The sequence below is a fragment of the Centroberyx gerrardi genome, chromosome 12 (assembly GCF_048128805.1).
Source record: "Centroberyx gerrardi isolate f3 chromosome 12, fCenGer3.hap1.cur.20231027, whole genome shotgun sequence".
NCBI lineage: Eukaryota > Metazoa > Chordata > Actinopteri > Beryciformes > Berycidae > Centroberyx > Centroberyx gerrardi.
In genome coordinates this window covers 5,030,359-5,102,447 of record NC_136008.1, presented here as the reverse complement: position 1 = coordinate 5,102,447, position 72,089 = coordinate 5,030,359, and the positions used below count along the sequence as shown (strand labels likewise).

The 72,089-nt window shown below is 42.5% G+C and overlaps 3 protein-coding genes across 3 annotated transcripts in view; 1 reads left to right on the top strand and 2 right to left on the bottom strand.

The window, feature by feature from the left end:
• LOC139908731 (uncharacterized) overlaps positions 1-4,439 on the bottom strand; it is a 5,536-nt gene extending 1,097 nt beyond the window's left edge. Inside the window, exons 1-4 of the mRNA XM_071895531.2 lie at positions 4,373-4,439; positions 1,736-2,030; positions 460-614; positions 1-58 (exon numbers count right to left, since the gene is read on the bottom strand). The exon at positions 1-58 is cut by the window's left edge and continues 222 nt beyond it. Of these exons, the coding sequence (XP_071751632.2) occupies positions 1-58; positions 460-614; positions 1,736-2,030; positions 4,373-4,439 (575 nt within the window). The remainder of the gene's footprint in view (positions 59-459; positions 615-1,735; positions 2,031-4,372) is intronic.
• Positions 4,440-6,909: 2,470 nt separating this feature from the next.
• On the bottom strand, positions 6,910-14,354 carry LOC139908732 (fucolectin-4-like). Its single transcript, XM_071895532.2, has 4 exons — positions 14,345-14,354; positions 12,186-12,433; positions 8,546-8,592; positions 6,910-7,886 (listed from the first exon to the last, which is right to left on the bottom strand). The coding sequence occupies exons 1-4, from the start codon at positions 14,352-14,354 to the stop codon at positions 7,784-7,786; spliced, it is 408 nt and encodes a 135-aa protein (XP_071751633.2). The 3' UTR covers positions 6,910-7,783.
• Positions 14,355-17,877: 3,523 nt separating this feature from the next.
• smarcc1a (SWI/SNF related BAF chromatin remodeling complex subunit C1a) lies at positions 17,878-48,791 on the top strand. Its single transcript, XM_071895529.2, has 28 exons — positions 17,878-18,099; positions 20,152-20,271; positions 20,482-20,567; positions 21,145-21,226; positions 21,800-21,892; positions 22,066-22,135; positions 22,831-22,900; positions 23,628-23,703; positions 24,364-24,489; positions 26,316-26,434; positions 27,387-27,517; positions 28,733-28,792; positions 28,961-28,998; positions 30,342-30,463; positions 31,405-31,476; positions 32,155-32,268; positions 33,496-33,649; positions 33,940-34,050; positions 34,481-34,540; positions 35,186-35,444; positions 36,188-36,349; positions 37,804-37,859; positions 39,140-39,293; positions 40,426-40,604; positions 42,224-42,358; positions 44,373-44,688; positions 45,527-45,652; positions 46,184-48,791. Exons 1-28 carry the CDS (start codon positions 17,914-17,916, stop codon positions 46,273-46,275), a joined length of 3,369 nt encoding a protein of 1,122 aa, XP_071751630.2. The 5' UTR covers positions 17,878-17,913; the 3' UTR covers positions 46,276-48,791.
• Positions 48,792-72,089: the final 23,298 nt, after the last annotated feature.

Here is a 72,089-nt window from a genome sequence, read left to right as displayed (position 1 = left end):
ATGCCATATGAATACAATGATGACTGTGTGGCTTTTCCTTGGAGTGCCAGGTTCTCTCCTGCAAAAAGGAAATAGTTACAAAAATCAGCACAAATACATCGTTTTCTTTGTAGTCGTGACAGTTTGTGCATTTCTTTTTAAATGCACTGTATATATTAGAAACTTGCAAATCCTTTTCTGTCGCTCTCCAGAATCCCAGTAACTTTTGATTTCCCATAGAAGGGAGATACAATTTTTTGGTTACAATATGGCAATTCATTTCTCCTATGAATCATTTAAGGAGAAATTTAGCTTCTTTTGCATTCTTTTTTCTAATACAAATTACATTTTTAAAGTTGACTGTGATTCAGTTGTATAACTTCATCTTATGACTTATACATCTATATCTACTTATTGGGAGAAAATCAATACTAATTGCATTAACTAATAGTCCATACATGTTACAGCTCAAATTCTCACCAGCTGGGGCACGGTACCCATAGACCTCCACTTCGCAAAGTGTAAGCGTCCTGTTTAAACCAGGCAGAACCACAGTCACATAACGTCCCTCCACACCTCTGTTCCAAGTCAGAGTCAAAGACCTGCCTGCTGGGATTTGAGAAATAACACCAACCCTAAAAGAGAGAGACAATATTGTAATATTGTAATTACAATATTTCTGACAGCATTTGAAGACAACATCTGTATGCTACTGTAGTGCTGGTTGGCATGGTGCAGAACAAGTGTGGAAAATCTAGGAGATAGGCTAATGAGGTAAATATTGGACATTTGGACCTACAGTGCAATCATTTGGCTTCAGAACACTTGGATTATGCTGTTTAATTTTATGGTCATTTTTGCCCTTTTTGGAACTGTACAGAAACTGTCTCCATTCACACTTTGGAGAATGCTGCACTAGCACGGAGCAGCACTAGCAAACTCCCTGTGCATTATATTGACATACAAACTTCACTAGTGTTCCAACTGACAACTGGTGAGTAGAGAATGACAAAATTTGCATTTTTGGGTGAACTATTCCTTTAAAGAAACAGGGTTTTGACTGGAAGGTTGTAGGTTTGATTCCTCAGGCGAACGGTGAAAACCTGGACAGGAAATGTGAGTAACAGTCTCTCCTTCCTCTACAGTTGCCATTGTACCCATGAGCAAGGCACAAAGACCTCAATAGTTCCAGTGGAAAACTGAGGTTATACTGGGCAGCTCCCAGGTGTGAATGTATGGATCTGTATGAATATGGAGCAGGGCGGAGCTGAAAATGAACATGTATGGATGCACAACGGAGAATAGCTCCTTAGCCACTTATTGTATAACAGCACTAGCTGTGCTTCCTCAGATCCCCGAAGACATTACATTGAGGACCTTGATCTTAGCAGACAACATAAATAATGTTCTAGATTCACAACCACAAGGCTCAAAAAGTAGCACATATTCTCAAATTATTGCTGCCATGAAAGTAAAACACATTAAGGGTTGTCATTTTGGTCATTTAGACTATTTTGCTTACAAAATACTACGACTGTCTCAAATTTTACTGCCAAATTATACTATGGAGCTGCTCAGCAGAAGACTAAGGTTGTACTGGGCAGCTCCCAGGTGTGAATGTGAGTCAGGGCGTTGCTAGAAAAGATAATGATACTCAGTCAACTTTCCCTGGATAAATAAAGGTAAAAAAAACTTGAAGAATAGCTGTCACTTTTTTCAAATGCTGGATATCTCATAAGTCTTCATATCCACTTACACTGGGTTTGCGGCACCATTTTGGAATAAAGAGTTCCCTACGTGGACCTCTGCCCCGTTGATCCTTTCCTCACAGCAGTCTCTTCTGTTGGTGATGGTGATGGAGGTGACAACGTAGGTGTCCAGCAGGTCCACTCTCCACCAGGGGTCGGTCTGTTGGTCAGTACAGCTGCATGATCCAGCCAAGTAATTAGGTTCACGGTTTCCATCAATGGCATTGGAGGCAGCACCATAGGCTGCCAATGGTTCATTGATGAGGTCTGACTGGGTTGCTCTTCCACGCAAGGCCACATTTCCTGTGAATGAGACATAAGTTGAAATACACTTAAAAAAGTAATGGAAGGTTGTTTTCTGAGTTAAGATGCTTGTTAGTCAAAGGAAGACAGCTTCAGCACACTTTATAATTGCAAAACTTGGTCTAAGACCAAAAGATTGATTATTATTAAGGTTTTGCTGTAATAAAGTGTGCGGAAGCTGTCTTCCTTTGACTAACAGGATATTACAGTTTTAGCTTTCAGCACTCTCACTCTAAGATCCTTAAAAGGGATTAGTACCATTTTTTCCATAGATTGCCATAGTTGGCGATGCCTGATAAACAATATAAGCTGCTGCTTAGGGCACTGTGATCACTAGGAGCCTCCTGCTTCATCCTGCTTAAATCTGATCAATTTTATGTATAATGTCAGCTTGTTAGCTATCTAGCTAATCAAAGTAGTATCTGTCACCTAACGCAAACTCAGTTTTATTGTTAACACATCTCATTTGCGCAATATCAACATTACATGGCTAGTAGCTAGTAGTGCCAGTTGCATTAACATTAACATGCTTTGCTAAATTAGCTTGCTTGGTAGTTAGCTAGCTAACAAAGCCAAAAAACAGTTTTTCAGGTTAACTGAGCCAACTCTTCTCAAGCTACAAGTCAAATTTTGTGGTGCGTGATTCCCAAATTTTGATTCTGACTCTGATTCTAATTGTGGGACTTACTGGAATAGACTCCTCGACCCAAAAGGCTAAACCGTGATATATAACTACAGTGTTGTGCATGAACGCGCTAAAAGAGCGTGTTCATTGAACATGCTCATGTTTTTGGTGAACGGTGAACTGAACGTATCCGTTTGCAACTAATGAACGTGAAGGGAGTTAACGACGCTCACGCACTGTGTTTTACAGCACCCGAGGATTTACAGCACCCGGCATGGCTAGTGCAACTGGCAATTCAGACGCAGCTACCGGTACTGCTGAAGCCAGTTCATATGAATATTTGAAGGAGTTTTATGAACAAATCAGTACAGATTCCAACGAAAAAATTTCACATTTTTATGCAAATTGTGCCTGCCGGGTCTGAAAAGACAAGTCCGAACGTCAGCCACATCGGCAACGAATTTGAAACGACACATCGAGTTGAAGCATCCAACCAGTCTTGGGAAAGTCATTCAGAATATTCTCCTGGAGTTTTTTAGATGCAGAGCCTGGTCTTTTTTCCCATTATTGCTTTCTCTAAATTGTGTGAACTGAAATCATAGCACATCTTTCAGCTAGCGACTGTAATGAAGCCAGTGGTGCAGCCTGTACCAGCTCGCTTGGAAGCATATGAATCTATTTTATGTTTCTGAACTGCTGCATAATTTGGTTCATGCAGGCTAAATAACATTTCCATTGCATCTACAGTATACCTTTACTGCACCTCTTTTCTTCACTTTCTGCATAATATGACACATTGTTTAAGTGGTAAAACTGGTACTCACATTGGTTTTTCTTGGCTTTTAAAAGTAATCTCTGTCTGTGATTCTATAGTAGTATACAGTAATTCATTTAGTTTGGGAAGTGGGCAGTGGCAATGATTGGGGGCTGGGGATGGATGGGTAGGAGGAGGTTCTATTGAAAAAGAATAGCTCAGAGCAGCTCATTTAAAAAAAAACGGAAGAAATGAACGTGAACTAGTTAATTTTTTGGGACTGTGAACTTAGTTCAAAATTCAAAATTGTGAACCAGTTCATTTTAATCTGTGTGAACTGAACTTTGAGCTAGCTCTTGTGAAGTGTGAACTTGCACAACACTGTGTAACTAGTCCCATCTTCATGTTAAAGCAGCTGAATAATTGGTCAAGTGGTACGTCTCTTGACAAATTATTTGTCAAAAAAGTCGAGTCTGCTTATTTTCGACAGACTTATTGGTTGAGAGCTGACCCCAACTCTTCAGCTTGTTGGAGACTAAGAGTGAGTCTTCTGGAATCGACCCTCCTCCAATACTCAGAGTTTGGAGTACAGGCTAGAGCTAAAGACGACAGTTTACTGGGCCACAGTAATCTAAATTTGGAAACAGCTCTACTTAACAGACTTTCACTTTTACTTATAACATGACAGAATGGACCTACATCTACACCACAACAATCTTTATCATATCCCTCTCTTTTTCTAACCTGTATATTATATATTTAGCCATTATTTGCACACCGGCAATCCTGTAACTGACCTCCATAATAGCACCAGTTGGGGTTCTAGGAGATTTACGCAACTGCATACCATGTCATAGTAGTATAATAGTATTTTTTAATGCCATAATTAGAGCTCTCTGGTACTGAAAGCTACACCAGGTGATATTTTATAGCAAAGACACCATATTGTAAGATCAAACTTACTTGAAGTGATGGAAGCCATGCATGTTCCCAGGAGAAGCAGCAAAAGGAAAACTGTGGTGTGTTTCATTATTCTGGGTGAGACAGACAAGAGAGAGGGTCATAAGTAGACATACGCTGAAGAAATTTACATTGTCAGCATTATACTGTGTTAAATTTATCCCAGACTAACAACAGATCTGGGGACCGATGGTACCTCTCATCAATAAGGTGTTGTTCCAAAAATGAGATGTCCAAAGGGCATGAAAATGAAAAAAAAGCACTACTTAGGCGCACTACTGCTGCAAAATGACAGTTTAGATTAGATAAATTTAGTAGAAAGTATTAGAAAATTAAATTGTACTTTTTTTACAGCACAAACCTATAAGTCATTAGTTGTCAAAACAAACACTTTTACAGACTGGATCCTCTATCATAAAAAAATCATTATATATATATGTATGTATATATATATATATATATATATATATATATATATATATATATATATATGTATGTATATATGTATATATATATATATATATATAGATTGTGGTTTTGAAAGCAACTATTCCCAAGGCTACAACCACTTACCTTGACACGCTGAATGAACTTTAAGAAGAGTAAGGACCACTGTTTAGCCTGATGAATGCAATTTGACAAACCATGTCAACCACAAAGAGTATTTATGCACAAGTCTCATCATGACGTCTGCTGTTTATTAAAGCAGAGAGCTTTATCTGCATTTAGATAAGGCATACTTTGGTTATTAACCAGATGAGGGATGGGCAACTTTGATGAGAGTGAGACAGATCATAAATTGAGTCCACAACACCACCAGAAGGCTCAACAGTAAATCCCAGAACTCTGAGTTTGAGTGGTATTGTTCTCACGTGGCCAAACAAACCAAACTAAAGGAGTAACCGCTCCAGAGTTTGAATAAACCACTCCACTTACACTTAAATTACACTGCATTACACTACATTACACCACACTACTGTACACTATACTGTACTGCAACTACTTACACTTATTCCTCACCCAGTAATTTCCAACCTCACCATCACTCTCAACAACAAAGGCTAAAGGAATGGCTGTGGAGACTGGGAGGTGGAGTGCCTTGCTCAAGGGCATCTCGCCACGTTAATTGCTGAGGGAGGGGAAACCATTTCTTATTCATTTTACCCTCCGAGATTTTGACAACCGTTCTGGGATTCAAACCAGTTCAACCTCTACATCATTAACCTTTCAGCTACCACTGCCAATACAGTGACTCAATTCACAATACTCTGGAATATCATTTTATAGAATAAAACGTAGGCCTTCTATTTACAGAGTGGGCTACTTTTACATTTACAAAATTATTTCTACTATTCACTGTAAGAAGAAAGTGTCTTGCAACATGACGCGACAACATGTTTTTTTGAAGCAAAGACCATCAGTTAGTTTTGTAATAGGCAGAACAATCCTTTGTCCCATATCATCTCAAGCAAACGAGAGGAAAGCTGTTCTGCCCACAGTACAATATGGCATTGGTACAATATACAGTGCAACAATATAAGGTACAAACACTTTCAATATGTCTGTATGTGAAATTTATTTTTGCCTTATACTTCTTGTTTGGAGTAACATGTCTCACGTGCTGTTGTTGACAACAGATAAGACTCAGTATTGAAAAGTAAGTAAGTAAAGTAGTAAAAGTAATTTCAGAATGCACTTCCTGATCAGATCACCCAATAATCATAAAGATAAGTTATGATTGAGAGTAGTAATATTACCTGAACATGATCAGGTGCCAGGTAAATCATATAAGGCGCTACATCCCTGTGTGATGGTACAATGCTAAAAACAATGCTATAAAAGAGGGAAGAGGAGCATTACAATGAATACACAGCACAGCACTGCACACAAAATTAGTTTATTTTCTTTGTTTTTAAAGGAGTTTTGTTGTCTTTTGCTTTGTTGTCACTCTTCCAACATGGTGGCATGTAGCAACCAAAAATGTAATAATCAATCAAAATGTAATACAATCTCCCTCTAAATGAGTTCAAATTTAAATAAACCTGTTAATATAATATGTTGCTGGATAATGTAATAACATCTTCAGACATAGTAATAATAATGCAATACATTATTGCATTGACTGGCAAATATAAGGAGTGTAACACTAGATTCTATACATAGAATATATATTGCCTCTTCTCACCCTCATGCTGATCAATATTCTTCAATCACAGTAGTGAGTGTCAGTCATCTTTCAGTGTGCAAAGCCTTTATTTTTACCAAGATTTTCATTCTGTACAGTGAGTGGTACACACCTTATTCAGTCTTTTGCAGTGTTAACCTTTCAATCAGTAATTGTGAAAGATTCAAACTACTGTGGATTTAAAGCAAATCTGCAGCTCTCTTAGATACAGCACAATCATTTTAATCAATTTATGATCCAGACCAATATGATATGAAAAGGACAACATGGCGGGCTCTTTTAATGATTGTATTTTATTTCAGCAAAGATGAAATATTATTGCGCAGCAGACATTGTGTAGGAACAATGATAAGCTCAATATTAAAAACAGAAATCGTCAACTTAATCAAAAGACAACTTGACAGCAGCATCAGAACAAAAACATAACTCAGACAAACACACAAGAAGGCTACTGTATACATGCACAGCATCATTATCACTATACCATTGTTGGCTCCCTGTTAAATGAAATAGTATTCATAGCTCAGCAAATTGTAAATATTATGTAGTGGTTTACCTAAAAAAAAAAATCTCCCTGGCTCATATTTCTTTTACCTATCTCTTCCATATCATAGCCTACATGATCACTCTGGGCAGTTTTTCTGGCTAAGTGACCTTACACTGAAGCCAATGAAAAAGGCAAGAGGTAAGAGAGAAGGGAGCTATTATGAAGCCTAGCACTCTGCTACTAACCAAAAAAATGCAATCTAGGCTTACTAACTTATAGTTTGAACCTTCCAAGTTCAAACTAGCCATACTAGCCTTTAGCTATCTAAGTAAGATAGTCTAAGTTAGCTAGCCTGCTCACCTGCCAAGATCAGGAATGCCATGGTCACAGATGAAAGTCATTGCCATTTAGCCTATATTTTTATTGACCAGACTTCCTCCTTCACTTACCAGTTAGCTAAGTTCTCTGAAAAACTCCAGCATAGTGAGCTAGACCTCCCATTCAGTTGTAGTTAGAAAAGTCTAGACACCTCTGACCGTCACGCTCCTTATTATTGATTGTTTCTAATGTTGACAATCTAGAAATTGAAGCTTAATTTAGGATTGCAGTTAGTGTGAGTCTGTATAAGAGCATCAGTTAAATACCTACAATGTAAAATGTGATTGTAATACATTTCTGAACCTCCTCAGACCTAATCCAGGCTTGAGCCGTACACCTCCACCTCCCACAGGGTCAGGCAGGCCTATTCTTCTCCTGGACTGACTATGTTGACGTAGCGACCCTCCATCCCATTACACTGGAAGGTGTCGGTAAAACCTGCAGCGATGTGTGACATCACAACACACCTGCCGGAGGAAGCAGAAATGACTTCAGTTAACTCAGCAATAATAATAATAAATGGATAAATAATAAATAATATAATACAATAACTAAATGGACACTCTAAAAAAGGATGTCTCATTGTCAACACACCTGTGTGTCTAATTTGGCATATTTGTGTTACTTTTCAACACAACATTCCTTAATAACACCATGTATTCTATGAATATTCTATTTTATGATTTCTTTGTGATGTTGAGCATTGTACCCTTGAGGTTAACGATAAAAAGGATGTCACTATTTAAAAAAATGTATGCAATTTGTTAAAATTTTGTGCAATTGGAAGGAGCCTATAAGTTAGGGAAGTGGGGCTTGTGACCAGGGTGTCGCCATTTTGAATCCCCAGACTGGGAATTTGGAAGGCAAATTGAGTAAGGCACTTAACCCCGGTATCTGTGAGCATTTCAGATGTCTATATATGTTGTTATTAAGATATGTTGTGTTGAAAAGAAGCACAAATGAAAGCCAAGATTGTCATTTTGTAAACTATGTCTTAAAAACAAATGTCAAGGGTAACTTCCATTATCAGCCTTGGCATGTTATATCCTATAAGTTAGGCTAATAAACTTTTTTTCATACACAAAATACAAGTGACTAAGTAATTATTGATTCACCCATAAACTACCTGGGATTGGTGTTGCCGTTGTTTTCAAGGGAATTTCCAATGCGGATCTCAGATCCATTGGTGCAATAGCAATGTTGGTTATGCTAATGGAAAACACGTTATGGGTTTTGCGCAGGTCCGTCCCCACCAGGGGTTGTCGTCACTTTGTGTGTGAGTGCAGGAGGCCCGTGCCCATTTGCTGACACGATTCCCTTCAGTGACATTATGTGGAATGCCAACTGAATACAATGACAACTGTGTGGTTTTTCTTTGGAGTGCCAAGTTCTCTCCTGCCAAAAGGAAATAATTACAATAATTAGCACTGATACATTTCTTTGCTGTTTTCAGCAGTGTTGCCAAAGTCAAAACAATTTGTGGCTTTTTTAAATGCGCTGTATGTATTAGAAATTTGCAAATAATTTCTGTCACTATCCAGAATCACTGTAACTTCTGATTTCCAATAGAAGGGAGATACAGGTTTTTGTTAGAATACGAGAATTAATTTGTCTCATTTAAGAGGAAAACTGGCTTCATTTGTACCTGCAATAATAATGTAGGATGCAGGATAGAAGTAGGATTAACTACCACTTCTAGGCTAAATGTAAACAATAAATGTGCCCAGGCAGCTGGTGTTGCATCATTGCATATTCTTTGTTATTCAGTCATAATTTCACAAGGGTGAGCAGAAGGGTAGTTAGGTATTTAGGGAGAAGGAGAGAGAGAGAGAGAGAGAAAGTTATCAGGTCAGGAGTTTGGTCAGAGTGCTTCACTAAGTGCTGTTGGTGCGCTATTTTTTTTTTTTCCTTTGTTCATTTTTTACTTAACTTTTGTCTTTTTTTTTCAACTTTTTAGTTTTTACATTTTTTGCCTAATTTTCTTTTGATTTTTTCTTTTTTATATATACATTGTCACCTTATTGACTTCTGTCAGGAGTCTGTGCCATAATTTTTTGTTAATTAAATGTTTTGGAAAAGACGATTCCTATCCTGCCTTACATGTTTTTATTGTCTCGGTAAGTGTCCATCCTTTTTAGTTTGTCATTAGCTGGGTGTATGGGGTGCTTTGTTTGAGTTTAGGTGAATTTTATTTGTAAGTTGAAATGTATTTGTAAATTTGTTACATTACTGTTTGGCCAGGTGTGACAGGTACATTTTTACCACCCATATTGATGTACCTTTCAACAAGACTAAGAGTCTATCAGCCCCGCGACACTGCATTTGGTGGAAGCGTCCCTGCCGGGAATTGAACTCAGGTGTCCTGATTAAGAGTCTACACAGAGCAACTAGTAGTGGGTACTCACTTTCTCCGGTTTGGTTATTTTATCTAATTTGCATATTAGATAATTTACAGACGCACGACATCTTCTTTGATACCAAAAAAAAAAGTTGACTGCAATTCAGTTATATAACTTCATCCTATGACTTATATATCTATATCTATTCATTAGCAGAAAATCAATAATAATTGCATTTACTCATAGTCTATACATGCTGACTGGTACTCACCCACATCAAAGACACTGTCCCAGCTGATCTAGATCAACACCAGTTTGCCTACCGGGCAAACAGATCAACTGAGGACGCCGTCTACGTGGCTCTTAATACAGCCCTCTCTCACCTGGAAAGACCCGACACCTACGTCAGGATGATCTTCGTTGACTACAGCTCGGCGTTTAATACCATCATACCGAACAAGCTGGTCCACAAACTCCACGCATTAGCACTAACTCCCTCCATATGCAACTGGATACTGGATTTCCTCATCAACCGCCCCCAGTCTGTCAGACTGGGCAAGCACACATCCTCCACCCTCACCCTGAGCACCGGCGTCCCCCAGGGCTGTGTGCTGAGCCCCTTCCTTTATGCACTCTTCACGCATGACTGCCAACCCGTCCACAACTCAAACACTACTGTCAAGTTTGCGGATGATACGACAGTCATTGGGCTCATATCAGACAACGACGAAGCCGCATACAGGGAGGAGGTTCAGAACCTGACAATGCGGTGCGCCAACAACAACCTGGTCTTAAACACCAAAAAGACCAAAGAGATTATTGTGGATTTTAGGACTACCAAGAAGATCACACACACTCCTGTCCACATCAACACAGAGGCTGTGGAGAGAGTCCCCAGCCTCAGGTTCCTGGGAGTCAGCATCACAGAGGACCTCTCCTGAGCTGACAACACCTCAGCAGCGGTGGGTAAGGCACAACAACGCCTTTATTTTCTGAGGAGGCTAAGGAGAGTCAAGCTCCCCCAAAAGCTGCTTGTCAACTTTTACAATTGCACCACAGAGAGCATCCTAACAAACTGCATGACAGCCTGGTACAGCAGCTGCACAAAAGCTGACAAAAAAAGCCCTCCGGCGTGTTGTGAAAACAGCACAGGACATTGTTGGCACTGAGCTGCCATCACTAGAACATCTTCACAGCACTCGCTGTGTGAGGAGGGCTAAGAAAATCATAAAAGACATTACACACCCGAGACACCATCTGTTTAAGCTCCTCCCATCAGGCAAGCGCTTCAGATTAATCCACACACGCACAAACAGACTGAAAAACAGCTTCTTCCCAAAAGCTGTGGCACTACTGAACTCAGACTGACAAGACTGATGTGCTGCCATCATTGGAGCACGTGCAATATTTACTCACGTGTCACTTTAAGCCACTGATTATTGCTGCTGATGTTTTTGCACCCGTTAGTTGTAGTTATATTTTATCACCAATTGCATTTTATTGCTTATAGCTTGTATATTGCTTAGATTCTGTACTTTTTATGCTGATATTTTATATTTCTTATTTATTCTTTGTAGATGGGAAGTCTTTGTATATATGGGAAGGTTTAATTCAATGCACCGTTTGAGGTTGACGCAATTGCAATTTCGTTGTGCTTGCACAATGACAGTAAAGTTGTGTGGAGGGACCACACTGTTGCTAAAAGTGAAAGAGTGAAAGACTTGCCTGCTCCGATTTTAGAAATAACACCAACCCTAAAAGAGAGAGAGAGGAAGCAGTCCATTAATTAGTTTTATACTTTATACTAGGGGCTTGTGACTAGTTTGATTCCTCAGACTGTGAAAACCTGGACAGGGAATGTGAATGAGTAACAGTCTGTCCTTCCTCCACAGCTGTCACTGCACCCTTGAGCAAGGCACAAAGACTGGATCTGTATGATTATGGAACAGGGTGGAGCTGAAAATGAGCATATAGGGATGCACAACAGAGAATAGCTCCTTAGTCATTTCTAGTATAACAGCACTAGCTGTGCTACCTCAGATCCCCAAAGACATTACATTGAGGACCTTGGTCTAAGCAGACAACATAATCAATTATGTCCTAGATTCACAACAAAAATTGGCATATATTCTCAAATTATTGCTTGCATCTCTGGTCCAATTTGTACCACTACTGGCCTCGTGGTGAAACCTGCCTGCCGTTTTCCTACGTCTGTCTGTGGCCACCAGTAGAAGACGGTGGCTGTACTGGGCAGCTCCCAGGTGTAAGTGTGGAACTGTCTGTCAACTTTCCCTGGATAAATAAAGGTTAAAAAAATGTGAAGAGTAGCTGTCACTTTTTTCAAATGCTGGATATCTCATAAGTCTTCATATCCACTTACATTGGGTTTGCGGCACCATGTTGGAATAAAGAGTTCCCTACGTGGACCTCTGCCCTGTTGATCCTTTCCTCACAGCAGTCTCCTCTGTTGGTGATGGTGATGGAGGTGACAACGTAGGTGTCCAGCAGGTCCACTCTCCACCAGGGGTCGGTCTGTTGGTCAGTACAGCTGCATGATCCAGCCTCGAAATTAGTGTCACGGTTTCCATCAATTGCATTGGAGGCATCGCCATAGGGTGCCCATTGATTGTTGATGAGGTCTGACTGGGTTGCTCTTCCATGCCAGGCCACATTTCCTGTAAATTTTAAATAACATTTGTTTTAATACGGACTGCGGAAAAATCTCAGTTCTAGTTTTATTGGACCTTAGTGCTGCGTTTGATACAGTAGACCATGACATACTGGTAGGCAGACTGGAAAAATGGGTAGGGTTGTCTGCCACAGTCCTAAACTGGCCTAAATCTTATTTACAAGACAGAGACTACTTTGTATCCATTGGTAACTGCATATCTGAGCGAACAAAAATGGCATGTGGAGTTCCCCAGGGGTCGATTCTTGGGCCTCTTCTGTTCAATCCTTACATGCTCCCACTAGCTCAAATAATGCAAAATAACAGTATTTCCTATCATAATTACGCAGACGACACTCAGATCTACACAGCTTTATCAACAGATGACTAGGGTCCAATAGACTCACTAAATAAGTGCATTGAACAAATCAATGACTGGATGTGCCACAATTTTCTGCAACTAAATAAAGATAAAACTGAAATAATTGTTTTTGGTGCCAAAGAGGAGAAACTATAAGTCACTGCTCACCTTGAATCCCTCTCACTGAAGACTAAAAACCAAGTCAGAAATCTTGGTGTAGTTATGGACTCTGACCTAAACTTCAACAGCCACATCAAGACAATTACAAAATCGGCCTACTATCACCTTAAAAATATCACAAGAATTAAAGAATTTGTGCATTTATTTTTAGTAGGCTTGACTACTGTAACAGTGTCTTTACAGGTCTCTCTAAAAATGAACTGCAGCTCATCCAGAATGCTGCTGCCAGGGTTGGAACCAGGACTAAGAACATGGACCACATCACTCCAGTGCTGAGATCAGTGCATTGGCTTCCTGTGGGCCAAAGAATTGAGTTTAAAATTCTCTTGCATATAAAGCACTAAATGGTTTAGGACCAAAATACATTTCTGATCTCCTTCAGTGGTACGAACCCGCCAGACCCCTCAGGTCTTCAGGTGCTGGTCTGCTTACTGTTCCCAGGGTCAGAACAAAGCATGGAGAAGCAGCTTTTAGTTTTTATGCTCCTCAGGCCTGGAACAAACTTCCAGAAAATCTGAGGTCTGCCTCCACTTTAGAATCTTTTAAATCGGGGCTTAAAACTTTGCTGTTCGCCAGGGCCTTTTAAGAAATGTAGGGCAACACTCATCTGCACTGGAATATTTATTTATTTTTTATCTTTTATATCTTCTTATAAATGTGTTTTTAATGCACTTTCACTTTAAAAAAAAATCTTTTTAGTTTTCTTTTATTCATGTAAAGCACTTTGAATTGCTGTTGTGTATGAAATGTGCTATATAAATAAACTTGCCTTGCCTTGCCTTGCCTTGAATGAGACATAAGTTGAAATACAAGTAAAAAAAAATAATGGAAGGTTGTTTTCTAAGTTAAGATGCTTGTTAGTCAAAGGAAGACAGCCTCAGCACACTTTATAATTGCAAAACTTAGTGTAAGACCAAAAGCTTGATGACTATTATTAACATTTTTCATAAAGTGTGTGGAAGCTGTCTTCCTTGGACTAACAGGATGTTTCAGTTTTGGTTTCCAGTACCTTGTCTAAGCTTTTTGTGTGTGCAGCAGACCCCTCTCTGTCAGAATCTCTCAGTCGACTGAGCCCAGTTTCAACCAGTGTTGGGGATCACGTTACTTTTCCCGGTCTAATTTTCAGTAATCACATTAGAGTTACTGGCCTGGTAAAAATTGTGTTACTTCCGTTAAACACAGTTTAACACAGAATTGTTTGCCTTTGGCTTGGCCCTTTCCACTGATACACGCAGGTGTGCACAGATTGCAACAGCTGCTGCACTGTAGCAGGATGCAAACGAAATAGAGGCGCGATGGCTGTAAAATAAGGGGGGCTGTAAATAAATAAGACTTGACTTATTCCCTATAAGTATAAGCACTCCTCTAGCCCCTCACTGCGCGGCATCCCATATGTGTGAGCCAGACGCACTATTCCTTTTATCTAGTGGAGCCCCATGTGACATCAAGTGCTAACAGGATAGAAGCCTCGACGTAGAACGTTCCACAGAGGAGGGCAGAGAGAACTTAAATGTGATGTGAGTTAAAATTCTCTTACCTGTCAGGGCACCAGTTAGCTCTACTGTTCCTGTGGATTGTCTCAGTCGGCTGGCTTCCCCTCCTGGCTGGCTCGCCAAAGAATGTTGGAAGATTTCTTAAACAGAGTCACACAAGGCAACGATCGTCATGAAGCTTTAGCACCTTTATTACAACGATCGAGGGGGAACAGACATGGAGATTCAGATTTTACAAAGCCTACTCTGTCTGGCAGAACTTTATGCAGGTCCTGTCACATAAACAGGATCTGATGTCACTGCCCTGTCCTCTTTCTAGGGCCAAAGATTAAAGTTCCATCAGTTATCTTGGCAAAAACAACTAACATAATTTTGGTGGGAACAGTAATGCTAGATTTAATAAATGCGAGTGAAACAGAGAAACAGGATGTTCCCACGATTACCTCAGGATAGGATCGAAAACAATTGGGATGACAAAAATATGACAACATACTATTGGAGTCCAAGCCTACGGCGTAAATTAATTGACAGTGAGAATACAAGCTTGATTTATTATTATTATGGAAAAGTTGTACATCTCAAAGAGACCTGCAACTGCAGGTGAAATGTTGCCTGACATTTGAAAAATTTCATATTTGTCCTGGTCCCCCTTGCAAACATGTAGGCCTATGGGACGTTTGGATGGTCTAGCATTAAGCATTTATTTATGCGTCTTTGCGGTCAACTTCTTTTGTGCGTCACGGCCAAACGGTTAAAATTATCCAATTTTGGTGGTACAAAGGTGTTGCTGAAAATGAAGTTGAAATATGCTACACTACACTACATTATACTACATTACACTACACTACAATGCACTACGCTACAATACAGTACACTGCACTACAATGCACTCACTACACTACAATGTATTACACTACACTACAATACAGTACACTACACTACAATGCACTACACTACAATGCACTACATTGCACTACACTATGCTACAATGCACTACACTACACTACAATGTATTACACTACAATGCACTACATTGCACTACACTATGCTACAATGCACTACACTACAATACAGTACACTGCACTACAATGCATTCACTACACTACACTACACTACACTACAGTGCACTACTGGAGACTGGTATTTTTCCAGTAATGTCAAAAGCATGCATATGGAAAGTTTATTCTGGTCCTGAAATTGCAGTCAGTACTGGTTTCAGTGCTGGAGCCTATTATAAAAGAAAATAAATTAATGTAGGCCTTGGATTTGTGAGGTTGTCAGTTTAGCAGCATTGACACAGACTGTAGTTCCAAAACCAAAACATGACTCCAGGAAACAAGAAATATTATTTGGTTGTGTATGTTATTGTGTAAGTGAGCCTTACTAAATAATAACATTTCATTGTGTGCAAACCTTTATTTATACAGGTAAGGTTAGTTGAGCATGCAAACGCCTGCTATTTTTGTGTTATACTTCTTGTTTGGAGAAACGTGTCTCACGTGCTGACTGTTGTCAACAGATAAGACTCAGTGTTCAAAATCCTCAAGTTATTTCACAATGCACTTCCTGATCGGATCACCCAATAATCATAAAGATAAGATTGATTATAGAGAATAGTATATTACCTGAGCATGATAAGGTGCCAGGTAAATCATATCCCTGACCAAAGAAAATATCTAATTTCTGTGTGATGGTACAATGCTAAAAACAATGCTAACAACAATTCTTTGTTTTTCAAGGAGTTTTGTTGTCTTTTGTTTTGTTGTCACTCTTCCAACATGGCGGCATGTAGCAACCAAAAATGCAACGATTGCCGGATCAGTCAATGCAATACATTATTCCATTGACTGGCAATTATCAGGAGTGTAACTGATTCTATACATAGAGGTTGTTGCTTCTTCTCACCTTTACACTGAAAGCTTTAGGCTGAAACATCTGTAACCTCATGCTGATCAATTAAATATTCTGCAGTCACAAGAGTGAGTGTCAGACATCTTTCAGTTTTTCTATTGATTTTCTATGTACAGTGGTACACACTTTATTCAGTCTTTAGCACACTGTTTTTGATATTACCCATGCAATACTGTGCACAATACCTTTACCCCTAGCTTTTTTGATATTATTTCCATTGTTCTAAATAATTTCCATTGTTCGAACCATGTTGTTTCGTCAGTCTTGCTGGAAATTTTCAGTTACCCATGATCATCTAACATTACATGTTATTGCAACTGATGCTTAGACGAAAGAATTGTGGATAAAAAAATCAATATCCTTGTGTCACCGCCAGCTGATAATATTCACACAATAATTATGAAGACGAACAACACATACAAGCTGCATGAGTTGCTCAGGTCATTCCAAGAAAGTAGTTAACTACCTGTGCAGTTTATATTAGATAGACCCAATGACATGCCCTTTCTGAACATATTAGATCCTAATCCTCTTAAAGATAACCTATGAAATTTCAATGATAAATATTGCCGCAATAAATTATATGGTGTGTGGGGAACCTACAATAATGTTATTTATATTTCCCGAAAAGGACGTGCCAACCAGGAACTAGAAATGTTTTAGATGTTTTTTTTGTTTTTTTATCAGACATGCATGTATCAAAGGCCTTGACATATTGTACAGACACTGCATAAAGCATAAATAGCCTTCAGGGACACTGATAAGGACATAGGCTGTACCAATGAAGCTGAAAAGGAAAACACATCAGCACAACATTAATGAAGTGTGGAGCCAGATAAGGACAATCACTGGATGCAAGCAGCCCAGTGGAACTGAGCCAGGAGGAGTGAAGAGTGCCAACAAACAGATACAACAGATTTGACACCTGACCCACCGGATGAATCTGCTGCAGCTGCCACACCTTGCCCTTTTGGTCACCTTGCCCAGAGGTTTAATATAGATTTAGTTCACTTGCACATCCAGATACAGTATAAAACGCTTAAAAGGACATAAGAAACCTAGAAACTACAAACTGTGGAATGACACAAAGAAACTGCAAGAGGCTTATGAAAATGTCTAAGAACAAGAAAAAAATCAAGATGACAAAGAGAGATGTGAATTGGGGAAAAAATCCCTCAGCAACTCAATAAGAGCACAGAGCAATAAAAACCTAAATAACAAAAACAGTAAGTGGAAGTGCATGTGTGTGTGTGTGTGTGTGTGCGTGTGTGTGTGTGTGTGTGTTCAGAGAAAAAAGAGGGCGAGAATGTGGAAGGTAGAAATATTAAAAACATGACAAAACTTACTTTGGTTACTTTGGTTTGCTTGATGAGTTTAGAGCAAGGAGGTTTTAGAGACTACAGAGACTACCTTTCCCATAGTCACATTTTTATCGCGAGAGTTGAAAAATATCAACCCATTTGCGGCTGCGCAATATCATTCGAAAACTTGCACGGTGAGGGACGCCGTTGAGGAGAAAGAAAACGCAGCGGACAAAACACAATGGCGACAGCGGCGACTACAGCAGGCGGAACGGGCTCAGGCGGACCGGCAACCGGCCCGGTCGGTGCCGGTACCGCAGTGGGACGCAAGAAAGATGGAGGCCCGTCCTCGAAATTCTGGGAGAGTTCAGAAACGGTATCTCAACTGGAGACGGTGCGGTTGTGGATCGGGAAGCACTACAAAAAGGTTAGCAAGCAGCACTGGTCCTCCATTGATTTCTATGAAGGCCCGCGTCCCCTGGCACAATGGAGCGCTGTTATCTTAGCTAGCCTCAGCTAGCCAAATCAAATTATATGTCTTGGTTGTTCATTCAGACGGGTGGTTTTGTTTGTGGGGGATCGCTGATATGAAACAAGTGCATATCCATGTAAAGAAATGCCACAAAATTGAGGGGCTCAAACATCACCGGGGTGAACCTGGTTAGCTAGCAGTCAGCTAACTGTTAGCTAGCTGCCCATTCAGTAACGTTACGGGCCGAGGACACCAATACATGTTAGGGTAATGTTTACAAACGAGCGGGCAAGCTCAGAGTGGCTGTAGTTATCCAACATAAAAGATTTTAACATTCTTTAATGCGCACAATTTCAGCGAAATTTCCCTGTCAGTTATTAGCATTGCCTGAGGCCAGGGAAAATCCATGGATGTAACTTAACGTTAGTCACGGGACACCAAGCAGTTAAACGACTATTATAATTTATATAGCTTCTGTTTACAGTCCCGTTCGTATTAAAAAAAACGAAACTCTGTGTATTTTGCAAGGGGAGTGTGAATTTTTGCTGAGGAGTAGGCAATGTTGAGTATTGTCAACACAGCAGCATACCAGACAGTGTGCAGCCTGCTCTCGCCCACTAGCCAAACAAAGAATGATCCTTGGCTAACAGTGTTTTCATTCTCACTACAAAGTCACTGAAACACTTTGGCCCTCTGTCCTTTAATGTTCGTTTAAGTGATGTTGAAGAAAAGAGATTATAATAATATAATAAAATGAGCATAAACGATGTGTCTTGGATGTAATTAGGAAGTATACATTGTTTACCTATCCAGCATGGCTAGCTGTTTCAGTTACTGAGGCTGGATATAAATAGAATCAAGCCATGTGGCTGGAAGGGCGCTAACTGTGTGTGTGAACCTCTTATTTCAGTAAGAGGTGTGTGTGTGGGTGTGTTCAAGGCTAGAAGTGGGTCTCCTTGACATTGTCCTCGTTATAAATAGACTATCTGGTGTGTGAGCCCTTTTTCCTCAGTGTGACCTGTTCTATTTTCACATAGCCAGATTTACATTATTCTAGCTCTGTGCCAGAGGAGGAGGAAAAATTATCTGCAGCCATTGTCAAATTATCATTGGGAAGCAGGGTGGTGTAGTGATCAGGGAGATGGTCCTTCAACTGGAAGGCCTTGTGACAGCAAGCATCCGTCCTGCTGAAGTGTCCTTGAGCAAGACCCTGAATCCCTACCAGCTCCAGGGGTGCTGTTCTGTAGCTGGCCCTGACCTCTGACCTCCCTGTGGAAGGGGCTCGGGGGGGTTAATTTCAGCTACAGCAGACAGCCTAAATGAAATGCTTCAGTATTGCCAATAATGCCAACATTCAAGGAAAAATCCGCCCTAAAAAACTGGGTCCATTCTGTTATTTGGTGGTGTATTTTTCTTATTCCTGTGATTTTGTACTGATGTTCAATAATCATACAGGGAGAAATCCATCGTAGAAGAGGCAGAGATACCAAATTCCTCCACCAACAGTAGCTTCAATAGACCATAATGCAGTGCAGCTGTAACACAGTGTTGTGGTTTGAGTGAGGAGCGTGACCGACCTTTTCTCCACTGGAAAACCTCTCGCTCTCTTGGTCTTCCTGTGCTATTGCCATCACTATTTTGCCGTCTCTACCTACACGTAAAACACAACGCTGAATGCAGCAAGATCAGGCACATTGTCTGGGGGTTGGCGAAAGTCATTCTGAGAAACGCAGGAAGTTACTTAACTGAAGTAGAAGCAGAGGTTGCATTGAAAGTGGGTTCACCAAAAAAGTAAATAACACTTCACCACAAAATAACTCCCGGAATGCTTTGAATATCATAAATTGATGGTATCTAACAGTGTAGATCGAACTTTCCTTCAGTTATGCAAACTAAAATTGTGATAAATCATCATACAGGACTAATTAAAAGGCGGCCCCAGACTAGATGTGTGTGTAACTGTGTTCATTGCTCTGTGTTAATGCTGTTCTCTCTGTCTGGTCCCAGTATGTCCAGAACGACTCCCCCTCCAGTAAGTCCCTGGGTGGGCTGGTGGTACAGCTGCTTCAGTTCCAGGAGGACGCCTTCGGACGCAGGGTCAACAACCCTGCTCTCACCAAGCTACCTGTAAGGACATTAGATACACACACATACACACACACACACACATCATACTTGTGACATAACAGTATTTAGAAATGTCTTGGTTTGTGGTGTTTGTCCTCTACAACATTTATACTTTCTAATTTTCAGTGAAACTTAGCGCTAGTGCACCTTTTCATAATTAGATAAATTACTTTTACACTGAATGCTTGATGTTCCCTTTCCTCTCCTCAGGCCAAGAGTTTCCTGGATTTCAAGGCAGGAGGTGCTCTCTGTCACATCCTGGGGTCGGTCTACAAGTTCAAGAGCGAGCAGGGCTGGTGAGTCGGGTTGTGTTTAACTTGCGTAGACAGGGCTGGTGTTGGCATTCACTTACTCCCTCACACACTCCTGACATGTCAACAAACAGGCTCTGTCACGGCTCAGTAGCTGCTCCTCTTGCCACAGAGTTGTCACGCTCTTATAAAACCAGGAAAAGTCATAGAATTCGAAGACTTTGGTATTCACGCCAGGAATGGTCCTGGAAAATAATGAAAAAATATCCAAAACATTTTGGAAATGTCATAGAAGTTTGTTCAGAATTTGTATAGTAGTGGTAGCAGTAGTGGTAGTAATATTAATAGTAATAATACTTTTTATTTATGTTGTCAGGTTTGGCTTGGAAAGAATAATAACCTAAATAATAATTTCCCAAGGTCCCAAATGATAGTTGTAACAAGCCAAAACAAGACGTGGCATCTTAAATTCCATTATTTAGCCAAAAATGGAACATTTAAACACAGATGCTTGCACGTACTGGTGATGGAAATTTAGCTTAAAGTTGTGGGAACGTCATGGGATTTGATCAGCAGAAACACAACCACATCTGAGCGTCTGCTTTCTCTCCTCCATCCCCAGGCGTCGGTTCGACCTCCAGAACCCGTCCAGGATGGACCGGAACGTTGAGATGTTCCTAAATGTAGAGAAGACCCTGGTCCAGGTATGAATCTGCAAAATACACTTAAGTTCTATTTTCAGCATTATATAACCTTTAGTTAGGGGTGGGACGATATGCTTATCTCACAATACGATTCGATACGTGATATGGGGTTCATGATTCGAGACAACCATGATACGATGTAATAAAAAAGACAACATAATCTTACTGTGCAGAATTATGTTTATTTCTGAGCCATAAATCTTTCCAGCAATGGCATTGACTTACCAGAATGTAAACAACAATTTAGAAATGTCATTACAAAGTGCAGATAATCTACTTTGGATGGAGAGTTTGTGAAATTGTGATGGCCAAATCATCTCATTTGTGATTACGACAGCAGAATAAAATGTAGCTAATATTGCAATTTATTTTTCTGCCCCATGATACATATTGTCACATTTTTGTATTGCGATATATAGAATTTCGATATATCGTATCGATATAATACACCTGTGTGGTAAATGGTTAAATGTATATATTTTAAATGTAAAGTCCTATGCAACTTTTTTTATTAATCCTTGGGGTGAAATGCTACCTGTGGCCCAGGCTAACCTAATGTTTCTGTGCTTCCAGAATAACTGTCTGACTCGGCCCACTGTCTTCCTGTCAGCGGACATCGAGCAGAAACAGGCCAATAAGCTCAAAGACATCATCAAGAGGCACCAGGTGAGTCCCGCCCTGCTAGGACAGGCCGGCCAATGACAGGATTTGTCTCTGCTGTCATTCAAGTAGAGCAGGCTTGTCTGTCACTGTAAACTCTGTCTCTTTGTTTCTCTCTGTCGCTCCCTTTTTGGTTGTTTGATTTTTTTGTCTTTCCTTTCTTCCTTCCCCCTTTTCAGGGCTCCATCACTGAGGATAAGTCAAAGGCCACCCACCACATCTACCCTTCTCCATCCCAACAGGACGACGGTAAGTTAGTCTGCTGTTTGACTCCCAGAGCATATGAGACTGTCTATTTCAAAACACTCTATATCCAATTAGGGGGGGGAAAAAATCATTACCTGAAGTCCCACATTCACTATCTCTAATACATAGAGGGTCCAGTGTGTGGAAGTCTACTGCTATGCTCTAAAAGTACCAGAATTTGTTGTATTTATTGTCACAATGATAAAAGCTAAAGTGATTAAAAACGCAAAGGTGAAATGAATAAATTGCACAGGTGAGATTTAAAAACAAAACAAGGGGCTTATAAAACTACCTAGTGCTGAAACGATTAGTTGATTAATCGTTTAGTCGAAATGATAATCGACTAATCGCTTTCGTCATTTATCAGGTAGAAATACAAAACATTTTGTGGTTACAGCTTCACAAATGCCATGATTTGCTTGCTGTAAGTCATCACTTTGGGCTCCGGTAACTTGTGATGGGCATTTGTCATTATTTTTGTCATTTTATTGACGATTAATCACCTAAAAACATACACAAAAAGAAACCCAAAAAATCAAGATGACAAGCAAAGACTTGCCTGGATCGGATCGGTGCTGTCAATCATTTTATAAGAGTGGGGGTCACTTTGTTAAAATGATACTCAGTAGTACTTGATAATGACTGGTCGATGTGTGTGTATATATATCAGTAATTGTTGGTGTGTGTGTGTGTTGCAGAGGAGTGGCTGCGTCCTGTCATGAGGAAGGACAAGCAGGTGCTGGTGCACTGGGGTCTGTACCCAGACAGGTGAGCAGAGAGGAGGACGGCAACTTTAATACGACCAATAGATGGACAAGGAGAGGTAGATAGACATGAAGAGGCCGGGCAAAGCAGGAAAAGCATAAATCGTCCTAAGAGGGTACACACTTGCCCCCCCTCCACTCGTAGATTCCCAATCAAACCACGTGAGTTTAGATTGTGAACAACCTCTAAACGTCTACTTCTGTTTGTTTCTAAGTCTGTCATGATGTCACCGATGTACACATTTACATATTTGGCTGTCTCTGCGTCAAAATGGTTGAAATGTGTAACTTTGGGAAACTGGTTGGAAGAGGGAGGGCCGTTGGGACACTGATGATGCTGTTCCTGTTAGTCCAGTGCTTCCCAAAGTGTGGTCTAGGGTCCTTGAAAGGGTCGTCGTGGGATTAATGTATTCACTGACAGTTAGCATAATGAGAGAATGTATAAAAATGACTGCTTGGATGATAGATTTTACTCTCCACTGTTATATATTATAAACAGTTGTGTAATTCTTTTGTAAGTCATGTCTAATTACAAAAGCCTTCTCAGATAAGGGGTATGTGAGACAAAATCTTATCAAACGTTGGTTCGTGGCCTGATTCCTATCTGTTTTGTGGGTCCTTGACATGAAGACATTTGGGGAACTCCTGCTCTAGTCTCCTACGCAGCGCGTTAACGTTCATTCATGTTGTACTGAGCACTAACCCATGGCTGTTGTTCTCTGCACGGCTAGCTATGACACCTGGGTGTCGGCCGGCGAGGTGGACGGAGACGTGGAGGAGCCACCGAGCGCCGAGAGGCCTTGGAAGGTGAGCGACGACCCGAGTTCAGCTTTACCAATGTAGAAGTAGCGGTTAACTGGTGGAACGCTCAACTTCTTTATCCTTCAAATGGACATGGAAAAAGAAAGTTATTCCCCTACTACAATATTCCCTTGCTTAAAAAAAAAAAAGCAAGGGAACATTGTGAAACAGGAATTACATGAAGAGAAGAGGAGGAGAGGACAGAGGTGGAGAAGAGCAACATTCAGACCAATACTAGGACAACTGTAAAATAAAAACCAAAATAAATACTAAGGATAAAAAGATGATAAAAAGTTGACATCACATAAAAGCAAGTCTGTAAAAGTGGGTTTTAAGAAGTGATTTGCAGTGTTTGTTTGCTAAAAGTTGAAATATTTTTAAAATTCTAGCTATTGGGGCTGTCCATGTTAAAAAAACACTACTTCTCAGCATTGAACATGCAACAGCGAGTCCTTTCCATTGGGAAAATGATGAGGAAAAATCAGGTCAGCACTGTAAAGAGAGCTTCCAGGGCGACTGGTAGGCTAAGCTAAGAAAATGGTAAACATGTACCCAGTCTGACAACAAGCCTAGATCTCCGTCTCTTTCCCCCTTGCCTTATTTCTCTCTCTCTCTTTCTCTCTCTCTCTCTCTCTCTCTCTCTCTCTCTCTCTCTCTCTCTCTCAGGTTCATGCTAAGTGGGTTTTGGACACAGATGCCTTCAACGAGTGGATGAACGAGGAGGATTACGAGGTGGATGAGAACAAGAAGCCAGTCAACTTCCGCCAGAGGATCTTCCCCAGGGAGGAGGAAGTAGGTGATGTGTGGCTGTGTACGTGTGTGTGTGTGTGTGTGTGTGTGTGGTGGTGGGGGGTCTTTGAAAACCTGGTTTAAAAGTGACAGAAAATCTTACGTTGGGTTTTCCAGTCCTAAAAACTTCCATGTTTAAGACATTTCATGGACGTTTGTTCAGGAACACTTTACTGTTTGAAGCCATGTTTAGCTTCAGGCTTGGCTGTTGGTGGGTCCAGATAACAATTTTCCGAATTAAATGAGTCCCAAATGATAGCTGTAGCTAACCAACAAAAGACTTGAATGTTCAAATGAACTATTCAGCAAAAAATGTAAGGTATGAACATCAGACGCGGTGAAATATTAGTCATGAATATTTTGCTGTATGGAAAATTTGGTCATGAAAGATCTGGACAGCCAGAATGTGTGGGAATCCTGGCATGTGTGTACATTTATCTTTGCTGCAAGTTCCTATTTGTTGTGTGTGGTTTTGCCCTGTGGAATGTGCTTTGTCCTCCTCCGTCGGCGTCTGGCCTGTATCTGTCCGTTACCCATCCTTTCCAAACTCTTTCCACTCTCCGTCTCTCCTTCTACTATATTCCAGGGTTCCTGTTCAGGTCTGGAAAGTCTGTAAAATGAATTTGATCGTTACCGGGTCATTGAAAAGTTTTGAAATCAGACAAAATATACATGAAATGGTCGCAAATGTTGTTCGGTTGTACACCCATTTTCGTATATTGTGGTATTTGGTGTGGAGAGGAACATCTCTTGAGGTTTATACAGTGATACGGCTTAGTTGACCTAGTAGACACAATCAGCATGCACCACATCAGTGTCTAAAAATCATTTTTTGGCTCACCTGGCAAGGGCTGGTAAACTAAAGATACGATTACCTGCCCCAAATAATTTTTACCGGCCAAATGCTTTTCCATGCTGTGTGAAACATTCAATAAAGAGGCAAGAGTAGATTAAGTTTTCATTTTAAATCGATATTTTTTTTGTCTTGGACTACATTTTTGGTAACACTTTCTTTACAGTGGCCTTATTCCAGTGTATTAACTTGTGTATTAACCTATGGAAAAGTATTACACAATATTACTGTGTAGGTACTAGATGAAAATCTCCCTAATACATAATGTACTTAGAACGGTGTAACAGCAACAATGCTTTTTCATAGGTTAATAACTGGAATAAGGCCATTGTAAAGAAGCGTTACCTCAAATTTACACACAGCTGGCATCACATCTGCTATGAGTCCCCACATGGGAATATCTTTTAAGCTTCATTTAACATTAGGCTAGGAAGTCTAGACGCTACAGCTCTATGCAGAGCAGCCAATCAGGAGCCTTTTTGGTACAGAGCCATTGTTTTGCTTTGATTTGATTGGCTCATGGTCAGACAGAGCGTAAGGTGTCCAGCAGGAACAAAGTTTGAGAACGGGCAAAGACCAAAGACTGTATATAACCAAGACATTCAAATGATATAAAACTTACAGCCGGTGTGGCGGGTGACGCTTATTGATTTATCGAACAAAGACAAATTTAATCAGCGTTTGTGGCTTGGCAGATGTTAATTTCATACTCTGCAACACATTGCACAACAACTAAAATCAAGAAATGAATGTTTGGGTGAAAGAAAATGAAAATGGCAGTTTTGACAGTGGACAATGTGTAGGAACCCTGGTCTTCTCCTCCTCCACCACGGCATCCTTCTTCCTCCCCTCCCTCCCTCCGTCTCCCACCGCTTCCCCTCCTTGTGTGTGCAACCGTTCCATCCTCTCATTCTCCGGCTCTTTCTCTCATCCTCCATCCCTCACTCCCTGCGCCGCACGGGGTTTGTCTGATCAGTCTTCCCGTACGCCCGATCGCAAGGAGCGCAAGGCCAACTCCGCCGGCAAGAAGAGGAGGCGCTCGCCCTCGCCGCCCAGCACCCCCGTCGAGTCCCGCAAGAAGGGAGGCAAGAAGGGGTAAGGGAGCCATGTTCTTATGTAAAACACAGAAATATGGTTGTTAAAAAGGCAGGGGGAGGAGGAAAATGTTACATATTTGTGCAGGTGGGATGGAAAATCCCAAGAGCCTTTTTCATTTTCCATCATATGCATAACATATAAGTTTATGTAAGTACACAATACATGACAATAAACACAAATACAATACAAAATACATGACAATAAAGACAGACAACAACAACAAAAGAAAACAACTCTTTATGTGCCAAGTTTTTCCATGTCTCTCTTGTTTCTTTATCATAATTCTCTAACCTTCTAGTTAACATCATTTCATATGAAGTTGTTTTAACTAATAAATCCATCCATTATGTAAAAAGTGGGGCTTTAGTCCTTACTTAGTACTCCAGTATTTAAGGACCAACCTTACTGTAAGGCTTTCTCACTTTAAAATCTCACATTTTAAAAGAAACAAGCAAAACCCCCAAACAAACCAAGAAAGACGAGCAAAGCTGTAACTGAATTGGATAACAGACAGTAAAGGACAACAACACAAGGAGGAAAACAGCAAAATTCATCAAGTCCTAACACACTGACTCTGTCATGTCTGCTGACAAACAATTTCATCACTTCTCTGAAAATGCAGCTTAAATTGATGACCAGCAATTCTCCACAGCACCAGAGCAACTTGTCTGAAACACCTGTCCATCCAAGATAAAGCCACGTGTGATTTGGATTTATGGGATTTGCAGTATTTGATATTAATATTTTGGATATTTTTTGATGGATTGTGCAGCTCTGTTACAACATGAACACTGACAAATTTTATTCTTGAAAGACGTCTTTAAAGCCATGGAGAAATCTTGGAATCTATTGAGACAAAATGTTAACAAACATTTTTTTTGGATTGACGGTTGCATCTCATACTTGTGTATCTGACCCCTGACCCCTGACCCTCTCCTCTCCGTGGCAGGAACCCGGGGCCTTACTGGAAGCGGCGGGGCCACAGAGGCGAGGAGGAGGACACAGAGGAGGACCTGAGCAAAGACATGGACGACTCCTCGGCTGGAGCCGGCATGGAGGAGGGCAGCATGGCCAAGAACGGTATGACCTGAGGGGCGGGGCTTAGCTGGGCTTTCCTACAGGGTTCTTGTAGTCATAAAAAATGTTTTACATTACCAGATAAACAACGACATGATTGCCATTACTGTCCAAAAATGTCATGATATTAATTTTGGGCCGCATCGCCCACTGTCTGATTAAGACAATCAAACTAAGGCATTTAAATTCTTATTTTATATGAATTCAGCGAAAGAGTCGGTTGCCGTCACAAGTAGCAGATCAGATGAAGTTGTTTTCCAAAACAATGGATTAATGTTCAGGGGAAAAAATCATGACCTGAAGTTCATCATTCAATATCTTTGAAATATAAAATAATAAAATATTTTTTTCTTTTGTCAATTACTCAAATTACCTACTACTTATTAAAAAGTGTAATAATTTGTTTTCATTTTTGTGCTACTAACTATTTTGTTGGAGTAGGTATCTATTTTGATACAAACTCTTCAGTTTCAGCCTTACAAACATGAATATCAATAGATCAGCCTATTCCCATTACACATTATTTTTTTATTTTTATCTTTTATATTGATTTCTCTTCCTTTTTGTCCTCTTCACTCTCACTTTCCTGCCAAATTTGCGCCGCTTTTTTCCCCTGGCGTGCCGTACACCCAATGAGTCACAGAAATGCAGTTTGTGAGCTCATTTTAATTTTAATAAAAATGTTTTAGCTTTCTTTGTCTCTCTGTGTATTTATTGTACACCGGGGCATTAGGCTGACAAGAAAATCCACTCCGCTCCACAAACATAATGCAGTGTATATATACATACACACACACACACACACACACACACACACTTTCCATGTTCCAGTATGAAAAGCAGGAAAACAGCCTGAGGTTGTGTTCTTTAGCAACCAGAGTTAAATGGAGCTCCGGCTTGATTCTCCTGAAAGATTTCTCTAAAACCAAAAACACAATCCTGAGTAAAAATTCTCTTTTTAGACCAAGTCCCATCTGCAATGTCCCACTTTTATCAACCCCTCTTTTCCCCCCAACACACACACACACACACACACATCCCACTTTCCTTCTCACTTGATCTATTTTAGTGTCCTCTTTTGCAAACCAGAGTGCCGGATGATGCCTCCCTGCCCACGGCTGAATAAAACTGCCTTTGTATTTTCTTTGATTTTTTTTTCTCTTCTCTCAGAACTGCACTCTTCATCACCATTTTCTTTTCTTTTTTTTCCATACACAGCAAATTCAAAGAAAGACAGCGAGAATACCCCGGTAAAAGGAGGGAATGTGGCTGACTTGGGTACGTGCCTGTGACTGAATTTAGACTTTATCTGTTTAGTTGTGTGTTTATTACGTTAATCCGCCAATCAGAAATGTTCCAATTTTGATCAGGATCCAAATAGCTTTTGAATATAAGCCGTGTCACAATATAGTATATCTCAACTGACATTTGTTTTATTCCTACCAGATGACATGGAGGATGACTCTGTGCTGTCTGGTGGCAAGGTAAGATGATCAATGGCCTACTCTCACTCCTCTTGAAACTATACACTGTGTGTGTGTGTGTGTGTGTGTGTGTGTGTGTGTGTGTAAGAGAGAGAGACCCACACACACACACGGACGGATAGATACAAACACATAAACCTAAACACACTTGTTGTGGCTTATGAGTCTTGTACTACAAGCAAACTACAATGCCATTATACCTCTATTGCTAATGCAAAAATTTAACATCAGCTCCCCTTGACTACAGAAATGAGTCTCAAAGCAGTGGTTCACATTTGCAGAACAGTTGTTTTTCTTCAGCGCGCTTTACTTTATATGAGTTCCTTGGTGTACAACAAGCAAAATTAGCCTGGGCACCTGTAGTCAACACTGCTTCTTTAATCGGTTTGAAACCCTATTGTAAAAAGTGTGTTTCTAACACATCAACAAATTAGGAAAAGACGGGTCTAGGTAATGTCATTCTTTATCCTAGATCAGTGGTTCCCAAAACGCAGCCCGCGGGCCCCCACAGGTCCTTAAGGGCTTCCAGGGGGTCCCCGCAGGATGAGGAATTAATTTCTCTGAGGCAGAATCGTATTAAATTTGGTCTGTGTGTGCGGCCTTGACATGAAAACGTTTGGGAACCTCTGTCCTTGATTGCCGTTTTCAAGAGGAAATTTTGCCTTTTTTCCCGCGGCGCAGCTGAGGCACAAAATCAAAAGTTGGTCGCTGTATATAAATGGATCTAAATTGATCTCTAATGCGCCTGATGTGCGCATCACATCATGTCTGTAATGTGGAGATGTACAGACAGCAGACCAGCAGCAGTGAACTCAGTCCACAGAGTCTCCCGCTGTGAAAACTAAAGTGAAACTTAACATCCCACAGTCAGTAACGGGATTTGCAGACAGTAACTCGTCTTCGCGGCTCACAAACTTTAACAGTAGGTGTCTTAATGTTTCATTGTGGTATTTAAGTAACGTAAGTGGAATTAGGTAATTTAATCAAATTAATTTTAAATTAATTTAATTGGATACGCGCCGTGGGTCTGTACAGGATCTGTGCTTGTTGACTTTAGCGGCTTTAGCCATTTAGCAAGAAGTGACAGCAGGGCAGCTAGTGTTGGAGGTGAATGCTCCTGAGCTCCTAGTCAAGCATGCGTGCTAAAAAGTGAAAATATTTTTCCAAAGTGAAATATCTCCAAGATGATCTTAGTGTCATACCAGGCAAAGACATTCGGTGCTGCGAAGCTATTGGGAAATTGGGCCCTTTCATTTCTTAATTCATGCATACCAGAACACAGAACTGTGCGTACAGAGCCTGCGTTCGTCAAGTCATCCTCTCTGACTCGTCTCTCTCTGCAGGACGAGGAGGAACAGGGCAAGGCTGAAATCAACCGGCTGATAGACTCTGGTGAGGACAATGTGACAGAGCAGACCCACCACATCATCATCCCCAGCTACGCCGCCTGGTTCGACTACAACTGGTAAGAGCTATATGAATGTGAAGCGGGCTGTTGCTTAAAAAAACCCATATCTGCTCAGTCAAGTTTATTTTCAAGTCAAGTTTATTTATGTAGCCGGTCAGCACAGAGTCTGTCTCGAAGGACTTTACAGAGAGCGAGCCTACCTAGATCTAACTGATCAACAATCAATCACAAAACAAACTGGTACACTACAGTATGCAACAAAACAAAATGCAAAGAAACAAAGCACAAGACACAAAATAGCATGTTGGAAAGACATAACAGGCCTACCTAACCTACCAGAGCCGAGCCTTTCCTCAGTGAAGACGAGGAGAAACTCCCAAGAAAACCTTATTAGGAAAAAATGGAAGAACCCTCGACGGCAAAGAGGGACAGGTCGGCTGAGCATATAATAGGTGCCGGGACAAAACAGTAACATAGACAATGAGATAAGAAAACAAACAGGATACAAAGAAACATGATGAGGCAAAAAGATGGGACTTCGGCCAACTAGGCCAACGCCGGCGTCCGCTGCCAGGTAAAATCACTGCCACGGGAAATCACTGTGTGCAACGTCTCTGGAAGAGAGGAAAGACCAACAGACAGCAACACACACACACACACACACAGCCGTACTAAGCATAACCCACACAGATTCAGCCACATACACACTCACTCTGTCATCTAGTTATTTTAGATGAGATGAGATACACTTGTGATGTGAAAGGTGGTGTACAAATCCAGGTAATATAATTATCAGAGCAGGAAAATAGGTTTTCTGTCCACCGGCCACAGTGGCAGATTTGGAAGATTAACTTTGTACCTTTGAACAATGGCTGATGACTTGCCAAAGTGGCTGGTAGATAAACTTATGAGCCACAGTCACCATTTTCCAGTATTTGAAGTGGTTGCTGGTAATTTCCTGCTTTGATTATGATGATTTGTATTTGCTAATTTCCTAGTATCCATGAGATTGAGAGACGAGCCCTGCCCGAGTTCTTCAATGGAAAGAACAAGTCCAAATCTCCAGAGATGTGAGTCTACACACACACACAAACTGTCCATGCATGCCTACATATTACACTGGACCAGTATCTAGAACCTATTGCTTTCTTGTCATCCAACTCCCATCTATCCCATGATTCACTGATCCAGTGGCCAGCCGGACACTCACCATCTCTTTCTACAGCTGAAACTCTATATATAATGTTGATTTGATATGTATTGTATGTCTTAACACTGTCCCTTTTCACTGAATGTGAGCTCCTGATTAATCTGTACAGTGTGCCAGTATGTACAGTAACTGTTAGTTAATTGTCGACATGTCTGCAACAATAAGATAAGATATCACTTTATTAATCCCTTGGGGAAATTCGGGTGCCACAGCAGCAACTGGCAGAACAGTACCAGGGAAAAATAAGTACAGAAGATAATAAAGAGAAGAGGTAATAAGATAAAAAATAAAGGTAATGTACATAATATAAACTATAGAGATGTTGCCAAGAAAAAAACCCAAGTGCAATTCATTGTACTTGGTGAGTTAAATAATTCAGATTCTGATAATGATGACGTTTCTTCATTCTGTCAGCCACCAGGCAGGTTACTAGGCAGGTTACTAGGCAGGTTACTGTATGCGGTACAGTACCCATCAGGCTAAAAGTTAGTTTCCTGCCCTGCTAACCTTCTGGTGCTTCTTCCCGACTCTCCGTCAGATACCTGGCCTACCGTAACTTCATGATCGACACGTATCGGCTAAACCCCCAGGAGTACCTCACCTCCACCTCCTGCCGCAGGAACCTGACCGGGGATGTCTGCGCCGTCATGAGGTGAGCTGGGGGGCGGGGTCAGAGTTCAACCGGTCACATTGCATAACATGCCATTTAGTGGGCGCTGTTATCCAAAGGACCTCACTATGCATACGTGCCATCAGCAACTTGATGAACTAGTCGCTGGAAGACAGTGTCAACCAATCACCCAGCCAATCACATTTTAGCGTTGCTGTATGTCCCGCCTACTACTGAAGCTCCATCGGCTAGATCAGATTGGCTGGAATATTGCATGAATGACAGGTTTTTGGTTTTTATTGGTGGTTGGTGGTTTATACACAAGTGATAAAAACAAATCATAAAAATGCTCGTTAAAAAAAAAAAGAAGAAAATAACTTATCGAAGATCTTCTTTAAACATCTCACCCCAGAATATAAAAACAAGGTAACAAACATGGATACAAATTGTGATCACAATTTTTAGCAAATTTGTTGAGATTATAATTTTTGCCATAATTGTTCAGCCCTACAGAAATGTGATTTATTTTTAGTTTTTTTTTAGTTTTTGTTATATTTTGTGCATTTCCAATAGATTACTGTTTTCTTGCATTTTTCCTGCTCTGTGTTTCTGATCACATTGCTTCATATCATCCATTCCTCTCTGAATGTGATGCAACTAGACTCTTTCTTGATGAAATGCTGGTTCAAGCACTATTTGTTTTGTATCTTAATCACATCCTGACAGATCAACAGCCGACACAAACCTGTGCATTTACATGTATACTGATGTCATTATGTAGATTTGTGCAACTACCACCTTTTAAGTAGCACTTTTCACCAAACTGCTGCTTATTTGATTTTGGTTTTATTTTTGCTCATTGACATTTTTGTATGTTGTTGAATGCAACTTGAAGGTTTGTTTTGCTTTCTTGGCCAGGTTTGTCTGGTAAAAAAAAATATTTCTCAATCTCAGTGGAACTACCTGGTTAAATGAAATTAAGGTAGAAATATGTCAGGATTATGGATTGTTTCGTCCGTCTGTTAATCTGTCACACACAATATCTCAGACACCGCTGATCGGATTTTGACAAAACTTCAGGAAATTATGCATCACACCGCTGCGTTGTGGCAATTTTAAGGAGGACGGCATCCTGCTTGGGGGATAACGCGTTTATTGTTGCCTTGTTCCTAATTGTCTTGTCTCTGTCTCCCTCTTTTTCTTTTTCTTACTCTTTTACCCCTCTCTCTCACTCTGTCTCTCTCTCTGTTTCTCTCTCTCTGTCTCTAGGGTTCATGCATTCCTGGAGCAGTGGGGTTTGGTGAACTACCAGGTTGACTCAGAGAGTCGCCCGTTACCCATGGGCCCCCCACCCACCCCCCACTTCAACGTGCTGGCCGACACGCCCTCCGGCCTCATGCCACTACACCACCGACCTGCACAGGTAAAGACAGATAAGATCACCAGGGAGAGGCAGAAAGAGAGAGATGGAAGGAGGGAGACACAAAAGACAAAGGGAAATGAGAGGGATGAGAGAGAGAAAATCCCGATTGTACAATAATGTAACGTGCTACTTCTCTCTAGATTCCCCCCAGCCCAGCAAATGCCCATGTAGTATTTTCATAATAAACTTCATTTGTAAAACCGATACAAAGTGCTTTACAGATATTAAAGCAATACTAAATAAAAGCCATTAGGAGTTGTTGAGTAATGTCATGCGTTTCATCCCTCCAGATCCCCCCTCCTCAGCAGATGCTCAACTTCCCAGAGAAAGGCAAAGAAAAGCCCACCGACCTGCAGAACTTCGGCCTGCGCACCGACCTTTACAACAAGAAAAACCCCAAGGTCAACACCCAGCTCACCCAGTCTTCCTTCATACATTTTCCCCATTTCAGTTTTTGTTTTTCTGACCAGTGGTTCTCAACCCAGGGTTCACGAATCCCCTTGGTACCATGAGATGATTTTTGAGCGTTGCCAGAATAGTAAAAGTAAAAAGAAAAATACCTCCAGTAAAAATGTATTATGGCTTATTCTTGTGAAATAGTGAATACTTGCAGCCTCTGTGCTGCTTACACGTCAGCACGTCTGAAAAGGGAAAACAAAAATCATAATTTGGTGTCAAAGTTCAACATTTTGTGCATTTATGCCTGCAACAGGGAGGTTGTGAGAAGATAGCACTTTGTTTTGGGGGTGGGGAATACTGTGATAGACTACTGAACAAACACTGTCCCCACTACAGATAGACATGAACTAGACTGTTTTTGGTTCCCTACAGGCTAAAGGGGCGACCTCCACTAGGGAATGGACCGAGCAGGAGACTCTGCTGCTGCTGGAGGTGAGTCCCACCGGCCACGGGACAGCAGGAGCCTTTTAATATGACTGCTGTGGATTGTGGTTTTGCTTGGTTTATGGAGCGAAGAAACTCAGTCTGTTCCTTCATCCAGCTGTCAGAAATACTGATGGCAATACAAGATGGTTGCCAACATCGTTTCATCCCCTCCATCTCTCCCGCCGTCCCTCTGTCTGTCACCCGGTCTTTCCTTTCCTCCCTCTATCATCTATCTCTTCCTTCTTTCCTCCACCCATCCTCCCATCTCCCCTCGTCCCTCCATTCCCCCATCTATCCCTCCCTCCACCCTTTCTTCCATCTCTCTCTTCCTCACTACCATCTCTTCCCATCCTTCCTCTTTAGCCTGCCTCCTTCCATCGCTCCTTCTTCCCTCTGTCCCAGCTCAAATCTCTTCATCTCTCCCTCTCTCCCTCTCTCCCCTCATTCCTCCATCTTTCCCATCCCATACCTCTTTCATCTCTACCTCTGTCCCTCCACCCCTCCATCTCTGCTGTGTTCCTGTATTCCGCCATGAATGGCGCTCGCACTGACAGGGTTAGGGGTTCGATTCCCAAATGTTTCCGGTCCTGGTAATGTTAAGCACATTAGATGAGACTTATGTCATCCCCCCCCCCCCCCCCCCCCCACCAGGCCCTGGAGATGTACAAAGACGACTGGAACAAGGTGTCGGAGCACGTGGGCTCGCGGACCCAAGACGAGTGCATCCTGCACTTCCTGCGGCTGCCCATCGAGGATCCCTACCTGGAGAGCACCGAGGCCACCCTGGGCCCGCTGGCCTACCAGCCCGTACCCTTCAGTCAGTCCGGCAACCCCGTCATGAGCACCGTGGCCTTCCTGGCCTCCGTGGTCGACCCCAGAGTGGCGTCTGCCGCTGCCAAGGCGGCCCTGGGTGAGGACAGAGGGGGAGACTGAGACTGTGTTTTCTCTTGAATTTATAGAGCGGCTTGGGGGTCATTTTTACTTTTGGTTACATGTTCATCCTTGTTTTGTTTGGTTCTAGTACAGGTTGCAGTACTGTTTTTTTTTTGGGGGGGGGGGGATATTTTATGACATAAAATGTTATGATGTATTCATGATAAACATTAGGACCACACTTGGAAAGGAGTCCTTCTCGCTAAAATGTGTAACAACATACACCAATGTGTGTGTTACTGTATGATGCCATTGTGACTTAGTAGTTACAAATCCTCCTGTAAATGTAAGAAAGAAAGTGTAAAGTCGCAGGTTCAGTCCCTGCAACAGCTAGGTAGGGCCGCACGATTAGAGCGACAATGATAATCACAATTATTTTGATAGATATTGTGATCACATACGTAATCTTGACAATTTGAGGAACAAAATAATTTTATTGCACTTTTGACATATCAACATCTTGACTATTTTCAACTACACTGGGTTAGGGATAGCTCTAAATTAAATGTTTCAGTATTGCCGACATGCCAATTAATTTTAAAAACTAAAATGTCAATGTACAAATTTACACGATTAATTGTGTTGCCGTACAGCCATGCATCCTGTCCTTTTAATAAGATGCTGAAGTCCTACTTGCTCACTCATTGTAAGTCACTCTGGTTAAGCACGCCAGCTCAATGTCAAAATTGTAAAAGTAGAACGCACTGTCCCCACCTGCAGAGGAGTTCTCCCGTGTGCGCGAGGAGGTGCCGGCGGAGCTGGTGGAGGCGCACGTCAAGAAGGTGCAGGAGGCGGCCAGGAGCACCGGCAAGGTGGACCCCGCCTTCGGCCTGGAGAGCAGCGGCATCGCCGGTACCGCCCCCGAGGAGCCCGAAAAGACCGGTGAGTAATGTGTGACAACAGGTAGTGGAGTATAGATGTTGGAGAAGTGGGCTTGAGACTGGAAGGTCGCCGGTTCAAATCCTCAGATTAGTACTCTGGAGAGTACCACAGGTTTGAAAGGCTGTAACTGTGTGAATGTGAAACAGGGCTTTGCTGGGGGGAAAAAAGTGTGCTCAATTAACTTTTCCTGGATAAATAAAGGTTTAAAAAAAATTATATAATGTGATATAAATGCTATATAACGAATTCTGAATCAGAATCACTTTTATTTGACAGGTAATTGGATTCAAAAGTGGGGTATGCACTCCACAACCTGTAAAAATTTGGTCTGACCCACTCACGATTTGGCAGAGTGTGTGTGTGCAGCCACTGGGGGGCAGCAGATGGCAGCAGTATAGTCCTCTAGCCAACAGGCAGGGCGAGGCTTATTTCTCATCTTTATGTTGATTTGTTCTGAACATGAATAAAGATGACTGCCTGTTCTCACCTGAATATCAAGCCAAGAGATGATTGCGCCCCATCTTGGCATTTAAAGGCTATACACCTCTCGGTTTGGCCGGCGGGCGGGCGATACAACATTATTAGTGTGTGTGTGTGTGTGTGTGTGTGTGTGTGTGTGTGTGTGTGTGTGTGTGTGTGTGTGTGTGTGTGTGTGTGTGTGCGTGCGCTACCGTGGTAACCAGTGGATTAAAACAGCGGTGGCAGATGGGGCAAGGGAGGGGGGGGGGGGAGGGGAGGGGCTCAAAACTGGGTCATCGCGCACTACCATGCCGCTCTCTCTCTCTATTTTGCTCTGTTCTCTCTTTTGCTGTTTGTCTCACCTTCTCTTTCACTGTTGCTCACTCTCTCACTCCCACACACACACACACACACACACACTCCTACAAACATCTATTACACCTGAATTAATGTGTTCTAGAGCCACAGTCACAATCGATAAGCTTAAATGCATTCAGCGCCCGCCCTAAAGCACTCGGCCGACACACATCCTGCGATCAATATTCAAACACTCAGCACACGCACAACTGCACCCATGACATGCTTTAACACTCAGCGTACACATGCATTCACCCGGTCACGTGCACATTTGTGACACACACACACACACACTTAACACCCCTCCCTGTGGGGCTATTCACTTAAAAAGCTTTTTACCTGAATTCCCTCCCTCAAACACTCATTTTGATGGTGTTCACTTCTGAGAATCCATAAATGTAATTCATTTCAAATGGGAGAATCTGTCACTTGCTGCCTCATGCTGCATTGCAAGTGTTGAATGTATTGGATTTATTCCGCCGGTGTGTTGATTATGCATGCATGCGCTAAACCAAACGTTGTCTTGCCTCGATTTGGTGGCGGTATTTTTTCTGTAAACGGAAACATTTCATCAGTGAATTAAAAGTTATCAGTGTTTCAGTTTCTGGTGTCTCTGCCACCCTGTCTGTCACTCGCAGAAACCACAGAGCCAGAGAAGATGGACACAGACTCCGACTCCCAGCAGGGCGATAAGGTAAGACCTCGCCCGAAAAGGAAAGGTCAAAGGTCATCTGTGTGCTGCTCTTCAGGGATCTCACACACCCTGGAAAACCTGTGATGTTTAGATACTTGATTTACACTTGTGAAAAAAAGACATGGAAAGAAAGGAAATTAAATAAAATATCTGTCTGGGGTGGGGGGGGGACTGAGATCTCCAGATGGATCAACAGTTAGAAAATGCATTTAAATATATTAAGCATCAGTCCTATATTATGGATGGCTGTGTCACTAATGGCTTTGTCTCGGAGTTGAAACGACTGCATGTGTGTGTGGAAACAATAAAAGTGTTGAGCTTGAATATATCAACCAGTTTGTCCAATTATGTCCGGGAAAATAATTTTCTAACAGAGTGAAAATGTACGGGAGAAATTATTGTTGTTCACTCCAGATGCGCATGACCCACTATTATTTCACATATTTTGATACTGACAAAAATGTGAACAAAACAGTATAGGAGCTCTTTTTTCATTCCACCGTTCATCCTCTCGTTGTTCACTCCTGCTGTGTTTCTCTTCCTCCCTCCTTCCCTCCATCTCTCTTCCTCTCTCTGTTCCAAGTTTATTTTCCCACTCATCCACATTTGGTCCGTCCATGTCCCGTGTTTTGGGAAAGCCTAGGGGGCGAATGTAACGCGCTGGCTATCATTAACGTTGACCACGCTCCACTGGGCCGGTGTGCTGGCTGATTGCTTCTTCATTAGCGTCCATTAGCTAGTTCCATACAGTTCCTACAGATCACTGATTGTCCCCAAAAAGTGACTCGTGGAACAGGAGCAGGACAGGAAACTAAATATTTTTCCATCGCCCACAGTGCCTAGTGCATCACAAGCTTTTTTTATTGGCCAGCTAGATTTTTAAAGTAGAGTAACCAATGATCAATTGTAACAAAACTTGCCAGCCACATTTAGCTGTTTTAGATGTGTTGTGCTTTATCTAAGTTACTTGTCAAATTTCTGGTCTAAAGTCCCTTTTGTGTCTTCTCTTAGTTCTGTATTATAGAGCCTGCAACCCTAATTTTATTTTTTTTTTTAATCTTTTATAGAGCCTGCAAACCTTAATTTTTCATTTTCCTCTTTTTCCAACCCTCATCTTACCCATTTTAACACAACAAAACTGTAATTGTCAAAGCTAGACTTGACTCTCTTCAACTCATAGTTCATTAAAACACAACTCTCATTCTTACTGCCCCTGGTATTGACTTGGGCCTCTTGTCATTGTGTGTGATTGTGTGTGTGTGTGTGTCCTCGTCCTTCAGGCGGAGTCTAAGGACGAGGCAGAGAAGCCCAGCGAGTCGGCAGAGAAGAGCGAGAAGACGGAGGGAGGGGAGAAGGTGAAGAAGGAGGGAGCGGAGCCGTCGGAGCGCGAGGAGGGAGACGCAGAGGGAGGCGAGGCCAAGACGGCCGCAGCAGGTAACACCGGGATCCAAAACACACACACAGAAACTCCCAGGAGCAGACTGCCAACACGGCCTTCTTGTCAGAGCTGAAAGTGAACTCTGTGCATTGAAAAAGAAGATTCTGGTTGCACTCCTTGCTTGGGAGTTGCTGTCTTCCTCCTTGGGCTGGATGATAATTCAATATTATCATGTATCGTCTTTCAGTGGAATAATATCGTGATGATATGGTGATATTATGATATCGTGATACACAATTATGTTTAAATTGATGAGAACAAGAAAATTGTATTTAAAAACTCTGATAAATTGAGGTATAAAACATACACCAAGAGTTCAGACTTTGGTTTGGCATCACACCTAACATTACCATCAATTTGATTATTTAACATGTGATTTTGCATATGTAAGCCGTATTATATACATCGATATAGAAAGAAAAACATATGATTATCATGATATATGATATTTCACGATATTTTTTATATGATAATGTGATATTTCAAACATATCGCCCTACTTCCTACCACTACTTTATTATTATTTTATATATATATATATGTATATATGCAGATTTGATTATTTTTATCAGGCACCCCTGTCCCACTAAAAGCCATTTTTATCGGTCACGTATCACAACACTTGAATTTATGTCTTCAGCCCAGGCAGTGAGACTAAACCAGGGTTCTTACGCAGTTTCTGAAAAGGTTTTAAAGTTTTGGAGTTGTACAAAACTTTAGTGCCAATACACGCGATCACAGATTTTATACAACTGTAGACCCAGTAACATTTCACATATTGTGGTATTTGTTTTTGTGAAGAATAATCTTCAGCTATAGAACAGAGTGGCCTAGTTGAGTCATTGCTCAGCCACGAAGGAAAACACTCAAACACTGGATGACAATAAACACAGGGACTGAAAAAATGACACTGACAATGATGGAAATTGAAGTCTGCTCTAGTGTTAAAGTCATTTTTCAGATCAAAAATCTTTATTTTCAGCCCCTTTGTTAGTGGTCATACAGTATGTGAGTGTCTTCCTTCTGGATAAGTAAACTTTCCAGTGCGTGCAAGTAATTTGCGTGCTCGGGCATCACTCTATTTTCCCCCCATGGTTGTTAAATTCCTCTCTCCCCCCCCCCCGTCAGATAAAGACAAGGAGGAGGCCATGGAGACGTCGTCCTCGGAGCAGGAGAAGGAGAAGGAGGAGAAGGGAGCTGCAGAGGAGGGAGACGACAAGAGGAAGAAGCTGGAGCTTGACGTCGGAGAGGGAAACATCGCCACCGCGGCTGCGGCCGCCCTGGCATCTGCTGCCACCAAGGCCAAGGTGAGGCTGCAGTGCTGATTGGCCCGGTGGTGGGACAGGAAGGGGGCGTGGGGCAGGAAGGGGGCGTGGGACAGAGTGGGGGAATGTTGCAGTAGTAGCTTGATCCAAAACACACTAAAGCAAACCTAATGCCTGTTAAACCCACCAGATATTGAGTTAATTACCTCGGTTGTCATTTTAATAAATTTCCTGTAATACATAGATTTGATCCTATTTGGTGTCAGTAGATTACCACCAAAAGAGGAGCACAAAGCTTCAGTACAGTCTTGAATAACTTTGGATTAAAAGCTACTCAGTAGTTTATAGTCGCCCACCTCTGGAAACGCATATTCCCCCCCTGGCCGAGGATCAAATCCCACCAGTTTGCCATACTGTCTCCCTCTCTGCTTTCTGACTGTTTAAATATAGAAAAAAAATACTGCATGTGAGTGGACTGCCCACTCTCTTAGAAAAAAAGCTACTCCTTAAAGTCGAGATGAAATGAAAAATGCCTTTTTAACCCTTTTAGATCACATCCCCGGTCATATTGTGCACCTATTTAACAATTTATGCCCAAAAAAAATACAAAAAATCAATTTCTTTGTATTCTTATATCAAAATTCAATCATGTTTTCTTCCTGTAAAACAAAATATGCCGTGTGCTTACGTAAGCATGCCCATAACCAATTTCAACCAATAATATCATGACATCCACCCATCAATCAATCTTGATTGCAACAGCATGGTACTTCGGTGTGTCTTCGGGTGTTATGACACGCCCACTTTTCAACGTTCAAATCAAATTCCTCCCAACGTTATGTCCCGCCTGTCTTTCTTGTTTCACTTGGAAATACGTCACGATACGGAAGTTAGATACTCTCGAAAATGCCGTTTCATCTCGACTTTAAAGGAAAAATCCACCCTAACACACTTAAACTCTGTTAAAACACAGCTATCGGTGATGTACGTTGCATTTCTGGGCCCATTTTGTTGTTTGGTGGTGTATTTTTCTGATTTCCACGGATAACTGGTCAAACATAGACAACGTGACATCACTTCAAGATATTTCCAACACAGCTACAGTGGAGCTGGATAGCAGAATTTTTTTTCAACAATCCTACAGAGAGAAATCCATCGTAGAGGAGGCAGAGATACCAGTTGCAGTAACCTCAATAGACCATAATGCAATGCACTTAGAAGAAATCCTGTGAGTAAGGGGCATGACTCTTACTTTGTCTCAGCTAGAAAATCTCTCAGTCAGGTATCGCTGGCGCTCGGGGCCTGGTTCAGGCCTGTTCTCTCTGGGAAATGTTAGAAATCACTAACTGAAGTTGGAGTAGACAGTGCAGGTTGAGGGAAAGTGCGTACACCAAAAAAGTACATTACAACACTACTATACAAAACAACTCCTGGAATGCACTGAACATCAGAAATTGGGTTGGCTAAAATGTAAGTACTTGGTGAAATGAGCCAAGAGAGCTGATACTGTAGGTTATGCATATACCTATATGCTACCTAAAATGCTATCGGTGTGTCCCTAATACCTTGCAGTTTAACAGTGTCCGAGGGTGGATTTTTCCTTTTTTCCAAATGTTGACTGTCTGTCTCGGCCTCTCTCTCCCCTCCCTCTGTCCTCCCAGCACCTGGCGGCGGTGGAGGAGAGGAAGATCAAGTCCCTGGTGGCTCTGCTGGTGGAGACGCAGATGAAGAAGCTGGAGATCAAGCTGAGGCACTTTGAGGAGCTGGAGACCATCATGGACCGCGAGAAAGAGGCCGTAAGTCAAAGGGAAAGAGTCATGCACCATGGGAAATGGAGTTGGAGACTGGTTCGGGAATGTAAACGGCCAGCATCGACCCTGCACACCATTTACCGGGCTGACCGCCCAAATATTAACATTGTGTGGTAGAGACTGCGTAGAGCTGAGCATCACAACAATACCTTACTGATTCAATAACAATTTTTGGTACTGTTAAAGGTATCAAAAGGTATCGGGATGCTTCACAAAGTTGGATTCGTAAAATGAGAAGTAAATTTCTCTATTAGATTACGGGCAATTTGCTCATCATTAATCAATATCCATTTGAGGGAGAAAGTCACCTGATGTCTCAATATTTAAAAATCTCATATGAATTCATCCTCTCAGATGATACAAATTTGTTAGTTAAGTGGTCATGATAGTTAATAACTTCTATGTTAAGTTCTTTTTACATGGCGGCAGTCATTTTGCGAGGCTAGATAAGAGATTTTTAAAATAATTAATATCTCATTTTAGAATTAAACACTTTTTGGAAATGAAAGATGGGGTGTATTAATGTTACAGAGAATGATTTGCATCATCACATTGTGAAAGGTGCTTTCATTCAACAAAGAAAGACACCAAAAAAGTGCAGTTTTTGAACCATTCAAATCCATTTTTGAACTGAAGTATGATGGTGTTTTGGGATTGGCATCCAAAAGTGACCAGTGTCACCCAGTCCTAGTTCTGCGGTTGGTAAACTGACATAAGTGGTTGGTAAATGTTTTGAATCCATCAGCCACTGTTGGCCGGTGGACAAGGAAGTTAGTTTCCCAGCCTGGTCCAAGTCTTTTCCACAGAGACTCGACATAGACCTTCTGGGCGAGGAGAGACAGAATTAATTCTTTTTAAGGGCGCAAAGAGTTGTAGCGCAAATAAAACCGTTTCCAGAGCAAAGCAGTTGTGTAGTCAGGGAAGTGAAACTGTTAACCTGCCTCCACAGGGCAACTGAATAGCCCTCAGCGCTGTGTGTGTGTGTGTGTGTGTGTGTGTGTGTGTGTGTGTGTGTGTGTGTGTGTCCTGCCCCTGGTCAGCCCTTGGAGATGCCAGTGAGAGTGTAAAACTGTGTTTGAGGTGGAGGCATCGGGAATGTAGCCCAGTTTCACAGCTGTAAATAGTGTATGAAAAGGGCCTTGGTTTGCATAAGCCGCCTGAAGACTGGAGAGAGAGAGAGAAAGACCGAGCTTCTGCTGCTACACCGGGTTTCTAAAACACAAACACACACTAAAGGCTAGGTGACACCAGGCGATTTTTAACGCTGAGTCTACAACCCACTGGACTATCCTGAGGTTATCCTTTAGTGTTAACGGGCTGGAGATCAATTGGAGCCCAACAGTATTTTTTCAAACGCATTGATTTGGTCGGTCCAGCACTGAGAAGTGGAAGAGACTCGCCAAGACTGAAATCTGAGAGTGACACTGGCAACGGCCAATGGGAGTTAAGTTCAAGGAGGAAGAAAAAGAGAATGAAGTGGAAGAGAAGTCGCTTTTAACAACAGTAACTCACACTCATGTTTGAATGCCACCTTTGTGCATCAAAGCACCCAAAATGAACCTAACAAAAACATTAATGACTATTAATTAACCTAAGCGGGCCACCCAAATATTAATATTGTTACTACATTCATCTCCACTCCCATATGATAAGATTTTATGCCACATATGTTGTTGTTACTGCTGACATAGAGAAGAATTACTTGACTGTCAGTATTATGGTTAAAGGAGATAACAGTGAATGGAGTGAAACCTATGATCAAAGTCGTCATTCTTCTACATTCTGTTATTGTACTAACGTTTAGAGGAGGAAATAATGGAAATAGTGACATTAAACTTTCATTTTGCTGAAGACCCTCTTTGGGAACAACTGACCTCACCCACCCACTCACCTGCCATTAATGGGTGATTACCAGTTTTTCTTAGACTTGGTTCTAACAAATCCCTTCATTTCACCTTGTGAATAACTCCTGCCTCTCCTGCTCCCTCCCTCTGTCCAGTTGGAGCTGCAGAGGCAGCAGCTGCTGACGGAGCGGCAGGCTTTCCACATGGAGCAGCTGAAGTACGCCGAGATGAAGGCGAGGCAGCAGATGGAGCAGCAAGCGGCCGCCGCCGCCGCCGCCGCCGCCCAGGCCCAGGGACAGGGACAGGGACAGGCGGCCGGCCCCGGACCCCACCACGGGCCCCCTCCCCCGGGCATGCACCACGGAGGACCCCCGCCCCACCACGGAGGACCCCCGCCCGGCGCCGCCATGCACCCCGGCTACCCCCCGATGGGCCACCACCCCATGGGCCCACACCACCCGGGACAGACAGGTGATAGAGACGGGAGACGTTCATAAATATAGGTGGAGAGGGAGAGAGAATGGGAGAGGTGAAGAAGAGATGGAGATGACGATGATGATTTTGTCTTCTGCTGCCTGCCAGAAACTTCTGCATTGACACCTTTCATTGGTGACTGATGTTGTGCCTGTCAGTCTTATGTTTGTATGTAATGATGTTTTAAATCTGTGGTCTCTCAGTCGTGTGCCATGGAGGGCCGGGAGTCTGCTGGTTTTCATTCCAACCAAAGACTCAAAATCACACCAGGTGATTTCACTGATTAGTTTTAGTAGTTTGAAGGTGTGCTGATCAGTGAAAGCACCTGCTGTAGTCTTTGGTTGGCTTGGTAGAAACCAAATGCCCATTAGGACAAATACAGTTGAAACTGGAACTTGAGAGAGTACAGTAATGGAAAGAGAGAAGGAGAGGGTGAAGATGACAGAGAAGGTAAGAAGTGAAGGAGATGGAGAGCAGAGGTAGATGATGGATAGATGGATATTTGTAGATAAGTAGATAGAGTAGTAGGTCATCTACAGACTGTCTGGACAAAAAAAAAAAAAGAAAATGTGGTTGATAGTTGACATGAACTACTTACCTGTTTTCTAAATCTTAAAATGGAGGTTTCTGGTTTGAAACTAATCCTGTGGCTCCACCCACCCGGGCGGTTCCTGCTGGTAAAATGAGCAAGGCACTGAATACCTTTCTTCTCCAGATTTCCCCCTGGGTTCGAGAATATCACACACCGTAGACTTCCTTGCTTTTCCTGCTGCAGCCTTACTTTGCCACCACTGTCTGTCCATGTCTGACGTGTCCCCTCCGTTCCCATACACAGGACCAATGGGACCAAGCCAGCCCATACCGGGACGCATGCTGTCCGGCCCGCCCCCCGGCGGCCCCCCTCCCGGCAGCATGCCCCCCATGATGGGCCCCCGCCACCCTGGAGCTCCCAACGGCATGTGTGAGTATGAATCTCCTTCTTCCACACTCATGTGTTTGAGTTGTGTGTGTTTGAACGCGTGTGTGTGTTCATGTATTCACAGACTGCAGGAGCTTTTTGTGTGTTTGTGTGCATGTATTCATATTAAATGGTTAGCCAAAGCCAGTGCTAATTATCCTTTGGTCTGTGTGCGCTCATGCTTGCACCACTTAATTCACCAAAGCCAAAACAGTATTTTTTATTGTGTGTGTTTGTGTAACCGAACATTCACACCACAAGCAACTCAAGAAAAAACGTCTCTATAAATATTTTTATGAGGCTGACGTTGTCCAGTTGCCGTTGTCTCCTTTCTGGCAACGAACGGAAATGTTGGCTGCAACTGAACTTTTGGGGCAACGTTGCCTATCAACATCCAATCACACACTAGCTTATATGTTCCGCCTGCCGCTGTTACCTCATTGGCTGTACAGCTAGCCAATCAGCTAGCTCCAGCATTTTCTTATCTCCTATATTTGTCTTTTGACTGCAACCGTGTTTTCCTTTCTTTTCTAGTCCCTGGCCCACCGCCCGCACAGCCTGATGGGATAGCTCCAGCACCCGTGGGTCCTGCAGCGGTCCCCACTGGACGGGTAGCTGACAACTAAGAGCTACACACACACACACACACACACACATGCACACACACAGGCACACACAAACTAACTCAAATCTCTCAACCTCAGCCCCTTTGATGGCCTTTGCTACTGGCTCGGTATTTTCCCCCCCAACTCCCAAAACTACCATAGGCTTCGTCACAGCACACACACAGCCACACCCACAAACACACACACACACACTCAGGGCTCAATGGCAAGGGTGACCCAAGCTTTCACACACACACACACACACACCCCCACCCACGAACACACACACACACACTTCCTCTCAGGGCACAGCGGCAAGGGTCGTCTAGTAATAAACACTGTTTTCTGCTCTGCTTAGGCCAGATAGAGGCTGATATGGAGTGACTGACTCTATTTAATGGATTTGGAAACAAAACAAGGGGGCAGAATAGGATAGGACCCCCCCCCCTCCCCCCATGTTGTCTATTTTGAATGACACTGTAGCCCCCTACCTTCTTTCTTTAACACACACAAACACACACCTCTCTCTGGTGCCTCTTTCCCCATCCAAACACTAGGGGGAGCTAGGGGGACTTTCAGGGATGTGTGTGTGTGTGTGTGTGTGTGACTGAGCTGTGACACACACACATGGGCCAAGCACATTTGGACACAAATATACACACACACACACACACACACACACTCTCTCTCACACATACACAAACACACACACACAGATGGGATCCAGACTGCCCTCACACTCTCGTCTCGCCGAGTATCTACCTCTCGCTCCTCTTGAAACGATACACTGTAGTTCTGTGTGTGTGTGTGTGTGTGTGTGTGTGTGTGTGTGTGTGTGTGTGTGTGTGTGTGTGTTGGAGGCAGAGGGGTGTTTGATGACTATTCACTCAGCTGCTCAGCCTCCTCTGGCCTCTGTGGATGGACGAGCACCCCCCCCCTCCCCCCACTACCCCCACTACCCTAAGCCAGGCGTAGCACTGTAACACACACACACACACACACAACACCTACACACACACACAAGCTAAGCTGGAAGCTCACACTGGAGGCTGCCTACACACACCAACTTAGCTAGACCCTGCCGCAATGCACTGGACACACACACACACACAGAGCTACACACACACACACACATAATCTCCTGCTGACCTTCATACAGCCTTTTTAGAGAGCGAGACGCGGCGATGCAATGCGATTCGACTGAAAAGCAGAACATAAACAACGCTCTTCCTCAGCGCGGTGGGCTTCTAGCTGTTTTAGGTGCTGATAATGTAGCCGCTAGAAACCCCCCCACCCCCCACCCAACACCACCACCCCCCCCCCCCCCACCCAACACCACCACCCCCCCCCCCCCGCCCATCCCCAATGCCTAGTGCTGCCTACCTCGCTACCCATTTTCACTTTGCTTTTTGGCCACACATAAAACTTTACAATAGCCTTATTCCTGTGTATTAACCTATGGAAAAGTACAGTCAGTACACAATAACACTGTGTTAAAAACATCTAAATCTAAATATGTAATGAGCTTCAAAAGCAGGTAACAACACAAGAAAAAGGAAAAATAATTACTTTTTTCAGTTGGTACTCAAATTCACTGATGTAGTGCTAAATAAAAAGGTGGGGAAACAACCACCAATATAAATACATCACTTAAATCAGTTTGACACCATTTACAAGGAATTTACTCTAACTTTAGGTGCTAAAGATGTATTTATTACTTCTAAAAAGTGGTAAACTGTTAAAAGTTGTATAATCTGACTTTGGGTGTGTTTACCGTCATCTGCATCCCTGCTTACATTTTGTTGTTCCTCCCATGCTAAGACAGTTTTAGTGTGTGTTTGCTGTGTGTTTCCAGACTTAACACACAGGGTTAATGAACTCTAATAAGGCCGTTGTGAAGTGTGAAGTCTTAACCCGCACCACTCCCCCCTCTTCGCTAGCACTGTTAGTATCTCTCTGCTACCTCTTCCTCGTCCGCCCGCTAGCTACCTCTACTAGAAATCTTCCTCTCGCTATCTGCTACCTCTCTGCACGCCCCTTCGCTACCTCTACTTCTTCCTCCTTTCTTTTTATTTCCCCCTTCTTTTTCTTATTCCTGCCCACATGACTGCTGCATCACTTGAGTGTTGCCCTCTTCTCCCAGTCCGCCTGGCAAGAAGAAAATACATCCATCTATACACACAAAAGACACACACGTTCTCATTCACTCACACACTCATTCACGACCCCCCCCCCCCCCCCACCCCACCCCTTTCCCCCCATTCGAGATCTTTCCAGGCTGTTAAATATATCATGCGAAAATGATGGGAATCCCCTTACATATATTATCTTTTAATCGCTACTTTTTTGTGTTAATGGTAATGTATTTCTAAGAATAAACTTTGTGTAGATGGAAGTTATCTTTGTTCTTTGGAAGTTTGTAGCAATGTTTTTTTGTTTTTTTTTTGTTTGTTTTTCTTTTTTTTTTATTTTGTATGGGGGTCTGTTGGTACTTGGACCTAGACACTGTCGAATAAACTGTTTTTGTATGAGGTTGACGTCTTGGTTTCGGTTATTTTTCCTTGTTTCGGCTCGCATCCGCTCATGGGTCAGTGTCAAATTATTTAGGATATTATAGCATTAAATATAAAAAAAAAAAATTCAAAAGGTAAATGTATGAAGTGAACGGGTAGAGATTGGATTTATAAAACAGCGTTGAGGTTTTTTCTTTGTCGTCATGTTTTTCACAAACTGCAGAAACTGGATTATCCGTTTGTAGCCCCCCCCCCCCATGCCTTTGTGTTGGGATTAGGAGTATTGTTATGAAATATCTGCACATAATGCCTTCACAATGTGTAAGTTACATTGTTTGTAACTACATGACAGGCTTATCTTGGTATGATGAAAGAGTTTCATTCCTGAATAGATATTCGCCGTTTTGGGAAAAAGTGACACCGGCTACTCATAAAATGATGGATATCACAATATTAGAACAAATCACAGTATGGTGCAAGTTGAACAGTAGGTAGTCCTTGTTTGACAAAATCATAACACTTCTACTGTCTGAATCCTCTATATTTTAGAGATATTGAACAACAAACTTAATGTGATGATTTTTTTTAATTTTCAAAATGGGTATATAGTTGTGCAAATTAACTCTTTACATGTAAATTAATTATTACAACATTTCTAACCCTTGCCTAGTTGACTACTGAACATATAACTGCCTGCTAATGTAATAACTTGTCAAAATGTAATAAAATGGCCCTTTTTATACGAGTTGAAAATGTAATAAAACCTGCTGATATGGTAAATAGCTGGATAATGCGGTAACATCTCCTTATTAAATTAACCAGCGTTAATTACTTCCTAAGAGGTTTTTCACTGATGTAATAATAATGACTAATAAAGTCTTAAGAGGAAGACAAATTGAATAACTCATTGTGTTACAGCAACATGTTTAATTACATTTTTGACCCATTTATGGTCTATTTTATTGCCTTTTGACAAGTTATTACTATCGGTTGCTACAAGGCAGTGACAGTACAAACTGTAACCTCATACAGTACGACAGCCATAAAAGAAAGTAGTGCACATATCACTCTATATGTTCAACATTCAGTCACTATACATTAGGCTGGGAGAGGAAGAGTGTGTGTGAAAAACTGGTTACATGATGGACCGCACTCCAACTTGAAACTGCAACTTCCATTTCAGGCCGTTGGATTATAATCCATATTTTATTCATCCAGTTTGAATCTGTGGCACAAAAAGCCCCGCACCGCGCGCCTTTCCCCGGCCCGGGCCGTCACGTGAGCGGGAAAGATGTTCTTGGTGCGGTTGTTTTGCTGCTTTAGCTGCTTAGCCCTCTGCTTGCAGCATCTGTGTGTGCGTATGAAGGGGGAAAATGATAAGAATAACATGGATGCTGCCGTCGTTTAAACCCTAATCCCGGGCAGCCAGCGCTGTAATCTGGCGGGGGATTTCTCTGTCCGGGAGATTGACCATGAGGATGTTATTGAGAGGGATGAGGGGCCGCGGGGCGATTACTCCCTGGGACGGGACGGGACGGGATGGAGGGGGGATGGGATGGGTGGGAAAAAGCCTGTTTTTGTGCCAGATTAGCAGGGCAATAGGACAGCGCTGATCATGCATTATGGGGAAAATGATGCTGCATCCTCGTTTAAGGGCTTCCACATGAAAACTCCTTCACCGACCCTCCACAGCAGCTACTGGACTCATCCAACACACACACTCTTTGACCCCCTTCCCACCTGGCATCAACATGTGTCTCGGGTGATTGGATTGTAATCGGATAGCGCTCCGCCATATAATAAAAATACAGGTGCACTTTGAGGACAAATCATAAGCCGGTCAGGGACGCGTTCGCCCACAGTAACAGCAAAGTGTAAATGCGTCTCCAGTCCACATATAGGAAATACATGTTTGTTTGCGAATCCAACCAGGAAGCACAAGCAAAACACACAGGCAGCTCACAGTAACCTACTTCAACTAGATGGACCTCAGTAGAGCGCATAACCTCCGCCAACACTATGCAATTGTCCAGATATGCCAGTTCTACATGATGGATTTTCACCAAAAGTTAATTTCTTGCCAACTTTAAAGGCCACATCCACACTAATACGTTTTCATTTTAAAACGCATAACTTTTGGCGTTTTCGGACCCCTAAAACGGAGACTTTTGAAAACGCTGCTGACCCCGGTTCAGTTTGAAAACTCCGGGATTGCGTTTTAGTCTGGACGGGCGGAAACGGAGACTTTTGAAAACGATGACGCAGACGCCCACGTTCGCTTCCTGATTGGGTCTTATCGGTCACGACGTCCGCCTCGACCGCCTTATACTCGTGTGTTACTTTCAGGAACGGTTCCGCCTCGTCGTCGGTCCGAGCAAAGAAATCTCCGGTTGTACTTTTCGCCGTCGCTGTTCTTCCTCTGTAGTATTTTCTGCAACTAAGCAACCGACCGCAGAGTAGACAATCTGCTTCCTGTTTACACCGGCACGCACATGCCCAGTGTACGTGAATGATCATGTGATATGCGTTTTCAGGCGTGTTAGTATGGACAGAGATTATTTCTGAAACGCTCGTCGTGTGGGCGGAGATCGTTTTTGTTTTAAAACGAAAACGTATTAGTGTGGATGTGGCCTTTGTTTCACATTAGGAGATGACTGGACCTGAAATGGGACGTGAGATCTGCCTGTTCAAAGTCTCGCCACTTTTAAGCGTTTTATCTGATTATCTCAACACCACATGGCCAATCAGCTCTATATCTGTTCAGTTTCCATTAGTGCTGCCTTTCTACCACTGGAAAAATGAGCAGGGCAGATACAGTATGTCTAAACTGGAAATGAGCTCTCCAGTGCCTCCATGTGGTTTGATGGGGCCAATAATGGAGGGTTTGCCTCTTCTTCTTGTCTGCTGATTGGTCACAAAGTTTGATGGTGTTATGTAAATCTGCTCATACGTTATATGCCTTTTTGTGAGAAGCCTTTACACAAAGTTTTATGCAAATCCATTCAGAACTTTTCGTGATATCCTGGCGGAGGTCAAACTGGACTCTCACGGATGGGGAACGAGCGAGACGAGGCGTTTACTGTCAACTTTAAAGGATGTAAATACGAGTGTGTGACAATCTGGTGAGGGAAGTCACAATCCAGACACAAGACACATGTTAACGCCAGGTGTAAAGGGGGATTTTTATATGAAGTTTGATTTATAGCTTCTCAAGTGTGCGTTTTTTCACCTCAGTGGACCTGACCTTTGGCAGGAAACTTTAAAAAGAAGACTGGAAACTGCATCGCAAAGAGTGTGTGTCTGTAACTGGCCACCAGTACGTATGCCAGTTGAGCTGTAAAAGTTGTATGAAAGTAAGAAAGTCCCTGAATGTGAAATCCCCAGTAGCATGTTTGATTTTTCACAGGAATCGGGAATTCAAACAGGCAACCTTTCAGTCACAAGTCTGCTGCTCTAACCTCGAAGCTGCTGCCACCACAGAAGAGTAGAAAAGACAAATGGATTTAGCAGATACTCTTATCCAAATGTCTAACAGCGAGGGAGGAGGAAGGGTTTCAGGACAGGACACACACGGGATCAAACCTGTGAGCCTCCAGTTACAGGACAGTCCCTCTAACCACCCTGCAGTCTAGCCCTGGATCTGTATTTAGGCGCGGTTCCTCTCGTTCTTTGAGCTCGGACCGGCTCTTCTCTTCCTCTCATATTCAGATGATTTGAGCGAGGCTGACATCCGAGGGGAAACGTGATTGACGCGTGTCTGTTGGAATTTGCTCCGCCGTCAGTATTCGCACGGTAAAGGGAGCAAGGAGAGGAAGTCTGGAGGTAAAAATGGTCGTCCTCTCCCCCCCTAAAAATCTCTGTATTATTGATTGATGTTGATGTGCATGTAAAAAACACCTCCTAATTGATGAGGCTGTCTACACGTGTGACCTGATTTTCTGCTGCAGGTGTGAGTTAAAGTCCCGCGGCTCTGACACTGTCATTTGTATCCTGATGAAGCTGTAAGATGTTGGAATTAACCTAATCTTTTTTTTACATGGAGAGAAGTGTGTGCGTTCTGTTCTCACTTTTAATAAGCTCTGCGGCAAAGTTTCTGGGCCGGATTCGAACCCAGGACGCTGCGTTTCCATGGTATGCATCTTAGACCACTGAGCCACCAGGAGGCTCCGTTCGCATTCATTTATATCAAAGGAACCAGGTTTTTATATTGTGTGTTTCATCCCATGCAAGACCGTTAAATGTCCCAAAATCCCAATCTGTCAAGTTATTTGTTTTATATTACATTGTATTGTATTGTATTGCTTCTAAGTTTCCAATATCCTGTGTGTTCCCATATATGTCAACTGGTACAACATGACACTAACATTAAGTACATTTACATGCACACCAATACTTACTGGAAGATAGCTTTAAGGCGATATTTCGACATCGGTTACATGGTTCGAAGTAGTGCGATTGCTCTAATAACCCGGTTTACATGGATTCATTTAATAATTGTTAATGAGTCATGTTGTTTGCTTTGAAAATACAACATTAAAGAGAACTGCGTCCGGTGACCTTTGACATGCACAGACTTTTAAAAAACAACAACAAGAAAGAAATCTAATTATCTAAGGCGTTGACATGCCCCGGTAAATGGAAAGATTGAGCAGGAATCTAGGTGTGTTAACCAGGTTATGCTTACTTACAGTTAAGAAAATAGGATAAAGGAGTTTACATGACAGTTTCACTAGTCGCTAGGGTGAAGATCGAATTATTAGCGTGCATGCTGACATATTGTTTGGCAGGGTTTGGGGTTTGATTCCTGCTGGGACCACCTGTAGACAAATCAGTGCACTCCTGGTCCCGTAAGGCGCTTTGGATAAATCTCCACCAAACTGATTTTCTCCTCCTCCGATCTCTTTCTCTCCATGCAGCTCGACCTCGGCCTCAGAAAAAACATGAAGAGAAGGTTGTAGTGAGTGTGTGAGCGCGCTGAGCATGTGTATAATATATGTGTGTGCACGTGGCGTTTGTCGGGACGTGCACGTACACCCAGAATGTACTCAGATGTTTCATAATTAACATGGCCGCTCCCCCCCGGCCTCCCACATCTGCACTGAATCTGCCACTACCAATGAGCTTTAACTTCACTACTCAACCGTCTCTCTCTCTCTCTCTCTCTCTCTCTCTCTCTCTCTCTCTCTCTCTACCCCCCCATCTGCTTTTCCCCACCTCTCTGTCACTCACACCTCAAGTTTCACCTCTTCTTCTCACCTTCCAGCCCTTCGTTTTTTCTCTTTCTCACTCTGTCTCTCTGGCACGCTCTGCTTTTGATCCGCTAGCTGTCTCTGGTAGATTCCTAAATTCTCACATATTTTTTTTACCAGCCATCTCTTTAAATCAAAGCTAAAGGCTAAACATGACGCATGGTTTGGCTAGACCAGAACCAGCCAGTTAAGTCTCCACCTCTCATTCAAATCACCTCTTTTCTCTCCCTAACTCACATCCCTTTGCTTTACACTTTTGATCATCCCACCCGCCTCCTGTTTAACGTTTTCCTCGTTAACGAGATCTCACATCAAAACGATTCATTTTGAAACGACAGTATGTTGTACGTACGGTGTCTGAGAGTGGTCATGGGGTGGAAAGAAAAAGGATATTGGATGTAAACAGAGTAAGCAGTGCATAAAGCTTCATAAACAGTCTGTTAACTGCTGATGTTTTCCCCAGTTTGGGCAGTTTTTGTTCACCTGCCACAGCGGCTGCTGGATCCAGCAGACTTAAATAAATGCTCAAAATCACCTGCATTTGGCCGGTCATAATTCCCATCCTTCCGGCTCTGACCCTTACATTTTTCACTGTTTCTTGATAATGATGTTGATTTGGGAAATTAATCTTATTCTGCTGCTGTCGTCACAGTAAGTCGGTCTGGATATGAGCGGCGGCTAAACGACTGAAATGTAAATGTAAATGCCCTGCAGCGCTGCAAATGTCATTCACAGCCCAGTTTAAATGAAGCCAGCGATACCAGCCGGTGCCGGGTAAAGGCACTGTTTATATGTGTGTGTGTGTGTGTGTGTACTCACATGTGTGAAGGAGTGCATGTTGCTCCTGTAATGAGCTTTTCAATTTGCCGTATTTCAGTGAGTGTGTTTTTCATCAGGTGTAACATTCAGTGGGTTCAACTGTGTGTGTGTGTGTCTTTATTCCTGCAGCGGCTGAACCGCCGCGGGTCCTTGCCCTTTTGTTGGAGGAGCCTGTTGCCATGGCGATGGTTCCATAGTTACTGTTGCCGAGCCTGTGGCACCCGGCGTTCCGTCAGGCAGGTTTGTGTCAGAGGCCAGCGGCTCAGTGCGGATGATTATAGATGTATTACCCTCATATACCCCCTACACACACACACACACACACACCACACACACACACACCATATAGATACAGCTTACAGAACCCTATTTCCCTATTTGATCAGATTTTGTCATAAGGAACACCCATCTGTGCAGATTGCTGTTGTTTGATGTGATTTGGTACAGAACCAGAAAAGTGGAAAACAGAACTTTCTCTCAGCATCCTGTTCTCAAATTAAATAATACTGAAATTAAACTATTCTTCATTTTGCTGGGAGCTGAGGGGGTTCAAGTGTGTGCAGATAAGATGAGATGAATCTTTAATGATCCCTGTGGGGAAATTTGGTCGTTGCAGCAGAACAACAGATATGTGAATTATTAAATGTATCCCAGAGTTTCCCCTATCATTGAATATGTGTGGTGGGTCACTCTGCCTTAAAGAGATGCTGACACTAAAAGAATTTCATCAGTCTGGGTTTCAGCGGAGAGTTTTAGTGTCACATGATGCTCTAGATGCTGTTTCAGAGGCTTTTCCACCCTGACAAGAATACAATTGTGGGTGGAAACACTCAATACTTGTAGTTTTTTGGCACTAAAATGCAAAATTTAAAAAAAGACTGAACATTGGCACAAAGTATTGTCTCCCAGCAGCTTCAATGCAAAAATATAAGTGTTGGTATCATTCAAAAAGCCGTATCAGTCGAACCCTACTGTGAATTTACAGGATATTTCAGGTGTGGTTGAGGAACCTCAGTTAAAGTATGAACTTCATAAATATAATGTGCAATCTCTGTGTCATGTTCTCAACAACAAGCCTACAGAAGCCATATGAACATCCATAAATCTGTCTGTATCTGTACGTTGTAGGTTTGTCTTGATGCTGCTGCTTTCTTGGCCAAGTGTCCCCAGGAAAAGAGATGTTTAACCTCAGTGGGACGACCTGCAGCAACAAAGGTAACACTAGATATGATTAAATATTATATACTGTACAGTATGTAAGTATGTATGCAAATATATCATACACACGCCTCCGGTGAGAGGTGATACTGTGAGAGTTTATGATGATACTTCAAACCATGCAGTCATTTTCTCTAGTGTAGAGCCTCAGTCTGAACCCACAGCCTGGACTGTCACCTTACCAACTGTGTGTGTGTGTGTGTGTGTGTGTGTGTGTGTGTGTGTGTGTGTGTGTGTGTGTGTGTGTGTGGTCATGCATAGTGTTCAATGTTGACATTTGACTACTGTGTCTGCATACTTATGGAGGCTTAAATGTTTGCCAGTCTTGAGCATGTGTGTGTGTGTGTGTGTGTGTGTGTGTGTGTGTGTGTGTGTGTGTCTGTGTTGCTTTCTGACAGGTTGCTGTCTCACACAGTCAGCTCTGCACTGTGGGGGCCATGTGTGTGTGTGTGTGTGTGTGTGTCACTGTGTTTATTTGTGGGCAAGCATTCTTGCGTGCATGTGTGCCTGTATGTGTGTGTGTGTGTGTGTGTGTGTGTGTGTGTGTGTGTGTGTGCGTGTGTGTGTGTGTGTGTGTGTGTGAGTCTCATAAAAAATGGAGCAGGCTAAAGTAGGCCAGCGGTTCACAGCTCCACAGGGGCTTGTGGGGTGAAGGAGCCACGCAAAGACACCTCCCTTACCTCCTTCCCACCTTTCCTTCCCTCCCCTCCCTCTCCTCCTCTCCTTCCCTCCCTCCTTCCCTCCCTCTCCCTCCTCTCCTCCCGATCCTTCCTCTTTTACCTCTTCCTCTTTTTCTCCCTCTCTTTCCTCCTTCTTTCCCTCTTCTTCCTCCTCTCCACTCCTTCCTCTCCCTTGTCTCCTCCCTCTCTTTCCTTCTTCTCCCTCTCCTTTCAATCCATCCTCTTCCCCTTCTTCCTCCTCTCCTCCCTCTCCTTCCTCCTCTCTTCGGCCCCTTGCCTTTCCTCTCCTCTCTCCTCTCTTTACTCCTCTTCTTCCTCCTCTCCTCTCTACCGCCCCCCCCCCCCCACCTCATTCCCATCCCTCCTCTTCTCCTCCTTTCCTTCCTCTCCTCCTTCACCCCCTCCCCCCTCCCCCCCTCCTCAGAGCCTCTGTCCCCATTGTCCTCTGTCTGACTCCTCGGGAGCTGCAGTGAGCCACAAGACCCAAAAACTACACCACTTTCTGAAAAAATAAGATGATGATGATGATGATGATGATGGTCGTGATCATGAAAGAAAACACGATGACCCATAATGCACCTGGATGCTTGCTGTGAAGAATTATTCTCCACCATGAATTGAAACCTAACAGCTGCATTGCCGAGTGATGATGATAATGATGATGTTTGCCATGATAATGACGATGATAACAGTGACGAAGATGATGATAGTGATGATGATAATGATGATGATTATGATGGTGATGGTGGTGATCATAATCATAGAAAATAACACACACACACACCACCGCCTTCTTCTTCTGTGGTGCAGAGAAGCAGTCCGTCGAAAAAAAGTAAATTCCCGCTCACACAAGGATCATCTCTGCATTCATTTATTTATTGTTGACGTTTCGGTTATGAGACATAATCATGACCATAATGCACCTGGATGCCCGCTACAAACATATTTTGCTGTGAAGAATTATTTTCTGCTGTGAATGCAGTGAAGCTCGTCTCTTCACGCTCATCCTGCTGTAACTGGAGGAAACTAGAAATAACTGGAACAATGTCTGACATGACTCACTGCAGCCAGTCTCTGTTTTGTTGAGCTGATCTGTGTGAACATTACACCGGTCTGAGGCTGGTGAAGCACTTTATGATCCTGCATGCTTCACAGATTGAATATATTACTTTAACATCTAATAAGCTAATTCAGTACAATGCAGCAGTAAATATGAACGGTGCATGGCCGAGTGTTAACAGCCTTTATAGAGAATAGATTGGTTTATAAGCAGCTTACAAAGCACATCGCTTTTATAAGTTGTTACTAAAAGTAATTCATGAATCTCCCAGTTTTGAGACGTTTAGGAAAGACGCAAGTCAAGAGAGATGCAAGTCCTGCGCAGCCTTGAGGATTCTTTCCAAATCAAGCTGTACGTTTTTATCGTTTTTAAATTACAGTTAGACGCAGAAACAGTGTCTCATTCTGCGTAGGATTCTGAAAAATGAAAGGTTCTGTGTGGGCCATTTTTACATCAATAGATCATTACCACACTCATTTTGAGACATTAGTATAATTACCATAAACAAATGAGACTAATGTTGATTGTCAGCCTCTAGTGGCCTCTACACTGCAGGTCAGATTTTGCAGGAAATTTTCACGATCACTTCACGGAACAAAAAAAGAAAAAAACGTTTTTACTTTCCAAGCAATGCGCAACTTTATTCCAGTTCAACAAACTCTAACGAACTCCTCAGCTCCTCTAATTTAAATGAAGCAAACCTGCTGAAGGGGGGGGGGGGGTCAAATGCTGCAAACTTGCCTGATTGGAAGAATTTTAGCAAACTGTTTAGTGAGAGGAGTCAATAAGGACCAAGTCCAGCTGTGATGCGTTTACTGGAGTTATACTGAAACTGTCTGTAAAAAGGGTGGATGTGTGAAAATGCACCTTTAAATGTAACAACTCAAACAAAACCACATTTAAACAACGTCTATATTAAACATCTTTGATCAAATAAGGGAAGTTTGAATTCTTATAATAGTTCCCCTTTAAAGTTGGGTGAAATTTCCTGTCGTGTCGGTGCGGTTATTTAGTGCCACCTGAGTTTGAACGGCATTGATCTCACCTGGACAAATGAGCCAAACTAAAGGAGTAAACGCTCCAGACATGCTTGGTGTGAACGCACCCAAAGTTGCCAATAAATCTCTGCACCAGTGTCCAGACTGATTAATTTTACTGTAAGTGGAAAATAAACTGATACTGATTCTGATCCTGCCTGTTTACACCTCAGCTAGATTTCTCTTTGAAGCCAAATGTGAGAATTCACCTTCTCCGCTGCTGAGGAGAACCGCAGAAAGCCATCGCAGCGCTAACTGTCCACTTAGCTAATTATCACTGTTGACGGCTGTAACAGTGAATGCAGACAAGAGCTCTCAGTGCTCAGTAATGGGCTTCGTCCTGTCTCTCTCTCTCTCTCTCTCTTTTTTTTTTTTTTTCTCTCCTCTCTCCTTTGCAGAGAATTGGTTGAGGACACATTAGCTGTCGACATGAGGAGGCAGCAACAATAGAGCTGTTGCATCGTCGTGCTGTTTGGGGTGAAAAAAAAATTAAATGAGAGTTGCACACTAGCACATGGAGGCAAAATAGTGCACACACACACACATATTCCTTCATGGATCCTATCTATTGCACATTCACACTCACACACATTTACCCCGTAAATAAACACACACACACACACACACTTACTAATTTTCTCCCATTTGCTGTCACAGACGCTCACATTCAGCTCATACACTGAGGCTCTTACTGCCTGCGTTCCCACGCTTCACTGCATCCCGGGCGAAGGATAAATAAACATTCGGTTTCGCTCCATCTCCCTCATTACCTGCTCCCCTTTGGTCTGCTGCCGTCTCACACAGACAACTAACTAGCTAATTGTTACTCGGAAACATGCTGGCACAGAGCAGTGTCATCACAGTTACTATTATGTGACTCCATTTAGTGTGTGTGTGTGTGTGTGTGGAAGGTTTGCTGAGCATGCTTGCTCTTATTCAGCCTTATTCATACAGTTGCACAAATTCACACCTGCATGTATCTGTCCTGTACAACCACAGTCCTGTTGGCTGCAGCTGGAGGACACAGAGGACTTTCAGGTGATGTAACCCTCTGGCGGCCATATTGGAAGTCCACAGCTCTTGGGCAACATGGCTGAGAACAACTGACGGCATTTCTCAATACATGGTTAATTTCTGTGCTGTTTTTGACTGGGAACTGATCAATTCACCACTGATACATGTGATCAGTGTTGTGTTTAGATAATATCAGCTTTCTAGCTAGTGCACACTGTTGTGTCTAGTAGAAGCTAGCATTAGTGGCTAGAAGTCACACAGTAACATTAGCAACGGTCGCTTTGCTAAATGAGCCTGCTGCTAGTTAGCTAGCTAACCGTTTGTTCAGGTTAGCTGAGCTGACTCTTCTCAACTAAACCTCAGAGTGTTTTGGAGTAGAGACTAAGACAACAGATCACTCACAGTAACCTACATTTGGAAACAAATCCACCTCAGATTTGCTTTAATTTATAACATTACATCTTTTTTTATTACATCTTTCACGTAGCCTGTAACATTATAACATCTTTTTCAGGTATCTCTTTTTCTAGCTAGGCAAAGTTAGATGTAACTTATGTGCAGTTACTTTGTCGGTGGACCTCCATGATGGAGCCAGGCGTGGTTAACACCAGATTTGTGACGCAACTGCAAAACCTCAATAGGCAATTTATTTCTAGGAACTGGTTTTACAAGAACCTGAGTGGGTTTAAGGATGGAAGCTGGGTTGTTGAGAAAACCCAGATTATGCTAATGTTGGACAACAGAAGTAAAATGCTTAACAGTGGAGGGTTTTGATCTATGGGCCTCTGGGTTGTGAGCCCACTGCGTGCATCAAGCTCAGCACTGCTCCCATGCTGCTTTGTTGACTTACTGTTTACTTAAGGAGAAAGCTTATAACTCCTGCTGTCTCCTGCTGTGTGTGTGTGTGTGTGTGTGTGTGTGTGTGTGCGCTCTCACAAAGATATAGCTCTTGCAGAAAATCAATCTCATCCTCTCCAATCAGGGCAAGGAATGGGAAGAGAATGAGTAACATCCTGCCCTCCATCTACCATCAAGCTGCCCTTGAGCCCAGGGGTGAGTATGTATGAATGTGAAGCAGGGTGAGCATGCTTGATGAGTAAACTTTTCCTGGATAAATAAATGTTTAAAAAAAAAAAAACAGCTAAGCAGTCTTTACCAATCAGTGTAACAGTGGTGGACAGAAGTAATTTTGGTTTTGGTTCTTGGTTCTCCTGGTTTGGTCCCATGCAGGCTGCAGCACTAAAACTGGGCTTATTTGTGTACATTTTATTGTGTAAATAATAATTCTAAATATTTGTTCGTGCTTTTTGGGGGGGAAACTGGCTTTACGTGGTTAAAATATGATGGATTTTTGTAATGTAACATTTAGCAGTGCCGTCAATATTGTAGCTGTGGTGAGCCGCCACCGCTAAATACATACAGGGGAAACTCCGGCCTGCTGTCTCCTTCCCCCGGGTTCAGCCTGTTTTTTCATCTTCTCATTGCAAATGAAGACTTCTGTTCCAAAATGCTGTGTATCCATTTTGAAAACAGGAAAAGCATTACGTTAAATTCATCACTCAGTATCTCTAAAATATAGACAGTCGAGTAAGTGTAACTTCATTTAAAATGGTGAATATCTCATGGTGGAAATTAAACTCTTCAAATGTTGCAGGCCCAACTGATTTCAAGGTTAATGTTGGAAAAATAAAAAATTTATTAAAGTTGCATTCACCAGTTTCAATTCAATTCAATTGGTTTGCAGACAGGGATTCGCACAAAAACACACAACACATCACTACATCATATACGATACATACAAAATTTGTTGAGAAGGGGGAGCGGGTTCAAATGCTGCAAACTAAACCCTTCCTGATTGGAAGGAATTGGAAGTGGCCAATCAGGACCAAGTCCAAGTCTGAAAAATAAAGTTTTGTGTCAGTCAACAGTAAGAAAACACATAGATGCTCCTTTATTTCAACATTGTTTGAATGAAGTTTGTCAAATGATCTTGTTAAGCTGCAGGAGATTCAGGTTTGTTTATTGTTTGTCTTCCAGGTTTGATTTTCAGACAAAATCGCACATGAATTCAACGACTTGGAAGTCCTGCATGTCGGACTTTCCCATCAGCATATGAACACACAGTGAAACAGCCTGTAAGACTGATGGGTTTTTGGAAATACAAAAACTCGAATGTAACCACTGGAACAAAATCACATTTTATCAATGTCTACATTGATAAAATGATGATGATTGCATGAATTCCTGTAGTAGGGCCTCTTTAAGGTAGGTTGCTGCATCAGTAGCAGTAGCAGCAGAGAACTCATTGACACCAGTGTGACTAAATTAGTTTAAGTCTCAGTCTGGTTTTGAGTAAAATATGCTGGATTAGACACAGACAAATATTAACATGTGCAAAGGTTTGGTTGTATTTTGGACCACCTGGACCGGCGGCAGTCACGTTGGCCTTGAAGACGCGGCGTCTCGTTGACGCCAGCGTGACCATAGAGTGTGACTGAGCTGATCTCACAGTCCAGCTTTGACTGATGTGCACACATTAGACATGGACAAATATTAACATGCTCAAAGTTTGGTTGTATTTTGCAAATTTGAGGAGAAGCGGTCCAGAAAATATCTGGTCAAACGTCAGAGAGAAAGAAAGAAGAGTCTGTTGTGTACTTTGAGGAAACTGTTGTGTGTATGTGTGTGTGTGTGTGTGTGTGTGTATGTGTGTAGCCTATGTGTGTATGTGAGTGTGCATGCATGCATGCAAGTGTGAGAATGTGTGTGTGTGTGTGTGTGTGTGTGTGTGCATGTTTGTGTATCTGTGTGTCTGTGCAATTGTGTCTGTTTCTGTGTGTGTGGATGAATGTGTGAGCTGTGAGCGAGTAGGTGGATAGCTGTATGTGTGAATGTGTGTGTGTGTGTGTGTGTGTGTGTGTGAGAGAGAGAGAGAGAGGGAGAGAGAGAATCTGTTGGTGTGTTTTTGCGTCTTGCCTGTCTGGTCGTCGTATCTTTCAAATCTGCAGTTGAGAAACATGGGTGGAAATGGCGTTGATGCTTTCTGTATGTGTCCGTGTGTGTGTGTGTGTGTGTGTGTGTGTGTGTGTGTGTGTGTAGGAGTAGGGCCAGCACCAAAAGAGAACAGTGAGTTTGTGTGTCGTGTGTGTGTTGCCTACATGTATGTGTATGTGGTTTTAAGCATAACGGATGGGGGAGGGGCTGATGGAATGATTGGCAGACAGAGTGATGTGTAGGATTTTGGGGTGTGTGTGTGTGTGTGTGTGTGTGTGGGGGGGGGGGTGATGGGGTATTTTTTGGGAATAGCAGGAGGAGGGGTTGGTTTATGGGGGGGAGGGGGGGGGGGGGGAGAACAAACAGTTTAGTTCTGCTCTGGTTAGCAAACACAGCAGGCTGCGTCCTCCAAATCCAGAAATAGGAACCAGAAGAGGAGAGAGGAAAATAAAAAAAAAGGGAGGATGGAGAGATGGGTGGAAAAAAGAGAGAAAGTAAAGGGATGGTTGAATTGAAGAAAATAAGGATAAGTGATGAAGGGAAGGGAAAGAGGGAGGGATGGATGGAAAGAAAAGAGACAATGAAGGATGGAAGGAAAAGAGGACGGAGGGATAGACGGTTTGAAAAAATGAATAATCGGAGGAAAAAGGGGATGAAGAGATGAATGAATGGAGTAGAAGAGGAATAGAGGGATGAAGGGAAGGAAAAGGAGAGGGAATGATGAATGGATGAAAAGAAAAAAGAAGATAAAGGAGTAGACGGATGGGATAGAGGGATAGAGGGATGATCGCCTTGAAATAATGGATGCTTGACGGAAACGGGGGACAAAGAAATGATTGAATGGAGTAAAAGAGGGATGGAGGGAAAGAAAATAGAGGAACAGAAGGATGGAAAATAAAATAGATCGATGAGAGGTGAATGGAAGTGGAACGAGGGATGGATGGAAGAAAAAGAGGGATGGAGAGACGGATGACTGGAAAGTAAAGCATGTGTGGACAGAAGAGAAGGTGAAAGGAAGAGGAATGGAAGAAAAGAAGGATGGAGGGATGAAGGGAAAGAAAGAAAATGGATAGGTGAAGGGGGGAAATAGCTATACAGTGAAGGATGGGAGGGGAGGAAAGGGTGAACGAGCAGATTGCTGCATCCATCTGGTGTATCCACAAATATAATAAGAAGCTCCCAGTGTGAATCTGTGGAACTGGAATATGAAGCAGAACATTATTAAGAAAGACTGAGCAGACTCCCCTAAATAAATAAAGGCTCTGGTAACACTTTCTATGATGCCCGTGTCTATAATACATTATTATCATACTTATAACACATTATAATGCCATCATAATGCATTATAAGTATAGTTATAATCATGCATAGACAGTTATAATGTTTTATAGCATTACTCATAATCTGTTATAAAGCTTTTTCATTTAAGTGGTAATGAAAAAGCTTTATAACAGATTGTAAGTAATGTGTTTATAATGTTATAAAACATTATAACTGTCTATGCATGATTGTAACTATACTTATAATGCATTATGATGGCATTATAATGTGTTATAAGTATGATTATAATGTATTATAGACACTGGCTTCATAGAAAGTGTTACCAAGGCTCTTGTTAGCTTCCTGGTCAGGAGTAGAGAAAAACTTGACTGAGCTGCATTTGATTTTTCCCTGTCTGCTTTTGCTCATTTCTGCCAGTTTATAATCTCTCTTTAAAGCTGCACTAAGCGATTTTCCGACCACTAGAGGGCGACAGAAACCACAACACATTTGTAAAGAAGGCACAGCAAAACTACTGGACTACGGAGGCCCCTAAGGACAAATGGCGCATAAAGGCTAATAGCTAAGCTAACCGTACCTACAGAGAAGTCTCACCCGTTACTAGTCTCACTTTGTCAGATTTTTCTCCCGCTGAAGGTTACATGTCCCACAATGACAAGTGAAGAGGCAGGTAGCAAGTTTAATAGTTGCTTCATCGTTTCCGGCATTATGCAAATTTTTTTCAGGAAAGGGAGGGGGAGAGCGCCGCTTTCAAACAGCGAGGGAGGAGACGAGCTAGTTTTAAAAAAATGAAAAACTACTGAATGGGCCGGGAGGAGCTTCGAGTCGGTCCGGGTTTAGTTAGTTTGCTACTATGCTGCACAAAAAAACATGAAAAATATATATCAGATAAATCTATTGGGGAAAAAAATAGGAGCAAAAATTCGTTCTTATGTCCTCCATGCCGCATTTTACGTAATATCTAACCGCCAAAGCTCGATTCCAAAACAAAAGAACGCAATGGAGGACGGATAAAGATCCTGGAGGTCGAGGAAGCATCGGATGGAGACTGGAAAGACCGACGAGAACGAATGGGAGAACGACGCATCACGTCCGAGCAGCTCTGTAGTCTATAATACAGCCAGTTGAAACAGCTGGGGAAATGAACAGCTGTGTGTCTTTATTGATCTGAAGCACACAGTGACTGAATGAAACTGTGACTCACGGTAGAAATGTCCTTCGTTAACACTGGGAATCAAACCCTGGTCGCCGGCATCAAAGGCAAACGCATCCGCCGTCCACCACCCTCACTATTTCCTGTTGATCGTCGTGTCTCCTTCACAGAAAACGTATATTTTTAACACTTTACATGCCACCAGCATGTAATTTGGTGTTAACAAATCGTGTTCATTTCACGTTTTTCTGTGAGATCAGGTTGTGGCATTCTTGGATTTAATTATCAGCGAAAGATTTAAAAAAACCAGGAGAATGTGTTTTATGAAGATCGTATCACACCCTGAACATCTCAATACTATCAAGTACCAAGCATGCTGCTCCCTCTCTCCCCTACCCATGCATTTTTAAAGGTATGTGTAGCATTTTAGCATCAATAAATCATTACTGCATTTATTTTGAGACATGAGTATAATTACTGTAAACAAACGAGACCGTCGCTGAGAAGCCTGTCAGCCTCCATCAGCCTCTACTCTGCATCCTCCATTGTTTCTCTGCCTGGTGGATCGGGAGGGAAATCTGCTGGATCGCTTTACGGCACAAAACAGGAAGAGGTTCTGTTCTTCCAGAGCAAACGGAGCTAAAGCTGAAAGAGTTTCTCAAGATGGCGGATGGAGGAAGGAGTGAAACGATGGAAAAATCACTTTCAACATATTTATTCTCTTCAGTAAAGCCAAAGACGACAGGGAGGGACAAGTGGCATCATGCTCTTTGCAAGGGTTTATGGGACATGTGGTCTTAATTTTGAGAAACACAGTACTACTCATGAGAGATAGAGGCTACCAATCCTCTCCACCATGGTCTCATTTGATTATGGTAATTATACCAAAGTATCACAATTAATTGATGTTAAATGACGTTAAAAAACATTTAGAAAGGTGGGAAATGTTTAATGAAGCGGAAGGCTGGTAAGAAGTTTGTATTTAACTTAAAAAAAACCATTAAGTGTAGAATTTGAAATTTTTTTTTTTTTTTTTCTTTCTCTAATGTTTTGTTCCTTATTTAGGTTGTTAGGCCTACTGATATATGTTATGATGATATATGGTATGTGTTTGTGTTTATTATTTTGGTTGACTTAGTGTGTTAAGTTTGATTTTTGTTTATTGTTTGTTTGTCTTCTGGTGATTTATGTCATGTTTTTGTTAAAAAAAAAAAAAAAAAGTATCACAATTAATTTGACAATATGTGTCATAAGGAAGGCCTGTCAGACATATGTATAAGACACATGTATAAGAAACCAGGGCACACACACTCGTTGCCAGATGTGCGGCAAACAGCATCCTTATGAAACAAGCTCCAAGGCCAGAGTCTGTTCTCATTACCAACTATCAGTAACAGAGCAAGCTTAATGAGACCAGATATGATTTCATCTGCATGTATAGAGATATAGGCCACAGAATGACCCCAGGTCAGCTGTTACACATTTACCCAGACTGGCTGTATCCTGTTCGTTCCAGGAGGCAGCGGTGCTTCACACACAGCGGATACTGTGCTGCTCAGGATAACTGTACATTCACACTGCGAGCAGCTTGGTCGATGGGTGCTAAAATCTTTTGAACAGGCAAATCATGTATTATATATTCAATAAAATCACTTCAGAGCTTACTGCCGATCCCAACGATGGATACAACCGTTCTCCAAGTATTGTTTTTGAGAGGATTATTCCTGCAGTCTTTCAAATAAAACTTGTAGAGAGCTGAGGAGTTTTGAATGGCTGGAATCAATTTCTCGCCCACTTTGCACTTGCCAGGCAGAACTACCGTAAATCCTCTAATTTTGCCCCGGGCCTTTATTTACCTCAACTGCAGAGGGTACCAGGCCTTTATTGGAAGCAGGCTTATATTAGAGACAGGCCTTTATTTCTAATTCCCTCTGTTTGATAAGTATATTTGCTCATATTTTAGTACGAAGCCTCCTCGTTTTCTGATCTGCTTCTGTTGGGGTACGTTAGGTAGACGTTTTTTTGTTACTGCAATGCATTACGATAATTACGGTAATCGACGACTGCACGCTCCAGAGACTTCTGCTGGCCGAGCCGTCTTGTGGCACTTGTACGTTACTACAAACTACAGTTACAAACAGGCAGCAGGAGTTTACCGGTATCCACCGTTGTTTGCTTGTAAGCTGAAGCTAACTGAAGTTAACTGAAGCTAAGAATAGAATATATACAGTTATATCATATCGCCGTTGGAGGTTTCGGTGCGCTGAGGGCTAGTCTTGTTTCCTTCGTTTTTTTCCCCGGCCTGTATTTGAGGCCGGCCTTTATTTGTTCATGTCGACCACGCCCCCGGCCATTATCGGAGACCCGGCTTTTAATTGACTACAGGCCACTATTAGAGGATTTACGGTATTGTTCATGAAACAAAATCACATGGTAGGGAAACAAGGAAGCATGGACATCTGAAAAAAGAAATGTGGGAAAAGTTCAGCCATGCCCGACAAGCTTGTTGACATCCACAGATCAGCCGACTTTCCCCTGGTCGCTCAGCTCTATTGGATGAATTGAATGTATGGACTTACAGTTTACTTGAAGTGAGAACGCATGGAAGGTTATGAATGAATGAATGAATGAATGAATGAATGAATTCTGAGCTGTGGCAAAGATGTACCCTCTAAACATCTAGAAATGAAGTCCCTTGTCATCTTTCTTGTGACTCAAATGTATCCAAACATTCATTTAACTAACTCAGTTATGTGTTCAATTCTATCATTCAGTTGTTTATTCACTCACTTAACCATTACTTTAAATGAAAAGTACTAACACGTTGTTACTGAAATACCAAAATGGAAATGTTTTTTTTCCCCACATCATTATAAATGCCTGTTAAGGAAAGCAGCATTGAAAACAATCAGAAACATTCCTTTATCTCTAACCATTTTTTGTTTGTATGTTAATTGATCAGTAATGACTAGACAAGGGAGGTGTGTGTGTGTGCGTGTGTGTGTGTGTGTGTGCGATTATCTCCTGGACGGCTTGATGTGAGTTTTCAGGTCAATAAATCAATGGTGTTGTCGAGTGTTTATATGCAAGTGCTAGATGACCTTTTGTGTGAGTGTGTAAGTATGAATGCAGGCCCACATGCTTTTCTCTGGGTGCTTTTCTCTCTCTGCCACAGGGTGTTTTTAAACAATGACTTGTACGTCAGTTACTGGGTTTATGAGTACATTATACATTTAATGGGTCTCTTACAACAGAGTGCAACAACCTTAAACTCTGCGATCACCAACCTCACCGGCAGGCCGCGGGACGTCCGGCTGCAGACGTGGTGGTGGGCAACACCGGCGCACCCCAAGGAACCGTACTGTCACCATTTCTTTTCACCCTCTGCACCTCGGACTTCCGCTTCAACTCTGGATCGTGCCACCTACAGAAGTTCTCTGATGACTGGAGGAATACAGAGAGCTGGTAGAGAGCTTCGTAGGTCGGTGCGACAACAGCCACCTCCAGCTCAACATCACGAAGACCAAGGAGCTGGTGGTGGACTTCAGAAGGAGCAGGAAGCCCCCAAACCCCGTCACCATCCAGGGGGAGGAGGTGGAGATGGTGAACTCCTATTGGTTCCTAGGAGTGCAGCTCAACAATAAGCTGGACTGGTCGGACAACACTGAGGGGATGAGGGGAAAGATCACCTCCATCCTGGAGAACCCCTCTCACCCTCTCTACGACGAGCTGAGGCTGATGAGGAGCAGCTTCAGCCACAGGCTCCTCCCCCCCACAGGCTCCTCCCCCCCACAGGCTCCTCCCCCCCACAGGCTCCTCCCCCCACGCTGCAGGACAGAGCGGCTCAGGCGTTCCTTTGTGCCGGCGGCCATTGGACTGTTCAACAACATCAGCGACCCCGGTGCCAGTCAGTCATAACTCCTGACCCCCCCCCCCCCACACACACACACACACACACACACACCCCCACACCCTGCACATGACTCAGACCTGGACTTGGACCCTAGCCCTTCAGACCCCCCCCCCCCCGCCCCTCATCCGCACTAATGACTGAACTCCTGATTATGTATATATACAGAATATATATGTAAGAATACGCATTTATTATTATTATTATTTGCATTTCTGCACTGTCTCCATAGTCTCTATATTATGTACATTACCTCTACTGTTTTATCTTAGTACCTCTTCTTTTTTATCATCTTACTTGTTTTCCTTGGTACTGTCTGCCAGTTGCTGCTGTGGCACCTGAATTTCCCCAAGAGGATTAATAAAGTGCTATCCTATCCTATCCTATCCTATCTTATCCTATGCTAATTCCCACGGCGGCCATTTTGATTTGCCACAGAAGAGCACGTATGTCCTACTGTTGTGGACCAAGTTGTACAAATGTCGGGAATTGGACAAACATTTATCATTTCTCTGATTCCACACTGAAAACCATATCTGAAATCTGAAGAATCTGGATGGATACAGGTTCACATTTTAAGGTAATGTATTTGGCCCATGACAGCTAGCTATCTAGCCCAGGTAGTAAGCTAGTGGCTATCTAGCTAGTAGGCTAAGCTAGCTAGCTTTCCTGCTGAATTCACATTATATTTGGCCCACTATAACTAGGTACCTAGACTAGATTCTGGTAGCTTACCTGCTAAATTCAAGCAGTCGTAGTTGTTGTTCCTGAGATTGCAAGCTAATTTGATAAAGGTCTATCTGAAGTCCTTATGTGTTGAAGTAACGTTCGTTTTTATATACATGCCAATATTCTGGGTAGAGTTTCCCACCCCAGAGTGTCAGTTCAAAATGGCCGGTATGGGAATAAGGTAAATTACTCATTCCGCTCAGTTAGTTACTCTTTTCCTTACTTACTCACTTGCTCTCTCACTCAAAGCCACAGCACACTGTCACATTAGATAAAACAAAATATTTCTGTCCCCAGAATGATCATGTATGATAGAGAGGCGCTACATAAAGCAGGAAGAGCCAGGGACAAAAAGGAGAAAGTGTTTGTTTTCATGTTGCAGCAGCATTTTCAGTGTAAGCGGAGGAGAGAAGACATGGCAGGAGGGGATGAGGGATGTAATGTGTGTTTGTTATGCTCAGGGTGGCAAATCACAGCCGTTATTCCCTCAGAGATGCAGAGGCGGGGGGGGGGGAGGGGGGCTTTATGTTTTGTGAACAGGAAGGGATTATATGGCCCTAATCTGCATGTTGATGAGCGCTGTCGCCTATTTAATATTACTGAGGCGGTCGGCCTGGCCTGTCATAACAACAGCAGCACGTGGCCCTATAGCGGACATGATAGCTAGGAGGCATTAACTCCTAAATACAGGGATACGCCATGCTGCCAGACAGAATTAGGCTGAGGTAGGGGTGGAGTGTGTGTGTGCGGTTTGGTGTGTGTGTGTGTGTGTGTAGGGACAGGAGTTGGTGGGGGTTCCTATGTGTGTGTGTGTGTGTGTGTGTGTGTGTTAGAGGGGAATCCTTCTCAAACTGAACCTGACTCAGATGGCCGCGGGGCAGATCCAGCCTGAGTTGAATTGGCTGTTTTTGGCTAGCCGATGTCTGGAAGTAGAGGATCAGAATAACTGGGAGGTGTGTGTGTGTGTGTGTGTGTGTGTGTGTGTGTGTGTGTGTGTGTGTGTGTGTGTGTGTGTGTGGGGTTGGGGAGTGGGGGGGTGCAGTTAAGGTCAAGGTTGTCCTATTTTACAGAAGACCCCAACCATCAGCTCATGTCCTGTTTATCTCTACCAGGTGTGTCAGTGTGTATTGTGATACCGATGCCAACAAGACACATTCTTGTACATTTAGGCTGCGTTCACACTGCAGGTGAAAATGTCCTAATTCTGATTTTTCCCTCACATGTAACACAGATCTGATGTTTTCTAGTCAGTGTGAACACCAAAAAGCTCCATGGAGTCACATTTTCTCAATTCTGATCTGGATCACATGGACGAAATTAGATCCTGAGACATACAGCCTACATGTAACTTGTATTTGAACGCTCAAATTGGATTTTGTCAGCGTTGTCATGATAACAAGTCAAGCTTACATCATTCACCTGAGACAACTGTCATAATCTTGGTGCGGCAGCTTGGCTGAGTCAGCGTTAGCATGGAGGACGACGAGACGACAATGGAAAGAAAGACAAATAAGTTGGTTGGCATTCGTAGCGACGCCTCAATTCACTCAAAACTTAAAGGCTCATACTGTAACCGAGATGCGTTCAAAACAAGAGAGAGAACAAACAAATGTGACGTCTTTTGTTTTTGTTATTCAGCTCACACCTGTCTTTCAACATCGCGGATCAGATATGGGTTACACCCGAGAATAGATATGAACAGTCATCCAAACAAATCAGATATGCACATCAAGCTGGACTTGAGTGTGAAGGCCTGCAGTGTGAACGTAGCCTTATTGTACAAAGCGATTCCTGTGTGTCTGTGTCTTTTGAAGGAGAAAGAGAAAGAGAGAGAGAGAAAGAGAGGTAGAGGGGAAAGACAAAGAGAGAGAGCTGATAGGAGGAGGGAAACTCTAACTCATTGAAAGTCTTCTGGGAGTATTTTTGGCCTTTATTCAGCCCCGGCCTCTGCTGAGTAAAACATTTCTCCTCCAGCTCCGACTCAGAGCGGGACCTTATATTATTTATTCGGCAGACACCGAAATGTCCTCTTGACCTACTTTTCACAACTCACTGAGCACATTTTCTGTTCAGCTAAACATTTTGTTTTAAAATTAGACACACGCAAAGAGTCTCGCTCCGCCGCTGCTTTCACACACACACACACACACACACACACACACACACACACACACACAA

What these genes read in the sequence shown, in the direction of transcription:
- LOC139908732 (XM_071895532.2), bottom strand. An exon ending in AAAGGATCAACAGGGCAGAG is followed by an intron (nt 8,593 to 12,185) that starts GTCCACGTAGGG and finishes AATGGATCTGAG; the next exon opens with ATCCGCATTGGAAATTCCCT. An exon ending in AACGGCAACACCAATCCCAG is followed by an intron (nt 7,887 to 8,545) that starts GTAGTTTATGGG and finishes TTCCTCCGGCAG; the next exon opens with GTGTGTTGTGATGTCACACA.
- smarcc1a (XM_071895529.2), top strand. Translation starts at nt 17,914, where the DNA reads ATGGCGACAGCGGCGACTACAGCAGGCGGAACGGGCTCAGGCGGACCG. An exon ending in GCCTGGTTCGACTACAACTG is followed by an intron (nt 30,464 to 31,404) that starts GTAAGAGCTATA and finishes CTAATTTCCTAG; the next exon opens with TATCCATGAGATTGAGAGAC. An exon ending in TGGAGCTCCCAACGGCATGT is followed by an intron (nt 45,653 to 46,183) that starts GTGAGTATGAAT and finishes TTTCTTTTCTAG; the next exon opens with TCCCTGGCCCACCGCCCGCA.